Source organism: Glycine max, chromosome 18 (genome assembly GCF_000004515.6).
Source record: "Glycine max cultivar Williams 82 chromosome 18, Glycine_max_v4.0, whole genome shotgun sequence".
NCBI classification, from domain to species: Eukaryota; Viridiplantae; Streptophyta; class Magnoliopsida; order Fabales; family Fabaceae; genus Glycine; species Glycine max.
In genome coordinates this window covers 52,391,888-52,463,976 of record NC_038254.2, presented here as the reverse complement: position 1 = coordinate 52,463,976, position 72,089 = coordinate 52,391,888, and the positions used below count along the sequence as shown (strand labels likewise).

General features: G+C 30.8%; 4 protein-coding genes across 17 annotated transcripts; 2 read left to right on the top strand and 2 right to left on the bottom strand.

The window, feature by feature from the left end:
• The first annotated feature begins 17,958 nt into the window (after window positions 1-17,958).
• Window positions 17,959-24,565, top strand: LOC100782204 (uncharacterized). 4 transcript variants are annotated; one of them, XM_041012129.1, is made up of 7 exons: window positions 17,959-19,267; window positions 19,854-20,132; window positions 20,530-20,597; window positions 20,760-22,398; window positions 22,521-22,657; window positions 22,810-23,002; window positions 23,392-24,565. In XM_041012129.1, exons 2-7 carry the CDS (start codon window positions 19,982-19,984, stop codon window positions 23,943-23,945), a joined length of 2,742 nt encoding a protein of 913 aa, XP_040868063.1. In that variant the 5' UTR covers window positions 17,959-19,267; window positions 19,854-19,981; the 3' UTR covers window positions 23,946-24,565. The 4 variants fall into 4 exon arrangements, with proteins under 4 accessions (XP_040868063.1, XP_040868064.1, XP_014626335.1 ...); XM_041012130.1 differs by having other exon boundaries at window positions 17,962-19,267; window positions 22,822-23,002; XM_014770849.3 differs by having other exon boundaries at window positions 17,962-19,267; window positions 23,332-24,565.
• A 712-nt stretch (window positions 24,566-25,277) lies between these two features.
• Window positions 25,278-30,971, bottom strand: LOC100306693 (uncharacterized). Of its 8 annotated transcripts, none has more exons than XM_006601681.4 (6): window positions 30,769-30,967; window positions 30,378-30,438; window positions 28,358-28,478; window positions 26,550-26,638; window positions 25,976-26,055; window positions 25,278-25,691 (listed from the first exon to the last, which is right to left on the bottom strand). In XM_006601681.4, exons 4-6 carry the CDS (start codon window positions 26,619-26,621, stop codon window positions 25,430-25,432), a joined length of 414 nt encoding a protein of 137 aa, XP_006601744.1. In that variant the 5' UTR covers window positions 26,622-26,638; window positions 28,358-28,478; window positions 30,378-30,438; window positions 30,769-30,967; the 3' UTR covers window positions 25,278-25,429. The 8 variants fall into 8 exon arrangements, with proteins under 8 accessions (XP_006601744.1, XP_006601743.1, XP_040867519.1 ...); XM_006601680.4 differs by having other exon boundaries at window positions 28,358-28,456; XM_041011585.1 differs by having other exon boundaries at window positions 28,358-28,453.
• A 6,484-nt stretch (window positions 30,972-37,455) lies between these two features.
• LOC100806985 (mediator of RNA polymerase II transcription subunit 12) lies at window positions 37,456-53,939 on the top strand. Of its 2 annotated transcripts, XM_006602739.4 has the most exons (15): window positions 37,456-37,690; window positions 38,021-38,081; window positions 39,030-39,166; window positions 39,293-39,487; window positions 42,574-42,633; window positions 42,920-43,025; window positions 43,857-43,925; window positions 44,560-44,613; window positions 44,783-44,890; window positions 45,748-45,894; window positions 45,995-46,342; window positions 46,463-48,873; window positions 49,525-52,137; window positions 52,599-52,917; window positions 53,083-53,939. In XM_006602739.4, the coding sequence occupies exons 4-15, from the start codon at window positions 39,360-39,362 to the stop codon at window positions 53,518-53,520; spliced, it is 6,801 nt and encodes a 2,266-aa protein (XP_006602802.1). In that variant the 5' UTR covers window positions 37,456-37,690; window positions 38,021-38,081; window positions 39,030-39,166; window positions 39,293-39,359; the 3' UTR covers window positions 53,521-53,939. The 2 variants fall into 2 exon arrangements, with proteins under 2 accessions (XP_006602802.1, XP_006602801.1); XM_006602738.4 differs by lacking the exon at window positions 38,021-38,081.
• Window positions 53,940-55,997: 2,058 nt separating this feature from the next.
• On the bottom strand, window positions 55,998-59,827 carry LOC100806086 (rop guanine nucleotide exchange factor 3). 3 transcript variants are annotated; one of them, XM_006602732.4, is made up of 9 exons: window positions 59,436-59,827; window positions 59,036-59,346; window positions 58,802-58,921; window positions 58,384-58,538; window positions 58,217-58,291; window positions 57,833-58,123; window positions 57,102-57,257; window positions 56,571-56,915; window positions 55,998-56,369 (listed from the first exon to the last, which is right to left on the bottom strand). In XM_006602732.4, exons 2-9 carry the CDS (start codon window positions 59,307-59,309, stop codon window positions 56,247-56,249), a joined length of 1,539 nt encoding a protein of 512 aa, XP_006602795.1. In that variant the 5' UTR covers window positions 59,310-59,346; window positions 59,436-59,827; the 3' UTR covers window positions 55,998-56,246. The 3 variants fall into 3 exon arrangements, with proteins under 3 accessions (XP_006602795.1, XP_014625742.1, XP_006602800.1); XM_014770256.3 differs by having other exon boundaries at window positions 59,036-59,826; XM_006602737.4 differs by lacking the exon at window positions 57,102-57,257 and having other exon boundaries at window positions 59,036-59,823.
• Window positions 59,828-72,089: the final 12,262 nt, after the last annotated feature.

Below are 72,089 nucleotides of genomic sequence, written 5' to 3'. Positions count from 1 at the left end.
AAATCATTCTATTATAAAAAAAACATAAATCATTCCTTAGATAGTTTATAATCTTTTCATAATTTTTAGTTAGAAAATGATGTATTTATTTTAAGAATGAGTTTTGTTTAACTTATTTCTATTCAATAGTTTTTTTATAGACATTAAGTTCTATTAATTTATAATAGATTTTTTAAAGTATAACTTATAATATTATATTTTTTTATCTATAAGATAGATCTAAAAAATTTAAAATAACTTACACAGTGTGCTGAACAAAATATATGAAAATGAGGTAGTATCACATACTTATAAATGTTTAATTTATTTAAATTTTGACATATATTTTCTTCAAAAAAAAAAGTTTGACATATATAGTTATCAAAATGATATAACAAAATTCAAAGGTGGAGTTTATTAAATTTTCATATTCTAAAAAAGCCATTAATTAGTGTAAATTCAAAACACAGTCCTAGTAAATCTTTACTTATTTTTTCTGGGTTTGATAATTTATTTTAGTCATACCTTAAACTTCTTATCTTCAAGAAATAATTACAATGGCGATTATATACGTTAAAGAACAAATGCACTATGTTTGGGAGGGGAAATTCCACTCCAACAAAATGAAAAGTTCCCCGCTACTAAACAAGGACTACCTAAGCGTTCATATTGGGCCAAAACCCAAGAGGCTTTATTCTCGTAACCCAAATTAGCTATCAAGTTCAAATGTATTATTAGGATAAAAAAGAAACATTCACTTTCATGATTGAATTTGTTAGGTATTGATAATTAGGTCCTGGAAAATTAAAATTTTATTTTTAAATGTGTAAAAAATAGATAAATTAGTTTTACCTTTTAGTTTTTTCTATTTCAAATTATCGTGTTACATAATATTTCTGATAATAATAATGGTGATGATGTGATAGATAATTGTCACGTGTCATCATCTATATAATCTATATAGTTGTTATGAGTTATTTACATAATTGTCATGATTAAAAAGTTAACTTTTTAATTTGATTTTTAAACTTGATAATTTATTGTAATTTTAGTTGTTGAATTTAATCATTTACTAACATTTTAATCCATGAAATTAACTATATATTATCCTTTTAGTCTCTGAAAGTATTTTTAAATTTATAATTAAATCTCATGCTACATATAAATTACTATTAGCATAATAATAATAATAATAATAATAATAATAACTGACATTAATTTACAGTGATAACAATTATTTATAGTGATGAAAATTAAATAAAAAATATTTGTCAAGTACAAAAATAAAAAAGTTATATATTTATTTTAAATCACTATTTTATAGTCATAAATGAAACACCAGTATGACTTAATTGAAAATAAATAAACTTATGAAAATTAAATTAGTTTTCCAAAAGAATCAAATTAAAAATGCATATTATCTAAATATATAGATACTAACAAATAATTTATTTTAAAACTCAATATATTTATTAAATCAAGGAGAAATTAAAAGAAATAGATACAAAATGAATTATTTTATTTGATCAAAATTTAAGAGAATTTAGATATTTTCAGTTTTTCACCTTTTATTGTATTTTATTTTATTTTGTATACTTCAACATGACTAATGGATAAACTATATTTTATACTCAATTTTGTAGGTCATATATATTATATATTCCTACACATGACAAAAGATAACTACTTTCTCCATTGAGAATATAATGAGTGAACTATATTTTCAACTTATAATGGGTTATGTTTTCTAACTGTTGAATAATAATTTGAAACCCGCAAAGATTGAAAAAAAGTAATAGGGTTAAGATCTACTACACTTTCCTCATCAAAAGGTTATATAAGAAATGGTTCTAAAACTTTTTATTTTTCTTCATTTTATGCTGTCAAGTTTTTTTTAACTGTCAGACATTATTCCATAAAATTGGTTCACTAATTAATTAATCTAACATTCTACACATATTAATAACATATAAGATAATAACTTGATTTGAGTAGAAGATTTGGTTTGGAACCTTATAAAATGTTTTTAGTAATGTCTTAGATTTAGCACTTATCACATTAATAATTTCATGCAACATGACACTTAATTGAAAAATTAAAAGTGTTTTTAGAAACCAAAATGAAAGTATCATTTAGCTTAGGGATCAAAATGTCAATAAGTGATTAAATTTATGGACTAAAACGACAGTAAGTTGATAAGAGTTTAGAGATCAAATTAAAGAGTCAAATTTTTGCCATCGTCGGTTACTACATCATCACCAGAGGTATAAAATAGATATGATCATTTGAGTTAATGAAAAAAAACTTAACAGTATAATAAATTTGTCATACTTTTTATATATTCGTGGATAAAAAATTTAATTTTTTATCTTTGAGGGATCTAATTCAGTGGCTAATAAATTCAAATACAAAAGTGAGTATCTATTTTAACATTTTGATTAATATGCATATTTAGTGGGAATGATCAATATCATGTAAGTGAGTTTAGTTGTGTTTTTAACTTTTACAATTCAGAATCATGTTTGACAAGTGGACACTGGTTCTGTAACTAATAACTTATTTTTCTTTTTCCTTATTTTTATTTTTATTGTGGAATACTGAATGCAGTCCCTTTCATACGGGATAATAATGAATTTATGAAACTAATTAAAAAGTATCTGCTTTAAACTCATTTGATAAAATCAAGATGATAGAAGATTAGAAAAGGGTAGTCAGCTCTGGTCGTATCTTCGTCCACATGAAATTTGACCACATTTGTGTTATTTGAATGACTGAGAGTCAAATTTAAAATTTTAATATCATCTTTATTGGGAGTGTTATTTGAATGACTAAGTTCAAAATTTTGGTTTTTATCTCATGGTAATTGAGCCTGTCAAAAAGAAAAATCTCATGGCATTGAATTTAATATAATAAATGATGTTATTCATTAGTCATTTGGTATTGGGTTTAATACCAAATATGGTTATTGGGTCCGTCAAAAAGAAATCTTATGGTATTGGGTTTAACACCAAAATTGATGTTATTCATTAGTCATTTGACATTGGGTTATTTATTTATTATTTTTAAAAAAATTTGCAAAATGAATATTATTAATAAGCAATGGGTATAAGGGATACCCAACCACTTACAGACTTTGTGATAAGAAAAAAGAAATATCCACCAATTGGTTACTAAGCATTAAATGAACAAGCTACATTAAATACTAAATAACCAATCACAACACGTTAACCAGCATGAATGATACATTACTTGCTGAAAAACTGCATGTAAATGCATACATATAGCTCCACAATTGTTGCTATTCTCTTCCTTAAATTTCCCAACAATTATTTCACCTTGATGAAGCTAAGTATCCATTTCCGTAGCCCTTCCAACATCTCTAGAGATACACTTACAAGGAATAACTAAAGTCAATAGGCTAGTCAACTAACTCCATAAAATGAAGAGAATATTCACTGCAGTGGTTATGATATATATTTATACCAATGAAGATAGAATATTAAATAACTACAATACATGAAACTTCCTACTACCCGAGAACAATAATACCCAACCAAGCAAATTCTCTTCCTTACATTATATATCCTCCACTTTCTCCCCCTGCTACATCGTCTAGCAATGAAAATATAACAGCTAATAGCACCCGTAGATCCTTGGCACAACAACTTTTCATCCCCTGATACAAAAAACTCACTCCATCACCTTTCACCATGCATGCAAGATGCAGGGTCTCTTGTCCAAAAAATGAAACATATTCAAAATGTTCAGGATTTATTAAACATTCTAGTGCAATTAAAATTTTAGAATGTGCCAAATAATTTTTTGAAATCAAAATTTTAAATGTGATGTAAAAAGAATAATACTGAAAAAAGAAAACATGCTAATACAAAATGTTATTTCACAAGCCTAATGTTCAAATCCAGTAGAGTAGCCCACCCAAGCCTTTTTCTTTGCCAAGTGGGCCGTTTAAGCCTATAGTATGACAATAAAGGAAATACCCTACAGCGCCTATACAAATCAATCGTGCTAATGAATAATTAATTATTCATTTTTGGTAGAAAATGTTTGAGAAAAAAATGACCGAAAATGTTGAGAAAAGAAATTGAGTTAGAAACTGGAAAATTCACCATCAAGTGATTTGATTTTTTTTTTTAAAGAGAAAATTATATAGATTACCCTGTTCACCAGGACGGATCCAAAAATCTTATAAAGGGGGAGCTGTAATTTTTTTTCTTTATAATTGTTTAAATTTATAATTTAAAAAAATAGTATTTTTACACATAAAATTGAAATTAATTTTTATATTAAATATAATAACCTTAATTGTTATCATAATAACAATAAATACACAACTAATTTTATCCAATTTTATACTAATTATCACTTTCATCATTATAGTAAAATAACCAGCACAACTAATTTTATACAATTTTATACTGATTAATCTTAACCAATATTATAATAACAACACACAAAATTAATTTTATATTAATTAACTTAAAAATATATATTATATACATGAAAAGTTTTAAAGGAGGAAGGTTCGGACCCTGTCCGCCCTCCTCTAAATCCATCCCTACCCGTTAACTTTGCTTTTCATGGGAATTATAATTTCTTTTCTTCTTTTTATTCTTACAAAAATTGGTAGAACAGAATTAGGTTGTTGTTTTTGTTCTAAATAAATTCTTAGAAAAATTAGGTTGTTGTTTGGTTTGACTTGCATGTGAAGCATATGAGCACACCTAATTAAGCTTGCTCCTTATAAATTATAATGATATGATAAATTTCCACTTCAGACTTGGTTGATATTAATATGAGTTTTGTTGACTAATACCTTTGGTTAAAGAATTAAAAAAAAGTATTTATCGTAGAGATCATAGAAAAATATAAAAAAAATTATAAATAACATAAATTTACATATTCTAAAAAAAAATTCTCTTTTTAATTTGTAATTAATATCTTAAGGAGATTTACCTTAATATATTATATTGTCGTGGTTGGACACTCTTATCATAGTAGGGCAGTGGCTACTTCCAGAGGGAGAATATCCTGGAGGGTTTAAATCTTAGGTGAACACTCTTATCAAAGCTAAATGCAAATATCTGGAGCACCTCATCATGCTATGTGGGTACTTTAGACAAGAGTAACTATAGAATGGTCCATTTGTAAAGTTATCATGATGGCAGATTTTAATTAGCCAGTGAATTATTTTAATATTTAGTTAATTTTTTAAAAAAAGTGTATAACATTAATTATAGCTAATAATTCACCTTTATATTATAAATGAAATTCTCATTTTTGAACGAGATTTTTAGAAATAGTTTTTTTTTTTTTACTAAACTGCATCAGTTCTCTTAAACTAAATATTTAACTTATTTTTGTTTGTGATTTTGTACTATTTTAAAATATTATTTCTTAATTTTAATTTTAATCTGATTTAAATTTTAAATCTTGATATGTTGCATTAAATTAAAGATACCATCCTGTTTTAGGTAAAGAAAATTTTTAAATTATTGTAATTTTAGTCAATTTTAATTTGAATTTAATTTTTAAATATATCAATAAAGATAATGTGTCTTAATTTTAATAAATTTTCTTCATCAGTTTTTTTTATCAATTTTAAAAAATTATCTCTTTAATTTATTCGCATTTAATATAATATAATAATTGTTATTAAAAATGAAAATATCTACTATTTGCTTTAATTTATTTTTATTTATATATTTTATTTAAATTTAAAAGCACCCCGAGAATGCATGCTAGAGACTGTTAATTTATTCATTACTATGGTGATCTAGGGTTACCTTATACATTTTCCATTATTCAGTGGCTTCGAATAGTGTGAAAATCCACATGTAAAGAAATGGTTACTTTTTTTCTTATGTGAAAATATTTCCACCATTTTCTATTCTTGCAAACATTGCCTGAATAGCTAAATTCTGGAGATAATTAAACTCTAGAAGACAAATAAAACAGAGGGAAGGATATAAAGCTAATAAGGGTTTCGGACACTAAATAAAGTAATTAAGATAAGATAAGATGTGTGTCGGCAATGAAATTCTAAAATGAGCATATACCACCTAATTAAATTTCTATATGTTATGCTCGGTCTAATCATTATTATCATAGAAACTAAAAATAATAATTCAAGAAAAAGGAAATAGTAAATTATTATAAAAAAGTATAGTTATCAGCACCACGAGCCATTAGGAAAATTCTGAAGGTCCTTTTTTAATTTCTTAATCAAGGTGAACACATCCATAGTGACGTTTCTTCAAGAAATTTCAAAAGTAAGCAAACTACCCAACTCCAATTGGATAAAATAAACCAATAAAGCATCTCCACATTTTATACTCATCGAAATTCTATTGAATAATTAGTCGATATATAGAAAGTTGTTTAGTGCACAATGCCCGTGTTTATACTTTATCATAATATCACCATTTTATAAAGTATTTTGTCTTATTGTGGGATTATAATATGGACGAAATTGAACAACTCTAACTTGTCAAAAATGAAGTGATTACCAATTGTTTTCGGCTCTGTTTGTGTTGTATTAGTCTCAATTTATTATGTAAAATTAACGGACGAGGTTAACTCCTAATAATTCTGAAAATTTCCTCTAATAATCAGACCATGCTTCCATGTAATACAAACTGAAGGTTTCCATGTATTTTACAATGGTTGGAAGCGTCACTTATAAGGACTCTACTAAGGTTAACTTAATAGGTGCCAAAATTAAGGGGTAAAGCCATGTTTAGAAGTTTTTTTGGCCTAAGGCAAATACACACAATAAATAGTTAACGCGCATACACTAATACATATATATATATATGAACGAGAGAATAACGTAATAGAGAATGAGAACACATTTGTTAAATAATGATACCGTGAATAAGAGAGAAACAGTGAGAAAAAGTGTTGGGTGAATCATGAATGACGAGAATGAAGGATGCAAGAAGAGTATCTATTGTTCGAGAATGAAAGATGCTAATTGAAAATGTGGTATTGTTTGAGAATGAAAAGGTTCTAGATGGGGTTGCAACTGGGATCCCGATGAAACAGCAGAAAAAAAAATGTAAAAATCAGAAGAATTGTCACCATAATTTATTAAAACAATTATGGAAAAACTTTTAAAATGATTTTTGAAATCAACAAATGAGTTCGATAATCAATTATGTGTATGAAAAATATTAGCAGCCAACTGTCCTAAGATAGTTATCTCTAATTAATTAAACAAGTTATTTATAACTTTTAAAATATTTATCATTTAAAACTAATTTTAAAAAATATTTGTGTATTTATTTTATTTCTGAAAAAACTCAAATTCTATTTTATTATTATGGAAAAAGGATTATTATTTTTTTAGCTCAACAGGAGTGATTCATTATTCCTGCATATCTTTAGATGTAATGAAAAAATGAGACATAATTCTTTTTGTAAAAAATGTTTGTATGTTGATATTTTTATATTTTGAATTTTGTTATTAGTTTTTATGTATCCTTAATTTATGAAATTTTAATTATCTTAGCAAATTAATTTGATTTAATATTGCTAATTTAGAGAAAAGTTTTGAAACATCAAAACGTCACATCTTTAAAACCTCAAGATCAAGAAGATATCACCTCCGATTAATCCTTTACCTAATTATCATTTTGTTATTGTTATGATTGAAATTGATCAAGAAAGAAATTTGACTAGATCATGTCATCACAACTTGTATTCTCAAAATTTCAAAAAGATAAAAAAGATGTACATTCAATGAACCTCCTTTTTCACCTTGATCATTTCATTATCTATTCTATGTGTCCACTTTGTTTGAAAGCACGTATATAATTCTTTAAACAAAAGATTTTCTTAAATAAACCTATATCCTTAATTACCTTTATTTATTCCCGTAAACAAATCTAACTAAAGTTGATGATTCATGATGTTTGCAAACTAACTAAAAAAATAAAAAGTTGAGATATGCATAAATACGTAAGTTGGATTGAAACCAAAAACCCCAGATAGAAAAGAAGTGGGCTAAGCCCAAACGCATGCAGCAACGTGAAGGAGGCTATTGTTTCCTGCACCTTCCAAGTTGCTTCCAACACCTCCTTTATGGCTTCCGAAATAGTCAAGGGTGCAGGAAGTAACAGCCCGTGAAGGAAGATACCACTTAACATGAGGAAAAACTACCACACAACCCAACAAGTGAAGCATCAGAACAGTGTTCATAGCTGTAAACGTGAATCTTGTTCCGGGGCCGTGATACTTCTCCGTTGCTTAAGTTGCGGGTGTCACTTTAGCTTATGGGTATGTGAAAATGGTGTACGTGGTGGCTTTGGGGTTTGCTGCATGGGTCATGTGTAGTTTTTGCTTCTGGTTTTGGTGTCTCAGGATGGTCATGGTGTCTTTGTGCCTGTTGTAAGCGTCTCTAGAAACACTTCTAGCAGAAGAAAATAAGAAGAAAAATATGAAACGAAATTTTTCATAAGCTAAAATAATTGAGTTATCCATTCGTTAATTTGTAGATATTTTTTCATCTTTTGGAGAAGTTATACTAGAAAATTTTTACAAATAAAAAGTGTATGCATATGTGTTGTGTGTGAGTGAATTTGTGAGAAAGAGTGATGGTGAGAGTGAAAAATGCTGATGGTTCCAATTACAAAAGAGCATGCACTTGTGCTATATACCACCCCTTTTATACAGTACAGAAACCTTTCTCTCTTATTATTACCAAAACCCTTTTCTTTTTGTTATGGCAAGTCTTTATAGCAATGCTGGTTGTTATGGAGTGGTGCCAAAACTTGTGAACAAATGAGTTGTTGGAAGTAGTGGTTGAGGGATGCTACCATAAGACAGAATGATCGAGCAGAAGCAAAGTGGAGCTGGTGTAGTGCAACGGTGGTGATAAAGGCTGCATGTTTGGATATAGAAAATATTTTCTAGTACAATAGATATTGAAAGTATTTTCTCTATCTTTTTTGTTATTTGAAGTTACAAATAATTAAGAATGTCAATCTTGGTATTAAAAAAATGTCATTGCCTTATATTATATCAACTGCCCTAAACTGCCTTAGTTAACTAATATTTGTACACTTATGGATTCTTGTAATAAATAAAGTTTTTGTAAAGTGTAAACTATACATTAGCATTATTTTAAAATTTTAATAACAACAATGATAGAAAAAAAAATAGTAGAACATAAATAAACATCAAGCAGAAAAGATAGTTATATCTCAAGGTGACAACTCTCTTGATAGACATATATAATCCATAAATATATATAGTTTCCAATAAAATTTAAGTAATAATGTTATAGAATATGTTTGAGAATGTGTTATAGTAGTATTCCTCTCAAATTATTTATTTATAATATTTTTATAACAAAAGTAACTTTACTCTTTAGTGATGTATTTTCTTCTCTCATATTTTTGTTGCTCTTTCATATTATTTGGCCCTATTTTTTTGATAGTGCAACAATGATTTTTACAAGCAACTATTCCTTTTATTTTCTACCACGTCAATTTGCACTAGTTGTGTGACTTATTTTGCTACCATTTCTTATTAAAAAAATGGTAGGATTAGAAACCATTACAATAGTAGTTCTAAAAAAATTTGCTGCTTCCCAAGTCTGATATCTAAATGTTATTTTATGTGAAATATCATGAATTGGTCCCCTTCTCCCAGAACAGTGTCATACAACTTTACTTTTACTTTATTTTTCTAGATAGCATATGGATTGAGAACCCTTTAACAGACATAGCAGGTAGAAAAGGGGCATCCAAGGCTTAAAAGGCAGTAGTTGTAGTTAGCCCACCCACTATTATTAGTCAAAAAAAGTAGTGGTACTAATTGAATAAGGAATATGAAATTAACTCCACAACAAGTTTAACTTAATTAATAACTGAAACTTTTATATATTTTTTAGAAGAAATAAACACTAGCTATAAACTCAATGAATAAGTTGCCGATCAAATTGTAGGTTTGATTGATTGATTAAATACTAATAAATTTTGACTCGCAAAATATTAGGATTGACAAGACATAAAAATATAGTTGCATATATAACATTTTATATCATATTTAAAAAATTGAATAACACCTTTTTTTTTCATATGAAATAATTTCAAATTTTAATATAGAAATATCAACCCCTTTCCTCCGTCCGTATGAAAATCCTCATGAAAAAATTGACATTTTATCTTCGACTAATATTTTAATATTACAAACATGGGTGTCAAATGTCAATTGATTTTTTTTTTAAATAAAATTCGAAACCATGACAGGTCACATAATAACATTTTAACTACCAAAATATATGATATTCTTTGTATCTGTTCCAACAGTGACAACACGAACCGAAAGTACGTACATACATAAAAATTGTCAATTTCGTAAGACGTAACCCTTTTTTCTTATTAACATAGTTTCAATGTGACTGAATCAACCGTTTCCATATCTGCACCCTCACCCACCACCAAGTAAATACAAAGGAAGGTGCAAAAAAAGGTAACATTAAGTGGCACTGGCATCATATATACAATAATGACCAGTGATTATTGAGATCCTTAATCCCATGGACAAGCAAGCATTCGTAATAGTTTTTTTTTCAATTTAAATAAGATTATCTTTGATAAAAGATATTAATCATCTCTTAAAAAATAAGAGTAAGTGCATGTTTTTTTAATTCTTTGTGGTCCACAAAATGTTGTTATGCAACCACCATGCACCCCACTAGCCCCACTAACCTTTAATTACATTGTATTCCTTTAAGGGCAAGCCAGAGGATTGAGAAGACTGTTTCACAAAACTATATCATGTTCATATCCACAGTGAGTGATTGTGTTAGGGAGAGGAAAAGGACTAGAGTCTAATTTTGAAGGTGTGTATTACACACAACAGGGTACCCTATCCCTTTCTATGAGTCATTATTTCATAATATGTAATAAGTTGCACCTAATAAGTGTTAGTAATGCTGCATTAGACATAGAATTAGATTCCATGTCTGTGGTCCCAAAGATGTGACCCTTGAAACCTTTTGTGATTACTCAAAACAAAAACAGTATCGATGGCTCCAATAGATTCCAGAACTCTGATACAACCACTGCATGTAAGAACAAAAATATGAGACTCATAATAACTGATTGCTTCTTGATATTTTATATATTCAATCGATTTTTATTTATGACTAACGATCGACCATGAATGCGTCACAAAAAGTACAACTACAAAGGAATGAAAATTGCAACACTTTTTTTTTTATTGTTATAATTTGATTGTCATTAATTGTGGAAACCATGCCTAATATTAATTGAAGTGTCACTGCATGCAAGGTATGACATGGTGCAAGGAGCATGCATACCTTTTGTCTCGTACAGGCATGGATTGGACAATAAATCACCTTCAAAGTTTGGGGGTGGAAAAAGAGATGTGGGCCCAATGAACTATTTCTAGGCCCAACTGCTTCTCACGTGCTGCATAGACCCAAAACTAATCTACATGCCTCACACCTATAAAAACCTGCCCCCACTTTTCTACAATATAAGCAGTGTTGTTTTTACATAGATACTACATTGAAGGTGCCAAGGTGACATCGGGTTAGGTGATTTTGATTAAAATTAAAATGAGTTTGAAGTGAATTTATTCATAATTAAATATTTTAGTCTACAAATATGTTTTTAATAAACTTAGTATGGAACTCCTAACTTAAATGTTATATGATTTTGCTTTTACTTAAAAGTGCTTTTAGAGACAAATTTAATTTTATATATCGAAATCGAGGTCGTAACCATAATTAATCATAATAATTTTTTTTTATAAAATATGATTCAGTTGCCTAGGCAGAGCCATAGTATTAGACTGGATGTCTTACGATATGTTTGGTTTGTATTTTTATTTTCTGTTTTTATTTTTTGTTTTCACTTTTTAAAATTTGTTTTTATTTTTAAAAGATTAGAATTCTGAAAACATGTTTGATTTAACTTCCTATTTTCTGTTTTCATGAAATAAAAATACTGAAGATTTATGATATATTTACTTCTTGTCTTTTTGTATTTTTAGATTTGCTTAAAATTAGATTCATTGTCACCGTAATTTCATTTTACCCGAAATGAGATTTCTGTGCTCGAAAACGAGAATGTATTGTTTTCATTTTCTGGTTATTTCCTATTTTCATTTCCAATGAAAATATTTTCAAAAATCCAACCAAATACATGTTCATCACCATTTTTTATTTTCAATGAAAATGAAAATAAAAAACAATCAAACCAAACACTCTCTTTGACATTTTCTTCTACTTGAAATGATGTTTGGCTGTGAAATTCAACGACACGCATAACTCGAGATTATGAAGACAAAACATGCGACGCTAATTTGCGGTTAGATAAATTAAGGTAGAATATAATGAAGGTTTGGAAGGAATTTAATCAGGAATTAGGTGGCTTTTAAATTAAGTAATCAAAGTGTGGAAGTGTTAATTTACCATTGATAGAAGGAGAGATGAAAGGACACCAAAAAATAAATTTTACCAGCTCTATGATGATAACATTATATTTCTTTTGAGATTATCTAACAAGATATAATTTTTCTATTTTTTTTTCAGACGCGTGATGGTCAATTTTAAAACTTGAATCACTAAAAAAATTCTAATTATTTTGGTCTTTAAGATTATAAAATTTTATTTACTTTTATTTTGTTCGATGTAAAACGATAATGAAAAAAATAAAAATGATTCAAATAAGTATTTTATTTATATATAATTGAGAACTAAAAAGAAGACTGTCAGTATAAAGTTAAAAATTAAAGTGGTTCCAAATTTATAATTGTAAGAAAGAATTTATTTTATTATTAGTGTCGTAGTGGAGTTAGTGGTTAGGTTTACTGAATTTTTCATTTTAAAGTGTCATAGTTAATGGAAGAAATTAAAATATAAACAGCCCGTCAAGCATTATGCAGCCTGTAAACCAAATGAAATGAATAAAAATATTTAATAGTGTATTTGAGAATTTCGCTCTACCTAAAACATTTTTTGGCTCCTATTTTTGCAATCTAATAATTCATGAATACACTATGAACGAATATGTAATAAATAAGTAAATACACAATCACAAGTTCACATGCTATTTATATTAATTACTTGAACTAAATTACAACTGTAAATCTCATAGACATGATTACTTTTCATTGCACCATCAAAGTGGTGTGATCAATGGAAATGATGAACTCAAATTTAAGAAAAATTAAATATTTGTAAATGAAAAAAATATGTTGCTCATGCATTCTTTTTTATTGTTGATTTATGAGACTCACTAGGTCTTATATTTATTATTTAATAAATTTTACATGAAATTTATTTAATAATAAATAGTGTTATAAAAAGTTTAAAAAAACTTCGTATCCCATTATCCAGAGGCTCTTCGGTATGCGAAGGTATGGGGAGAGATATTGTACGCAGCCTTACCCTTGCATATGCAAAGAGGCTGTTTCCGGATTCGAACCCATGACCAACAAGTCACCAAGGCACAACTTTACCGTTGTACCAGAGTTATAAAAAGTTTGTAAAAAAATATATGTATATATAGACCTTTGCATTTGCTTTAAAAATCATTAACTAATGAAGTGAAAGTAATTAAATAAAGTACTAATTAATTTTAAAATTTTATAGAGTAATGTAATCATTTCATAATTTCTAATTCCGTTATTCGAGTAGTAAAACCCTCCCTCTCTCTCTCACCAATTAAAAGGTATTAGGTGCAACGCATGAAATTGGCAGTGTGAAATAACGATAAGAAATTTGTGATAGATCCCAATTATCAATTTAAAAATTAGAATAGATAGGGAAATATAAATATATATTTCCATTCTTTCGTTTAATTTGTTCTGTTTTTAAAAGTTAGTATGTTACCATCTAATTTGAATTTTATGATTCTGCCACCTACCTATCTTATTGTTTTTTCTTTTTGGATATGATTAAGTGGCATAATGATAATATTCTATAATACGTTCTGCCACTTAACGACCAAAAAATATTTTAAAATAAAATATTTACATAATCTTTTCAAATCATGTCATTTACATCTACCCTTTAATTCTGAAATACACATTTTATTTTACTAGAGAGAACCTAAAGTTGCAGTACAAAAAGAGGATCTAAAGATGAATCAATGACTAATTGATAGGTAGAATTTTCTGTAATTATATTAAATTGAACTAAATTAATTGTGACATTTGACGGTTTAAGCGATTGTATCTAAAATATTATCTAATTAATTAGTAATAATTATACTAATAAGATGTCAAAATTAAAGTCAATAATATTTTAAGAGAAAACACCCGTTGTCATGCCAACAAACCATTTATGATCCTTTTACAATAAAATAAAATTATCTGACGTGACATCATATTCTCTCTATGTCTATTATATATTGATCTCGTGACATCTTATATTTTTAGTGCTTCATAAAAAGTTGACTTCTGCAATATAGTTGGGTCGCAACCAAATTTGTCATGCTCTTGACATGCAGTTTTTTCAATCTAATTTGTAAAAAAAGTTTTCATATGATATAGCATCACTTTAATATTTAATTACAATACTCTTCATGAAGTAATGACTTAGCTAAAACCTTTTGTGTTTAATAATATTCTAAGACGCACTTTCTGATCAAAACAAAAAATAAGAAATACAGAAGTGTTTTCTGATCAAAATAAAAAATCCACTATAAATTTCTATATGATAAAAGATACCCATGTAAATAATCTCAAACTATATACAGAAGTGCTTTCTGATCAAAATAAAAAATAAAAAAAATACAAAAGTGTTTTATTAAATTTTGCCTTTAAAGCTTTGGCACGATGATGTGCAAACTTAGATTTAAGAACTTCATCATTATGATTATCATAATGGCGAAGACGACGAAAGTCATCGGGTAAAAAAAGAGGCTCAATCATTCTATATATACACACACTGTTAATTAAAAATTATAGTAAATATACTTTTTAAAATAATTATTATAAAAATAATAATTTCAATTATGTAACAATTTAAAAATGGATAAGAATGGGGAAAAAATTTGTGAACACTGTTCAAAATTTGCTAGATGATTTTTTTTTATAACAAATTGGTTATTAGGAATCTTGTTTGAATTGGAAGATATGAGACCGGCATTCCTTTATTTTATTTTTTCAATTTATTGCATAATAATTCATTTTCTATAAAATTTACTCAGCACTTTATTATTATTATTTGCAAATTGTACGTATGATAGTAATATTGTTATATGATTGTTTACTCTTATTGTCTTAGGTGTAGACATGATTTCGTGTCTTCACTTTTAAACAGAATCATTTAACTTTAAAGGAAAAAAATTACAGTTTTTTTATACTCTTCTTTCTTGTTGCATTTCATTATGATATTGTCTTGTAATCAATCACAGGTCTACCTCTAACATATTCGGTTAAAAGTGGCCAACACTACAATCCATGAAGATATTGATAAAAAACTATGAAGTCATTATAACTATAGTTATTAATTATAAAGTGCAGTCATGGATTTAAAGAAGTCCAATTTTCTTTTTTATATATAAAATATATCAAAGGAGAGATTTAAAAAAAAAATTGATTAAAAGATTTAAAAGGAGGAAGAGTAAAAGTAAGGGAACTAAATTTAACCTTCCATCTTTGTCTTTCTTTTAATATTGGAGAAGAAACCTCTGGTAACTTTTTTTTTTAATTTATTTTTTGTCTAGATAAACTAATTTACGTTGTATTTTTTTTTCTACACCAATTAGGGGTATGATTTTGCCGTTTGGAGATTTATTTTGGTCTGGTGCTCTCAAGTGTGTCGTGGTTATTGTCTTATTTTCACATGTAAATATTTTCTTTTTGTTTCTTTTTTAGGCTTGTGTTCTTTGGACTCTGTTGTGGAAAAATATTGTGTAGAATTGAGAATAGACATTATTTGCAAAATTAAAATAAAATAAATAAATCACACATTTAAGTTTAATTTTCAAATGATACACGTTTAAATTTAAGTTGAATTGATGCACGTTATCATTATATTGATAACATTTTATGTTTTGGAAAATGTTGACTATGACAACTTAGTAGTTAACCCCAAAATTTTAATTTTTTTAGATATATTTTAATTAAAAAACAGTTAATTTGAGTATCATGTTCCGTTAATCTTATATTCCTGAAAAATGTTAGTATGACTAGGGTGTTCATATTGATTTGATTTTTTAGATAAAAAATAATTCAAATCAAATATAAAATAAAAATATGATTCGATTTAAATATAATATTAAATATGAAACAAACCAAATTAATTTTTTATGGTTTAATTTTGTTTGGTTTCATAATTTTTTAATTTTATTATTATAATTTAAATCTATCAACTAGAAACTTACATAATTATTATATAATTTTAAAAATAAATTTTATTTAACATATTTTAGCTAAAAATTATTATCTTCATTTCTATTTAGCATAAATATAAAATAATATTAGTAAATAATATTATCACTTCATATTTAATATTATTTTTTAATAATATTAGTACATCTTTATTAACATATGAAAATAAAATATACATCTTGATTATAAAATAAATAAAAAATAAATTTTTATTTATTTATTATTAATTATCACAATAAAAATTAATATAATTAGAATATACTATTTGTTCAATTTGATTTAATTTTTTATAATAAGATTTTAAAATCTAACCGAACTACAAAAATTATACAATTTTTTAGATTTTTATTTTTTTTTATCAGTTTGACTGTCTACAAAAGGTTTTGGTTTGGTTTCCAACGTCCCTGAGTATGAGAACTCCAGCAATTCCCAAGTTCAAGAGAAATTAAGTAATGCCTTGCGTTTTAAAATAATTAAATAAAAAAATCAATCCATAATCTTTGCAAAAAAACGAAGTGATTTTAAATTTTCCATTCTATCCAAAGATATGTAAAAGCAAGAGTAATTCAATGTCAAGTTCAAAAATAATTTTAAAAACTTGATTTCCTCTTAAAATAAAAATATATATATTTCTTGTATGAAATGAAAATTATAGAAATTAAAAAAAAATCCATATACTTTTTGTGTGTGTGTATATATATATATATATATATTAAAAAAATTATTGTTTTCTTACAAATACAAAATTTACTGTTTACAAGCAAAAGAGTAAAACAAAATCATTATTTTACATTTTCAGTTATAGATAATCATTTCTAAAATAGATATATATATTAAGAATAATTTCTCATTTTTCGTTTTAATGGATTTGTTGATCCCCTCCCCCGGTTAAATAAACTTTATTGGCAACTCCTTTCTCATTAATTTGTTTTTAATATCTGGTTTGTTGCTCCATCACGATTACCTTCCATTTTCCTTCTTTGAACTAAACAACACTATTAAAGTCACAATCTGTTTCTACCATAATGAACCGTCATCAAATTATCATTCAAATTGGAAAATGAAAAGACAGATAGAAAAAATAAAACTTCTTTTTTAACTGTAATGAAAAATTAAGTAAGGAAGACTGACAAACATGATCACATTAGACATATAATATTCTTTTTTCTATCCTCTCGTGAAAAATCAATAAGCAAAAGCATTTAACATATTTTTATTAAAAAAGAAAAAAGAAAAGTAATACTTCCTCCTTATATCTCAATAATAATAGAAAAAACATTACATTTTTAGTTTTTATTTTTATGTGATCGATACAAATATTTATTAATTTTATGCATAACTAATTTATATATATATATATATATATTATAAATTTCTAATCCGTTATTACATTTTGAGGTTAACATGCATGTATTGTCCAATATTATCCTGAGCAAAAATATTTATAGTACTAACTAATAAAAAATTGATATGATTTTTAGGACATAATTATTTACTCAAACTACTCTTGTAGCATATTATTATCTTTATTTTGCCTATATTTTCACCCGAATCCAAAGTCCAAACCACAAGAGACAGAAATTCAGCACAGAAGAGGAGTATTCTATCCATATATGGATGTGTGTGCAAAGCATCTCTGCAGGTGATGACTTTGATGCTGAAATTGAAAACACAACAGAAAATGGTGACACCCCAAAAACACAGACATTTTTTTTCTACGTAGAATTTGACAAAAGCTCATCGTATATGGGCCCGCACCTCTAGTATACTGTCCCAACTCTCACGTATTCTTCTTCCTCTTCTGCCACACAACAAACAGCAACACCAACAACAACAACAACGTTGTAAAAGTTCTCCCCTTTCACTTTCTCACGATCCCATAGTAACCTTCTCTCTCTTCTTTCTGCCACTTTTTCTCAGTCTTTAATGGCTGCCCGCATAAAAATTCCGCGTTAAACAATCGTGGGTCGGTGCAAGTTAGCATTTTTCTTATCTTTTGGGTTGTCAAAAAGAAACCCAATAGGAAAAGTCTTGTTCTTTTTCTTTTGGGGTGGTCTTTTTTTCTTTTGGTAAAATTTGATGCCAGTTTCACCCCCCCCCCCCCCCCCCCCCAAAAAAAAACATTGTTCTGTGAGAATATAGTGTTCACAAGGCATTTTTTCTATCTACCTATATGTGTCTTGGTGAAACTGAGGCTGAGGGAGAGTTTGGTGATACAGCTTGGTTTTTTTTTTGTTTTGTTGTAGAGTTTCAGTGAGAATGGTGTGCAAGAGTTCACAGTTGAGTGGGAATGTCTTGGGAAACACCTCTATGATGATGTGTTGTTGTTGTTGCTAAATTATTGGGGAACTAATTGGATGTTTCTTCTGTGGTGAAAGAAGATAAATGCACTGTTGATTTCATTCATGGTTCTGTTATGCAGAAATTATGGAGTTCTGTTTCAATTGGTGATTGTGACATTTGGATTTGACAGTGCTGGGACCAAGCTTTTGTGTGTGTGAAGCTTTTTTTATGTTATTATCAAATTTTTTCATTACGTTTAATCATTCAACTTTCTTTTTCCCATATTGGAAGAAAGGGGGGATTCACTGAATAATGGTGGCTAGGTGTCTCAATTGCTTGCCCTTTTTTCTTTGATGGGAAGAGTGGACTGCAATTTTCAGCTTTTTGCTGTGGAACATGTTCTGGTTATGGTCTGTGCATGAAGAAAGAAGGCATTGATACCTTTCCCTCCAAAGAAATCTTATATTGCTTCTCTGAGATTCACTCGGTTAGGAAACTTGGGGGAGTGAAATTGGAATTCTTAAATGCTTTGAGAGTGAACTCACCAAGCTGCATCTCAGCCTTATGCTCCTTCAACATGTTGAGTAAGAAAAATCCCGGACTATAGGTACTTGGTTCAATCAATCATATTTTCCTATAACTCTTTTTAGCTTTTTCTTACATGCCTGAATGCCTAACCACTCAATTAAGTTGCATCTTATTCCGTTTTCAGTAGAAAGCAGATTTTTGTGCTCTGAGGAGTTGATGATTCAGATGATCAGCTGTGTAACTGAGTTTCTTTTTCTTCTTTTTTTTTGGTGAATCTGTGTGACTGAGTTTAGTCACGGTGAATAATATCCCTGAGAATTTGATCTTTTAATTGAATCCATTGGTATTGTATGATCCATATAAGACTTACGATCCATATAGCTGACCTTACCTAATAGGATATAAGACTTACGTTGTTGTCGTTGCTGTTGCTGCTGCTGCTGTTGTTGTTGTTGTTGTTGTGTGTCTGAGTTTAAATCCTTTAATCATGTGAATAGGTTGATATGTTTCTTGCATGAGTTGATTTGAACAAACTTGTTAGCATCAAGAGATTAGTCTGGCCTACAGATATTTAGCATACACTATCTTTCCCTTGTTAGGGTGTTGTACACTAACCATGACTTTGAACAGCATTTATTGACTTCCTGTTTTTGTCCATCAATCAGGTTGTGCAAGATTACAGTGAGAGGAGTTTTGTATGAGCATAGGCAACATAAGGTCAATATTACCTTATTAGCATCCTGAGAAAAGGGAAAAAAGGAAAAACGGAAGTCAACTGTGCCAATCAATCATTATGGCAAAGAGGTGCCAAAGATTCCCTGTGAATTATGAGAAAGATCAGTCAGGATGTATGTGGGGTTTTATTAGTATATTTGACTTTCGTCATGCCCGCTTTACTCGGAAGTTGATTGCGGATAGGAGGCATGGCAGCAAGCATGCTGTTGGTAAGAAATGTTTTAACATCTAAATTTGTACTTCTGAAATTGACCACTTTGCATTTGTGTGTATATCTATATATCCACAGGAAGGGTATCTTTATGCTAAATATAGTATAACAAAATGTGTTTGTGATAAATAATTTGGAATGAAAAAAATTGGAATATACTTCTGTGCTATTTTATATATCTTTTCTATGGTCATGTTTACTTTTAGAAGCAATGCTGTTGCAAATGTTTTCTATCAGTAAATGTTTTACAATGTTTTTTAGTACAAATCTGTCATCATAGTATGCTTTCCTTGTGTATAGTTATCAACTTATCATGTAATATTTTGTAGTTCAACTGTCCTGCATTTGCGGAAAAGAATCACAATAATCTTTGAATTTCATTTTGTTTTCTGCAGGTGCTGCACTTACCAAGAACAAGTTTGAAGTGTTGAGCAATTTGGATGAAGAATATGAAGGCAATTTTGTAAGTCTGTCCATCCATATACTTTTGCAAATCTTTTTTTTTTCTTTTTCTCAACCAAAAAGTTGAAGTTTGATTACAATAAAATTGGCAAAATTCTAAAGTAACATTAGGTTATTTGCCATGTGCTAACAGTATGTCTCGTCTATATCATCTATGTTTCAGGACAGAGGAGAGAGTAAGAGACTAACACTGACAAATGATGCAGATAAGCTTAGTGTGAAGAAACTCATAGAAGAAGAGATGATCATTGACCAGGATGAAATAAAGGACCAAGGTAATGCTGAAGTAGAATCAAAGCAATCCAGATTAGGGCATGAAGGCCCCCCAAAGACAGATTCCAAAAGAAAAAAGAAATCTCGCAAGAAAAGCCGTGATATGGATAGCCATGATTTGAATTCAGATGCAACCTTGAAATCTGAATTTTCACATAAACCGCATTCAAGACAACAGTCAAAAGATAATCTAGATTTGAACAAAATAATGGATGATTTTTGTCATGTTGAAGCTGCTTGTTCCATGATGAATGATGATCATGGCAAAATTGATGAACAGTCAAACCAAAAGCATGTTATCTCTGAAAACCTAGCTAATGCAATCCATGAATTTGCAAATCAGATGAGATTGAATGGGAAAGATCTGCCTGAAGATGGACAATTGCTTAGCTCACATGAACTCATGGAAGCACTTCAGGTTATAAGTTCAGATAAGCAATTGTTTCTTAGACTTCTACAAGACCCTAATTCACACTTATTGAAATACATTCAGGAGTTGGAAAATGCTCAAGGGAGAGGTGGCAAAGAATGCAGTTCAGTTACCAGCTCCAACTGCTCTGAACATGAACTTGTTAAACTGAAACAAACTAGGGAGACTGCCAACCGCAAGCATCGTAACTTTTTCAGGAAAAGGGTGAAGTCTCAACCAAAAGATTCAACAAATGAAAATGAGAAAACTGAATTTTCAAATAGAATTGTCATTTTGAAACCTGCCCTAACAGGCATGCAAATTTCTGAAAGTGGAAACAACCTTGCCTCAACGCTAAATTCTCATGACATCGCCCAGTACAAAAATCCTTCAGTGAGAGTTGGTTCACATTTTTCTCTTACAGAGATAAAAAGGAAATTGAAATGTGCTATGGGAAAGGAGAGGCATGGAAACCCTGAATTGATCCCACGCAAACTCCCCGTTGAACGTCAAAATAAGCTGCCAAGAGGAAAATGCAAAGATAATGCTGGAATGAGATCTCCTAATAAAGACCATTTCTTCATTGAAAAAATTACAAGACCTATGTTTAATGTAGTGAAAGGAAACAAGACCGGTACAATGAAAGACTCTGAATTGAATGTGGAACATGAAAGTGGTATTCCCAATCAAAGTGTTTCTAACATATATATTGAGGCTAGGAAACATCTGTGTGAGATGCTAGATAATGCTGATGAGAACACAAACATTTCAAGCAGGCAGATGCCCAAAACCCTTGGGAGAATACTTTCTCTTCCCGAGTACAACTTTTCAAGTCCTGGAAGGGATTTAGAGCATCATTCCGTGACTGCACAGGCAACATTTTCTTCCTCAGACAAAACTAGGGAGGTTAGTGAGGATAAGTTGTCCCCCAAACCAGCAACATGTATTGGTCTTCCAGATCAGGAAATTAACAATTCAGAGAAGCAGTCAAGCATTTGTGATGAAAGATCTGACAATAAAGTTCAAGAAATTAAGTTGGTGTCGAATCTCTCCCATGATGTTAATCATGTCAATACATCTGAAGCCTGTTATCCTGTTAGAGATGAGATAGTTACTGAAGGTACCATGTTCAACTTCAAAGTACATGACTTAAGTTGTAGATGCTACGATAAACTTTGGAGTGTATGCTTGTTTATATCTATATATATATTTCATCTTTATCATTTCTTAATTTTTATGCAGGTAATGTAGAATCTACAAAAGAGAAAAATGATTTGGAATCGTCTTTGGATCCAAATGGTTTCATCATAGGAAAGGACCAAAATATTGATATCTCAGAAATTCCTGATGGTGCAGGATGTTCTGAATGTTTGAATCAGGTAATGTTACTACATTATATTTTTAACTATAATTGATTTAGGGATAAATTTGCTAGAAATATAATCAAAGTGAGTTATATAATGGCTCCTGAAGATTTCTTCCACAGCCCCAATATCTGTAAGATTTTATCTGAAGTCTAAACTCTCATTAGATTCTTCTACAGGACATACCAGAAGAGAACCAATCATCATCTCTACTGTCATCTCCTCAATCTTCCATCACTAAGAAAATTGAAGAGCTAGAAAATGGTACAGATGTATCTGGGCGACCGAGTCCTGTATCTGTTCTTGATACATCATTTTCAGATGATGACTTTGGCCCTGGGCACTCCAGATATCAACCTGGTAAACATTCCTGCACTAGAACCTTGAGGGGCATCTCTGGCTATGTTCTTAAAAGTGAAAACCATTTTTTAGAAACAAGACCTAGAAACTTTTATGTTGCAGTTGTCTATTTTCTCTAAAACTCTAAACTAAAAGTAGAAATAAAAACAGCATACTGGTTACTGGGGTTCTGTAAATCATACTTCATCCAGAAATAGTTTCAGTCTCGGATATTTGTTTGGTTTTACATTCTTGTCCTTTTTATTCCCTACAGATGAACGAAGCTGGAACTGTTTTTGAGCAACCAACTAACCCTTTTTATTTTTCTTATTAATTTTAATTACTTTCAGTTAAATTACCAGTACAACCTCTACAAATTAAATTTGAAGAACACGACTCTTCACCTGCAGAACAATTTGATAGAAGAAAATATTGTTTTGAAGAAAGTGAATTGATATATGACTACATCAAAGCTGTCTTGCATGCCTCTGGCTTAACTACAGATCAGTTGTTGATGAAATGCCTTTCCTCAGACAAGATACTGGATCCTTCCTTGTTTGATCAGGTAGAGCTCTTCTCGAACCTGCTTTGCAACAATCAGAAGCTCCTATTTGACTCTATCAATGAAGTTCTCATGGAGATTTGTCAGCATTACTTTGGGGCCTCACCTTGGGTTTCGTTTGTAAATCCTAGCACAAGGCTAACTCCAAGTATGAAAAGGGTTACTTTAAAGGTCTGGGAAGGAGTGTGCTGGCATATGCTTCCCTTGCCCCCACCACGCACTTTAGAGCAAATTGTTAGGAAAGACATGGCAAGAAGGGGGACATGGATGGACCTTGGACTTGACACAGAAACAATTGGTTTTGAGATGGGTGAGGCCATTCTTGCTGAACTGATGGAAGACACCATTTTGAGCCTTGTGATTGAAAGTCCAGAAAGTAAATGTTTCTCTGCTTCAATTTGAGTTGAAGAACAATGAGAGCAGCTTCCACTTAAAAGACAACTCACTGCCTTTTGATCATGCAAGATGTTAAAGGAATTCACATGTGTGAGGTGGAAGGAAAGTAGAGAGGTGATGAAAATTGATCAGGAAGAATAATGGAGAGTTATAGACTTCTTTAAAGCATATACATGGACCTTGGTAATGTTTCTTTTCACCCTACCTGACTATTTTGATATTGGATAGTATAATGTGAGTGAGATTGAGGATACTCAAATAAGTCACAAGAAGTAAATTTTGATATTGGATAGTATAATGTGGAAAAAAAATTAAGCTTGTTTACAATGACAAACAGACAAAGCGACAGTTCTATTCGGTGTGTGACTCACTTCACCCAGTGAAGGCCAAAGGTGTTTGATTGTAGATTTTGTAAAGTTTGATTTGCTGATCCCATTAGATGGTGTGTTGTAATTTTGTTTGTATCATCCTTTGTATACTTGCTTTTTGGTTAACCTATATTGATTTCACAAAGTTTGGAAATAATGTACACTCAGCTTTCTGTGGTTTCGAAGGGAAGAACTGAGCAGAAATATGAATGACAAGTTGACAATAAAGAAACTAGGAAGCTGCAGCATGCTTTAAAACTCTCCGTGTGAATTACTACTATTGTTCTTGGTTTTGCTTCTTTTCCTGGCTGAGACCTTTCTAAAAGAGATGTCCAATATCATGGACATTTAAAACTTAAGCAATTATCAACAAATAGAAATAGCTGTAATTGTTATTTAACTGAATTTCAATATTAGAAAGGAATTTGAACATACATGTCAACTTGTCAAGTAGTTTTATTAATTTGAATTTCACTATTTAAGTGTACTGTACATCTAATGCAAATAATGCTTCATTAGTGTTTTGCATATTTTAGGAGTATATGTAATCCAAAATGTTAAGAAATGCTAATTGAACGTTTTAAATTAAATTATATACGTTCCAAATATGCACTGCAGATTAAGTCAACAATCTTCTAATGTCTTGATTCAAAACACTCGTTAGATTGCAAAATTGTTGGAATTTTACAAACGTTTTTATAAAGTCAAATTAAGTCCTCAATTAAAAGGACCAATTCACAACGGGCATAGTTTAGATAGACTTAATATTATATATGCTAGACATAAATTGAAGGATCATCATTTAAAATGTAAAATGGTTGTTTTGAACAAATGTTCATTCAGTTAATAAATAAACAAATTGTGTGACAATATGTAATTAGCCAAGTCACTATAACTCATAAAACAACACAAATATTCATCTAGTATTTAATGTAAAAAAATGTGGATGGGAATAGAATAGGCCATAAACTAGTAAAATTATCTTTTTTTCCTCAAGTACATAACTATGTTCGATGAAATTCCCATGTATTACACTTGGTTGAAGGAAAAATTCCTGCAAGGCAAATGCAAACTATGTGATAATTTACAGCCTTACAGAAAAAAATAACTCATTATTAAATGTCACTTCTGCTTCTTATTTCGCAACATAGACGAGATCAAAGGAGCTGTTGCCTTCCTCTTGGTAAATGCATTAGCTCTGCTATCTAAGTCTTCATTGTCTTCATCGTCATCTAAAGCATCTCTTGCAATTGTGGCAGACTCTTTAGCAATATTAGCTGCTTTTCTTTTTTCAGCATTCAACTTGGCATACAATTTCCTTTCAACAGGGTCATCTGAAGGCACAAATTTTGATTGGCGTGAAACTTTTGCACCTAGACCAAGCCTACAAAGTTGTGTGATGGCACAACATGAGCAATAATTACCATGGCAAACAAACAAGTAACGGGCCAGTTTAGGTGTAAGCTTTCCTAGAAGCAATTGTATGAAAAGAAAATAAAAAGAAAAAAAATAAAGTGAGCTTCTCCATTAGCTAATTTGTAGAAGTTCTCTCATATGCTTCTCTAAAAGATGAGAGGACATCTATAAACTAGCTAATGGAGAGCTAATTTTATAAAAATAGATTTGCTAAAGAAAAATGAACAAACTATTGGTGACAGATATACTGACCTAGAAGGTCGACCCTCTACATCCGCATTTGTTCTATCATCATCTGCATCTTTGCTCATATTATTTACCCATAACTCTGCCTGCCAATCAGAATGGTTGAAATTTAGGCACCCACAGCAACAAATTCACAATATTTTGATATAAATCAAGTTGAGTAAATCCTTCTGAAAGATGGAAATCACTGGATATGGAATTCTGAAAAATGGAAAAGTACTTTTTAAAAAATATTTTTTAAGAAGCAGATAGGATTTGCATCTAAAGAAAAACAGAAAACTGCTTTAAAAAAAAATAGTTTAGACAAACATAAAATAAAAAAAGCAGAAAATTGCTTATTTTATTAAAAAATAATAGTGTTTTGAAAGATAAGCTTAAAACAAACAGGCCCATAATAAGCTCTAGTCTTTAAACAAACTTAGCAAACACATTTAATAAAATGTTCATTACTGTTAGTGTAATGTAATTAATCTGTATGAATGCACATCAATACCACAAATAATTTGCCATCCATTTGACAACCACAAAATACATAATCCCTACCCTACGCCCACAGCAAGAGGGGTAAAAAAATGCTTACCAATTTCAATGCCTTGTCCAACTTAACAATTTGGGGGGCACCGGTTTTCTTTGGTGTTTCTGTGACACTCATTTCAAGCTCTTTGTGCCCTGATAAATTGAAGAGAACGATTATACAATATACACTCATGCTGATATATTCTACATATCTGACAACATAGGAGAATGGTTGATATACATTCCTGCCAATATATTCTAAATATTTGACAACATGATATGTTTCAAAAAATAACTGCTTACCAGACTTACATTTTCTATTCTAACAAATTATATATTCCCTGATTCAACCAGGTCTTAAATTTTATAATTTCAATGACTAGTGGGCAACTTAATGCACAAGGCTCCCACCTAGTGAGATGTGGGGAGGGTAAGGATAACTGTATGTAACCTTGCCCTCCCAACTTAGTGCACAAGTAGGGAGGTTGTTTTCAGGATTTGAAATTGTGACCTCCTTGTCACATTACTGGGGGGGGGGGGGGGGGGGAGAGCATTTTTTAAAAAATCCAAAGCTATTATGTTTAGATGAAATATTTGAGATAACCTCTTAATATTATGAATTGTTCTTTATTCACTAGTAAATAATAAAAAAAAAAACTAACTATAAAAAATTCTAGTGCTTCAGCTTCACACAAAAATATCACGGAAGTACATTGAAGAAACATTCTGCAAGTTGAAAAAAAGACAAATCAAGAATATCTATCTATCAGGGCTCCAGTCCAGGAGGCTTCTGTTTGTCGTGCATACTCACATGGAAACAAGATTGAACACAGAGCAGAGAGCAATTGAGATTTGAGAGATGGATGAAGGAAAGAGGAAAGGAGGAAGCAGCATGTGACAGCTGTTTAGGCTCAGGCTATTGGAAGAAACTAGCAGATGAACAAAGAAAAAAAAATACTAAGCTCTACACATAAAATTTGTGACAGCTGGAGTAAAGCAAAATTTGAACATTTTTTTACATTTTATGTTTGGAAACCAATGTTACCAAACTGCCATGCCTGACCATATAAAATTCTTGTTTTCAAAAATAGTACAAGCATACCAATGAAGTTAGCAACTCTAAATCTACCCTCAATAGCATGTCCCTGGTCAACTAACACAAACACGATCACAGCAATTATACAGGTGGACAAAATAACGATTGAAATTGGAAACTCTATTAAAATGCTTCTAGATATAAAACAACCAAAAAAAGGGAAACCACGCCTATATAAAGTTTTATCGCTTATAAACTTGTGGCCAATAATTTTAGAGTTGCCAGAATCAGAACTTCAAGTCTTGAACCCACATCCAAATTCAAACAGTAATAAATTGTAATATAGAGGCAACAGAAAATTGCAAAATATAACCAAATCATTTTTCAATGCATAACTCCAAAACCCATTGAAAATTTGAAATAAAAATACCCTCACTTTTTAATCATACTTTCCCTGCTCTAACTAACAAGGACACCAAATGAAACTGCTTCAGATGCAAGAGGCAAACAGACAACCCACCACTTGAATCGACCAAAAATCTAAACTTTAACATCAAATCCAAGCTATATACTCTACATGAGGCTGAATACGCAATAGCAATAATCTACGAAATCAAATTTAATGCGCGCTCCGATTGCTATTTTGCTCTTCCCCAACTCCAGAAACGCGTGCGCGAGCTAATTGTGGAGCTGAAAATTGGGAATATTCCAGTACGAGCAAAGCTAGGGTTTTTTATTGGCAATTTGACGAAACGTAACAAAAGGGGTTTTGTATATATTAATTAATAATGGTGAGATAGTAAAAATTAATGAAAAGGGAGAGTGAGGAGCCATACCCGGAAAGTAAATTTGGGAAATTTGACGGAAAGAAGATACAAAGAAGTCTGTCGTGTTCGCGTGGTGGAGGGTCAGGTGGCCAATGCCGTGTTTGCCTACTGAGAAGAAGATAGCTAACAACTGAGAAAATGTTGGATTTAAATTAATAAGACTTCATTGAGTAAATTTTAAATTTAAGATTAGAGTAATTAGACTTTGTAACATTCTAAAATTTTAATATAATAATATTATTATCAGTTTTACTTTAAAAATTATTAGTATAAGAATTTGTATATTAAATATTAAAGTAAATTTTTTATGGGTTGTTATTATAACGATGAGCCTTACAACCTTGACCTTGAGCCTTCGTCACAAACTGTGTGTTTATGTTTGCGCATATCGATCCTGAAAAACCCTACTCTTGCAAATGTGTTTCTATTATAGTTTTTTCATAAATTGGATCTGTTGAGAATCGTAAATGGAGGCACATGCAGTTTTGATAATCATATGTTGATTCTAGAGTTTGTGGAGCCAGGGGATACAATGGGTCAAATCCCATTATTCCATGTGACTTTTTAGGTGCAGGTTCACAATTTACTAGTAGGGTTTGTGACATCTCGTGGGAAAAAAATCTGCCAAACCATATTGTAGAATTTGTTGAATATGACAACAACAACAACAATGTAGGGGGCTTTTTGGAATTAAATGTGCATCAGAGTTCACTTGGATGTGTGTGCCCTACTAGAGAAGGAAAAGAAAGTGAAGAAGTCAGGGGGAATGGAAGATTGTATCATTCAGACATGAAAGGCTAGGGGTATATTGTTTTCTGTGTGGTATTATAAGGCATACCAAACAATTTTGGGATAAATTGTTCAAACTAGATAATGATGACGGTTTCTGAGATTGTGTCTAAAGTTAAGGGTGGACAATAAAAGGGGAAGAGGCGAGAGAAGAGGATCACGCTGGCTCCAAAGTGATGTGGTGACTATTCGTCATTGAGCAGGTTCAGAGTGACAATCATGTTGCACCAAATAATAACTCTAATTCAGGGAAAAAGTAAAGGCAAGACAATATGGTAATGGAAGATTCACATATTGATGTTAATAAAAAAGGAAAATAAGTAATTGGTAACGAGGTAGGCTCATTTAGCTAGCCAAGTACAAGGGAATCTACAATAATTATGCATGGTGTTGTCCCTAATTTGGGTATTCAAAATAGCCCGGGTGACAAGGAAGAGAAGACCATAATGAGAAGTAAAGAAAAAAAGGGTCAATTGTTAATTGGTAATGAGTAGAATGAAGTCAACACCAATAACTTCAACAATGGACATTTTTTATTGGCAGGTATTGGTTCCCAGGCCTGCTATGACACATGAGTATCCTCAGTTGGAACTATAGAGTGGATCATCTATTGTGGCTTTTTCAAGGTTTTTTGGAAATGGTGAAGGAGTGTCAATTGATAGATATGCCAATAGCTGGTTATCCATATACATGGTCATGAAGTCAAGGAAACAACCAATGCAGTCAAAGAAAGGCTCGTCAAAGAAAGGCTCGACAAAGCCTTAGCATCTCGAAATTTATCTAGCCATGATCCAGATACTAAGGCTTTGTCGAGTATACCAATGAACTTAGAAGCTTTAATTCTACCCTCAGGAATCTCCTGTCAACCTAAAACAAACACGATCACGACAATTACACAAGTGAATTCAATTCCCATTGAAATTGGAAACTCTCCATTAAAATGTTTCTACATGTACCAAAACATGCCTATAGCAAGTCCTATCGCTTATAAACTCATGGCCGACAGTTGCCAGAATCATAACTTCAAGTCTTGAATCCGCAACCAACAGTAATAAATTATAACACGAGATACAATGCAAAGTTGCAAAATTTAACCAAATCATTCCCAATCCACAAGCATAACTGCAAAACTCAGAAATAAAAATACCCTCACTTTCCAATCTCACTTTCCCTGCTCCAACTAACAAGGGCACCAAATGAAAGTTTTACGCAAGAGGCAAAAACTGAAGAAAAAACCCACCACTTGAATCGTCCAAAAATCTCAGCTTTAACGTCAAATCCAAGCTATACTCTACACAAACCTGAACAGCAATTACCAAAACCTACAAAATCAAATCCAATGCGAGAGAAAAGAAAAACTCCACAATTAGAACTCCAAAGCACGATCCAAAGCTAGGGTTTTTGAGAACGAAATTCCGGTTACTATTTCGTTCTTCCCCAACTTCGGAAATGCCGGCGCAAGCTAATTGCGGAGCTGAAAATTGGGGATATTCCAGTACAAGCAAAACTAGGGTTTTTGATTCACAATTCGGCGAAACGGAACAAAAGGGGTTTCAGAAAAATCAATATTAGCAACAAAATTAATAATGGGGGAATTGCAATATATTGAAGATTAATGATAGGGGGCATACCTGGGAAGAAAAATTGCAAACTTTGACGGAAAGAGTGAGAAAGTAAGAGAGAGAAACAGAGGAACAAAGTAGAAGAAGAAGGATCTCTGTAGTGTGGTCGAGGGTTAAACTCTGTGTTTTTTTTATTATTTTTTTTTTGTAGTGACGATGATGACTGTGTTGAGTTGGTGGTGTTTTCTGTGAATCGCAATAGAAGAACAGTGAAGATGGAGGAGCTAGTTATAATAATTTTTAGTTAAAGTAACAGTTGTTTAAAAAAAAAAGTGGTGAAAAATATCTATCTCTATTTACTTTGTTTTATTGAAAAAATTAAAATTTGACTTTTTAATAGATAATTAATATTTTAGCATGTCAATATACGTACGAGATAGATATTTATTTTCATATAAAGAAAATTTACAATAAATATTTTCTAATATATAAAATATGTGATAATTAAGATTTATAACAAATCAATATTTGAACATATATATATATATATATATATATATATATATATAAATTTTATTTTAAATATATGATATAAGGTAATTTAAAAAACATAAATTAAATTCAATTAAAAAACAATGAAAATATAAAATTAAAAAATATAAGCATCAAGAAAATCAAATATACAAATAAAGACACAAAGAGAGTGATTTAAGATAATCATTAAAGAAATTTGCCAAACTAGTGATCAAATCAAATTGAATTTAAAATTTAAATTATTATGTATATTTATAAGGGATAAAATTTTAAAAAAAAAGTTTAATAATTGATATTGGGATAAGTCATATATTTCAATCAATGAGAGAGGTAACAATACCTAAAAATACTTCTATATAACATGAAATTATAAAAACGTTGTCATTAAATACACTAGCTCATGTAGCGAGGGAAGTTCCACTAGCTGGAGAGGAACTCCCCGATATCCCAGTAGCTAACGCTTCTCCGCTTGGCAATCTGTTAAATGATAAATAGACTAGACTCTTGAAGCAGAGCACCCACAAGCTTTAAACCCACAAGTGTTGACAACAACATAATATGGTCTTGGAGAAAAATAAGCATAAGAGTCAGAGGTATAACTCAAAGGCATCATATCAACATTTGAACGTGTATCATCCAAAAACTTAAAATACATTATTTTAACAAATAAAGTCATTATATATTTTTGTTAATTTATTTATCTCCATATTTGTTAATGTATACGCATGCTTATTATATATGTTGTTTCATGAAATTTTATTTCACCTCCAAGAGTTCAAGGAGATGGTTATAAATATCACACTCTTTTCTCAATATTAAGATAATTGACCAACATTATAGAGGTTTCATAAATTCTAATAATATACAATCATGGTTACTTAAGACTTGCCTTCCTATTTTAGAAGAGAATGCTCTTAATACAAACTTGCAACTACAATCTACAAGGAAGTTTTTTTTCTAACTCAACTTTATAGTTAAACAATGTTTTTCACAATTTATGAATAAATTTTAACTCAAATAAGATATGCTTAATTGTTCATTGCCTACAGGTAAAAAAAAAAGACTTCAAGGAGTTGGTTATGAATATCAATCTTTTCCCAATATTAAGATAATTAACCAACATGATAGAGGTCTTAGAGATGTTTGACCATTTGGTTAGCCAACGGAAGAAGCATAAAGAGGGAGAGTAGTTGGGAGAATAATTTGATGGAACACCTGTTTCAAGTAATTAATCTCCTCTCATTTTGTAGCTATTTGATATAGTTTAAATTATTCCTTTTTTATAATAATACACATAAATTATTTAAATATTATTTAACTATAGTGAGCAGCTGAGTGTCAATTTTTTATCCCCTATTTTCATAGCAAGGTAATGTGCATTATATTATATTTTATCATGACAACCTAACCATGATTAGCATGACACAAAACTTGCATAAATGTTACTTTTAAATGAATATACAATATCATGGGGTGTGCTTGCTAATATGATCTAATTTTAATATTTTGGCATATGATACTTCATGAGTGGCTGATGTTCAGCTGTTAGTTTGGCCTATTGGTCTTCCATTACCCTATGTCAAACATGAATTTATGATTATTTTGTAACTTTAGGAATACATGCTATGCCAAAGGTGAATTTATGATTATTTTGTAACTTTGTCTATGATTTAATTTAGACTCAAGCATGCACTATAATTGATTAGTGTGTAACGGAAGTGTGTACTTTGTTTATAATTAGTATTAATGCTATCATAAGTCATAACATTAGACCATGTTTGATCATGTTGTATGCAACTTAGTATCCATGCCCTTTCTCTTTTTTTTTTGTTCTAACAAAATACATATATGAAAACTAAAGCATTTTTCTAGCGCATCCACCTCCATGGTTATCAAGTTAATCGCCTAGAGTAGCCTGGACTTTGGCTCAAGCTCCTACTGTAACTCCTGCTTATGCTATAACTCCTACTTCTGTTGCGGTTTTTTGATGCATAAGGTGATTTATAGTATGATCGATCCCTATATTTTATATCTCTTGGTGAGATTGACTTGAATCATAATAAATGTGAGTATAAACACCGTAGATCATCAAAAATGAAATTTTAGCTAATGTAATAACAAACCTGTAATGTCGTCTTTGTCTTGGAGGACAATAGTCTCGATTAGGTATCACCTAGAAACTTAAAATACGTTAATTTTAACAAATAAAGTCATTATATATTTTTGTTAATTTATTTACTCTTATAATATTTATGCTAACACTTACTTTTATCTTCATGTTACGCAATTTTAGTTGAGTGATTATACTCTAATTTTAAAATATTTTCTTATAAATATAAGGATAAATACAAATTATCTTAATTTATATATAATTTTTTTTAACTCATTTAACCGTCAATGATATAAAATATCATTAATAATTATATTTATAATTTTTATTTATCAATCAAATTATTTATTTAAATATTTATTTAAATTATTTATAAACCTGTGCTGTCTAGTTGTTGATTGTTTATGAAGGGCTCACTTCATTAATTCGTTAGGCAATATAAAAGAGAGAGTTCACGGCGATTATTTGTAGGGATGCCCCGAAAATGACATACCTTATGATTGCTTCATGTTCTATAAAGGCTCTAAAAACATTCTAGAGACTTATGAGATTTCCTCGGGCCAGGCCATAAACCTCAACAAATCAGAGGTGTTTTTTAGCTCTAATATTGATGCAAACATCAGGACAAATGTCTTGGTTGACCTTCATTGATTGATGCCAATTATAATTATAATATTCATAAATTGATCTATCATTAATTTGGTTTAAAATTAAAACGATTGTTAGATAACAATAAATTTTCTAATAATTGTAATTCTCATTATCAGATTTTTATGACAATATTCACCTTAATATTTAAATATAATATACGGTGTAATTCTTTTGCTTTATTGCTTCTCAATTCATCATTTTTTGCTTGCAATTTCAATTCATTCAAATGGCTCCGAAGTCCGAACTAAGACTTTTTTAGACATTATTGGAGTTCTTATGAGGTAGGTAAAAAATGTGAGTACAAGAAAAAATATGCTTGGACTAAGATGTAGGCGAAGATGGTGCTCAAGATCCAATTTTGTTATCAAATTTCTCTTTATTTGAGTTTTTATTGTTTTATTTCTTTATTACTTTAAATTCGACCATATTAAATATTTTGTTCTTCTCACATGTACAGTTGCATACAGATACTCACCAATTATGTGTCAGCCACATACCATCACAACATGTGCTCTTCCTCAACTTCTAATAATAATAATAACTTCAAACTTTATAAAATTGTCACTCCACCAATGAACACAAAAATCCCAATATTTATAATTGCAAGCATAAACTTTGTAAACGTGAGTGAAATAAAAGTACAACATATTGAAATTGTTTGCAACGGATTGTGACAAAAAAACTTAATGTATGTATTACAACACAAGAATGCTAAAATTTGTAGTGCGAGTGAAGTAAGCTTATAACAAGGGGAAAAATGTAATAATTTAAGAGGTTAATTAGATTTGTAGAATTTGTTGTCCCTTCATGGATGTAAAACACTGCGATACTCAACCACGATTTCTTTGATTTTACTTTGTTGATTCAATTACAAGCTATAATTTAATTCGAGGATATATATGGATTCAAAGTAACACTGTACATTCCTTGATGTTTTTGTTGTCTCACCATCACTAGAAAGGAATATATGAAAACCCCCCATCATTCACATGGTCCAATGATTTTCTCCTTATTTTAGGTGTCACATTATAATTAGTGATCAACGGTGATCACATGTTTTATAAATTAGAGATTGAGTGCGAATCAATGCGTTAAGGAGTGATTATGTGCAACTGAATTCAATTTCCATGTATAAATTAGAAGGATACTCAAAATGTTGGAAGAGGAGCTAACAGAGTGTTGAAATTTGATTTATCAATTTTCACTTGTTGTGGTTGAATAGAGTTATTCTTAGGTGTGCAAAAATAAGATCAAACTGTCACATGACTCACTAATGTAAACTTAGTAGGACCATTAGATTAAAATGAAATGAAGGGTTAAGGATTAGTGTAATTTGATATGAGGGATTGTTACGTGTAACTTTAAAAGTGTTACACTTATTCAAAACTTTTGATTTTAATATAATCTTATCAATGGTCTTAATAAAAACAATTTAATAAGGCACATGATTAGTTTCAAGGAAAAAAGGCTCCATTTAAGTGGCTTTTTTGTTGCTAATCACCTGTTGGATTATATATTTAGGGCTGGGATTTAATTGGTAGGTATTGTCAGGTTAAGTAATTTATACACTGCTATTCAATCATAAAATATAATATCTTTAAAAAGTTTGAGTATTATCTTAATTATCTTAAAAATTATATATATCATGTGCTTGATTTACAATGTAAAAAATTTTAGATGTGAATCATTATCCATGTGTAAAATATACACTTATAAATGTAATAATTAAAAAGTTATAAAAAAAGTATATATCGTTTGTCCATGTATACGTGTTTAATAGCAAAAAATCATTTCAAACATACAGATAAATTATTTAGTTATTATATAATATTCACAATTAAGATATTTGTTTCACAACATAAAGATGAATGTATGAAAACATATAAAAGTTTCTATCTCATATAAGTGGTATCCATTTGATCTCTTTTTTAACTTTTCTCTAAACAACAAATTACAATAAACATTTTAAATTAAAATTTCAACCTTCATTAGTATTGTACGACAATAAATTAATATTCAAATTTAATTGACTGCGTTCAACTTTAATTTTTTTTTATATTTTTTTAAATGGAACATGCACAATAATATTTTTTTTATATTGGAATCATTTTAAAATTTTGTATAAGGAAAATATTTTAAAAATGAAAAAAGTAGGAATAAATGGATATATTATTATTTATATTATTTAGTTAGAAAATTTAATTTTAGACATAAAAAATGAATTATTTAGTTATATTCTAATGTTCATAATTAAAGTATTTGTTTCATAATATAAAGATGAGTACAACATGCACAATAATAATCTTTATATATTTTTTAAAATGACGCACGCATGGTAATAATTTTTTTTTTCTTAAAAACGATATAAAATAATGATTCAAATATAATAAAATAAGAAATTTTAATATTTTATATGATAAATATATTTAAATGACTTAGTTGACATCTTAGATGAAAAAGGAATTAATTGAATTAATAGTTAACATAATGTACAAGTTAACAGTTAAATACATATATTTAAATAATTCATCCATCTTTTATGTGAGACCGTGGAGATAAATTATCAATAGAAGTTTTTTTTTTTTTTTTGTCTTGTGGCACTTCCTTAAGAGTATTCATAATTTTGTTTTGACAAGACTATTAGGTTCAAGAGCAATAGTGGATAGATAAATAGAAAATTCATTGTATTCTCTTCTACACCATAAGAATAAAATATTACTTTCCTTATCAATAGCAAAATTTTGTCCTGTAACTTATCTTTTGATTGTAATATTATAAGATAAGATTAATATTATGATAATATATTATATAGTTCATCATTCATATATACTTTAGCAACATAATCATCCCTACTTTGAAATAGTTATTGTATTTAATGACAACGCTTTTATAATTTCGTGTTATATAGAAGTATTTTTAGGTATTGTTACCTCTCTCATTGATTGAAATATATGACTTATCCCAATATCAATTATTAAACTTTTTTTTAAAATTTTATCCCTTATAAATATACATAATAATTTAAATTTTAAATTCAATTTGATTTGATCACTAGTTTGACAAATTTCTTTAATGACTATCTTAAATCACTCTCTTTGTGTCTTTATTTGTATATTTGATTTTCTTAATGCTTATATTTTTTAATTTTATATTTTCATCGTTTTTTAATTGAATTTAATTTATGTTTTTTAAATTACCTTATATCATATATTTAAAATAATATATATATATATATATATATATATTCAAATATTGATTTGTTATCACATATTTTATATATTAGAAAATATTTATTGTAAATTTTCTTTATATGAAAATAAATATTTATCTCGTACGTATATTGACATGCTAAAATATTAATTATCTATTAAAAAGTCAAATTTTAATTTTTTCAATAAAACAAAGTAAATAGAGTTAGATATTTTTCACCACTTTTTTTTTTTAAACAACTGTTACTTTAACTAAAAATTATTATAACTAGCTCCTCCATCTTCACTGTTCTTCTATTGCGATTCACAGAAAACACCACCAACTCAACACAGTCATCATCGTCACTACAAAAAAAAAATAATAAAAAAAACACAGAGTCAAACCCTCGACCACACTACAGAGACCCTTCTTCTTCTACTTTGTTCCTCTGTTTCTCTCTCTTACTTTCTCACTCTTTCCGTCAAAGTTTGCAATTTTTCTTCCCAGGTATGCCCCCTATCATTAATCTTCAATATATTGCAATTCCCCCATTATTAATTTTGTTGCTAATATTGATTTTTCTGAAACCCCTTTTGTTCCGTTTCGCCGAATTGTGAATCAAAAACCCTAGTTTTGCTTGTACTGGAATATCCCCAATTTTCAGCTCCGCAATTAGCTTGCGCCGGCATTTCCGAAGTTGGGGAAGAACGAAATAGTAACCGGAATTTCGTTCTCAAAAACCCTAGCTTTGGATCGTGCTTTGGAGTTCTAATTGTGGAGTTTTTCTTTTCTCTCGCATTGGATTTGATTTTGTAGGTTTTGGTAATTGCTATTCAGGTTTGCGTAGAGTATAGCTTGGATTTGACGTTAAAGCTGAGATTTTTGGACGATTCAAGTGGTGGGTTTTTAATTCAGTTTTTGCCTCTTGCGTAAAACTTTCATTTGGTGCCCTTGTTAGTTAGAGCAGGGAAAGTGAGATTGGAAAGTGAGGGTATTTTTATTTCTCTGAGTTTTGCAGTTATGCTTGTGGATTGGGAATGATTTGGTTAAATTTTGCAACTTTGCATTGTATCTCGTGTTATAATTTATTACTGTTGGTTGCGGATTCAAGACTTGAAGTTATGATTCTGGCAACGGTCGGCCATGAGTTTATAAGCGATAGGACTTGCTATAGGCATGTTTTGGTACATGTAGAAACATTTTAATGGAGAGTTTCCAATTTCAATGGGAATTGAATTCACTCGTGTAATTGTCGTGATCGTGTTTGTTTTAGGTTGACAGGAGATTCCTGAGGGTAGAATTAAAGCTTCTAAGTTCATTGGTATACTTACAGTTACACTATTTTTGAAAACAAGACTTTTATATGGTTGGGCATGGGGTTTTCGTGTCAATGAAGGTTTCAGAACATAAATGTGGAAAGTTCTTCAAATTTTCTTTACCCCAGCTTTCACACACCTATGTATTGGAAACTGGACTTAGCGTGAACAAGAGTGTAGGATTATGGTTTCTTTTATTTTTCGGAATATTTTATGTTCTTTGCATCTTAAATGAAACATTCATAGCTTGTTTGGATGTATGCCATGTTCGTTTCAAAATCGAGTCCTTTCCACGTTTGATGCAAAAGCTTAAAATGATAGCTTCTCTTTTTTTCGACTGATACACGTGTGGGTTTTTGGACACGAAGCCAAACATCCACTTAGACTATTGGATTTTTTTAAATTTATTTTTTGGAGCTTTCATACTGCCTTTGAGTTGCCCTCTGTAATCTGGATGTTAGTTAATGATTCTTCTTATGGTGCCTGATATGGATTTGTTTCTTAATTCTTTACCCATTTGTGTTTTACAGGCCAGAATAGTACCACTCTTCCTCATACAGCTGGGGTTCACAAATTGTGGGTTTCATGTTTTTGGGTATTTGGATTTCATTACATATTTTATAGTGGTTGAAGACGGTTCAATAACACATAGATTTGGTGCTTAAAGGTCATTTTCTCTTATTCTTTCTTCAATTTGTCTTTTTTTTTTCCTTTGTCACTTTTTTAGGATTTTCTTTTTAGTTTGCTTAAATGCTCTGGTTGGAAATAACACAGCACATTTTCAATGATGCAGTTTAGCTATTACAGCTACTTGTAGTGGTTTGATGCTTAGGGCAGTATGCTGGTTATAATTGGAGGAAATGCAAAGGTATCATGCTGGCAGCTGCACTAGTGCAGTTAATAACAGTGCAATTGGTGGGCCATCCACTAGGGACATTGGAAGAACTGATTCATCTTCTTTGCCAGCTAACTTTCCTGTGAGTTCAAGGTAAGATTCTATGTCTGCCAACATTTCTTTACTGAAAATATTATTACCTATTCTTTTGTTTCAGATTTTGTTACTGTAGTACATGTGATTAGGGTACTACATATTCCAAATAAATGTCGTTGCGATACAGCTTCTGGTGCTTCAGTCCCTGTTAGCTAATAGCTTTTTTTATTGCAACAGTGATCGATTTTATTTACTTTATGTCATTTTGAAACCTGAAAAACTCCACTTCAGAGCTGGTTCATTTATCTTTTGACTCTTGAGTAATCACAATATTCTAGTTTTGGGTTGTCACTTCTGTTCTTATGCATTTAAATGATTGAGATATTACAAGGAGTTTTATCTGTTATAACCAACTAAACATTTCCCCCCTTGTATGCTCTTTTCTATTAATATATAAACTTCTGATACTTTGCTTGGATGATCAGATGAGCAAGAAATATTAGGTTTCATATCCACAGTAGGCATGACTGCATGAGCCACTAGCGAGGGACATAGTATTTGTTATTAGAGAATTGGTAAATACAGGGTTGAAAAATATCTATTTCTTTTTTTTTTTTGATCGGAAAAGATATATATATATATATATATATATTAAAAGAAGTACCAGAGGTACTATTACAAAGTTGGGCTCCATATAAATGGTTCCTGAAAGCAGACAGCAAAAGTCTGATTTGGAACCAAATTATGGAAAAAATACATGTGTTTTAATATAAACTCTAAACCCTACTACTGCAAAAAACCCTGTCGTAAGTTACTCGACCACTGATTAAAATGCAATGAAAAGTCCTTCTCCAAATTATGAAGCCAAGTCCATATTAGAAAAGTCGCGTCTTCAAACAGTTTGTTTCCATCAAAAGTTGCATTGGAGAATAAAATTCTGTTTCTAAGCTGCCAAGTGGACCATGTAACCGCCAACCACCAAATCTGCCACCTCCTAGGTCTGATGCCATCTACCTGCAGAGAAGAATACTGCATGAAATGATCTTTTATGCTCCATGGATGGGCACCCTTCAAATTTATCCAAGACATTGTTTCCCACCATATAGGTTGGATCTTAATGCAATGGATAAAAATATGGGATGCATTCTCCTCCACCCTTCTGCAAAAGGGGCATGTCATATCCAAAATCTGCACTTGTCTAGCCCTTAAATTAGATTTTGTAGGTAGTCTGTCCCACAACATCCTCCATGCGAAAACCGCAATTTTACTAGGAATCTTGATCTTCCATAGGTCCTCAAAACATTCATGAAGGTTCTCAACAGCTGCCTCCTCCCAAAACGTTGAGTAAGCACTACGAGTAGAGTAGATACCCGACGTGTCTGCTGCCCAAACCCAACTATCAGAACCTTGAGTATGTATAGATTTACCTTCAACTTCAGAAAGAAAAGAGATGGCTATTTCAATTTCACTGTCAAACAGCTGTCTTCTCCAACTAAAGTTCCATTCCCACCCATAGTTACTATACTTCCCCAAGAGACCAATCAGCTGGTGTTGTTGAGCAGAATTCATGTAAAGCCGAGGGTACTTTTCAGCTAATGATTGGTCATGACTAATCCACCTATCCTCCCAAAATCTTACCTTATCCCCAGCGTGTACCTTCCAATTAATTTGCTGATGTAGAGTCTTGCCATGGTGTGACTGATGGATAACTTTTTTTAAATCCCTCCACCAAATTGACTGTAAACTTGAGCTTCCCTCTTCAGTTAGACCTCTCCAGCCCCCATATTTAGCCTCCAAAACTGCAACCCAAAGAGCCCCCATATTTAGCCCCCATATCTATTTCTTTGATGATGTTGGTTCTGTAGAATGGTTTATGTTTCAAATCTATTTTGATATTCTATCCTAATATACTTCAAAACAGTGGCATACTTATTCACTAATCACTAGAGATTGTTATACTATAATTTGTAAGAACTGTTCAAAACTTTAAATATTTATCCTCCTGGTTGTGTTGACTAAATAAGTGAAGTAAATGGTATTGTGCTTATGCTGGATGTTTTTCAACCCTGAAATTTAGTTTATTTTCTTTATACCGAAAATTTAGCAAAGATTTCTTGAACTGATTATCTAATATTATAGGGACCTCTCTGAATTGCCCCTATCTTTTAAAAAGTAGTGAGGTTGGGAACATAAAGTTACTGTCACCACTTAAGCTAGATAGCTGCTCACTGATTTATAAGAAAAAACTCAGAAATAGCCACTAGCTAGCTAAGTTACGTAACCAGAATATCTTTTTGGTTTTTTTCTGTTTTGAGGTTGAAAGTACACAAACTAGTGTCTGAAATTCCAAATTAGGAGTAATGAATTATCATATAAAATTAGAGAATGACGCTATGATAGCAATAAATCTGCAGAAGTTGGTTGGTCTTTCTGTGTAACCTTTTACTCATGTTTTGTGTTGAGGTTTCTCTGTTTTCTTTTCATTTAAATAATCAGAACCTTATATCATTTATTATTTTGTTACTGATGCTGCTATGTGGAGGAGCTGTTTTTTAGATGATAAAAGATATGGAGTTTTTTTTTTTATTTTTTTTTAAATTTTATAACTCATTTCATTTGAAGCCCAGATAACTTAACATGACACTGGTATGATGTGACACAGGTATGAGGATATGAAAAATTCTTTAAAAATTCAAGATATGGTAATGATACAGCCTAGATACATTAACGTGAATTCTTTTCTACAAATTCTTTATGTACATTAGTGAAGGATGGTCATTATTTGAAAGAAAAATACTTTTAATCATAATAAAAAACCATAGTTACATATCTCTCTCTTATCCATATCAGAATTTATTCTCTCCCCAATTAACATGCCAAAGAATTACATATTTTCCCCCAACTCCAGTTAGAATGTAAAAAAATAAGAAATCACTTGTCCTATTCAAAAGAAATATTGGGTCTACTTTATTGTCTACTATTTACAACAGCTTTGAAGATACCGAGAGAGATAGAGCTGTTTGTAATTTTAGTCCTTTGTTCTGTTTGATACTCCATAATAAAATGGTATATTATTATTTGTTCTCATAAATCATTTATTTGATGCTGTTAATCACTTTAAAAACAATGGTTTTACTTTTCAGGCGACAACCACCATTAACCCCATACAAGTTGAAGTGTGATAAAGAACCTCTGAACTCTAGGTAGTTCATGCTTGGAGCAGAACCTGTTTTCAATTTGTTGCTCAATTTTGTTAGTTCATGAGTAACAAACATCATAAGTTTTTCTGGAGTAAAATTTGCATGGGCACGGTTAATATCGAAAATATTGTTTGATGCCCTTGATCATCAGTATCTGTTTTTGTTAGTTGTTATTCAATGATATTAAAATTGCAATGTTTTAATCCTGGTAGTACTCACTTCTAGTTTTTGCTTTAAATTTCCTTATTGTCTAGTTGTATAAATATTAAATGTCACTGTTTAATCTCAGGCTTGGGCCTCCAGACTATCACCCCCAAACACCAAATTGTCCTGAAGAGATTCTGACCAGAGAATATTTGCAATCTGGATATAGGGACACAGTTGAAGGGCTTGAGGTACATTTTTTTTAAACTTCTGTATATATATCAAATGGATAATATAAAGTAACTATTTAGCTATGAATGTTTGAGTTATAGCCATAGTTGTTAGAATCTTACAATTCTTGATTTGAATCCTATGATTCGATACGATTCAGCTATACCTATTGATTCATATCATAAGTTGAATCTCTAATGACTTTGTATCTTATGATAATGAATGAATATGTGCAATTTCATATCATTGATATGAATTGCATGATTCAACTGTTTATTTTTTCTTTTTCTTTCACCAATTCTCATGAAAATAATTGTAAAGTCATAAGTTTTAATTGTTAAATGAAATGGAACTGAAGGACCATTTATGAACTTATCCAATTTGATTATTCCACTACTTAATTTGTCACCCACTCATTTAATGCATGCACTCTATTTGGCTATTTAATTGTTTTGTTTCCATTCTTCTAAAACAAGGCTTCACAAACTCAGATATAACTAGTAACTTTGCTTAACAAAACTTATGATTAAGTTGTTTTTATCTATTTCTAGTTTAAAATTATTACATTGAACACCGTATATCTTATGTTGGAATGAAGATCCTGTTGTGTTTGGATTTGTTTTATCATTATGTTTCTATCTGTGCTATTATCAGTCAATTTGAAAACAGTTGGTTTTTTCTTTCAAATTTCTTATTTGGATCTCCTACTGTTCTATATGATTGAAACTATGCTGTAGGGAATTTTATATTCTAGAGGATTGGCTTCCTTTGATGAATTGTTGAAAATCAACTTGTGCTTTCTAAAACTGCTTGTTGTTTTTATAACATGGTATTACCTTTTTTGTCTTAAGGAATCTAGAGAAATTTCTCTGACCCAGGTTCAAAATTTTAGCAAGAAAGTTGTCCTTAATTGCAAAGAGGTGAGTCCCTAGTCTCAGAGAGAATTATGCCCTGTTGTTTCTATAACTATGAGTGTGTGGCATGTCAAATAAGCTAGCTTATTAGCTTGTCTGCCCAAATTAAGGTGTTTGATAAACAAAATTATTTCACTACCTTATAGCATATAAGCTATAAACTAATAACTTATGAGCTTGAAGCTTTTTTTTCCTTCCATTTTTTTCCTTACCATTTTAATGTACTTAATTTTAATTTTAATGAAATATTTGATCTTTTAAAAAATTAATACGAATGTAACATTAATAAAAGAATCTAAAACTATAATTGCCAAAAAATATATTTTTTTGTCTACAAAACAAAAATTCTATTTATATTATATTTTTTATGAATGCTTTTTATGTCATTTTACATTTTTAGCTACTTCAATAACTAATTTTTACCAAACACTCGTAATACTATAAGCTAGTTTATAAGCTTTCAGCCTTTAAGCTTGCTTATAAGTCTTAAGCTGGCTTATATGCTTTAAGCTACTGATTATTTAGTTATGTCAAACATAGTCTATGCCATGAATATACTGGACATTTTCCATATTTGGTTTTTATATTCATTGGAAGTGTTTGCAGGTTAATTCTTTAATCTTTCATCTTCTCTCTCCAGGCTATTAGAAAACGGCTACGGGCCATCAATGAATCTCGCGTGCAGAAGCGGAAGGTGATGACTGATGATCTTTATTCTGTTATTTTATTATGCTTGATGAACCATATGTATGCCTCTAAAATATTCCATTTTTGTGTTTTTGGTTTTGTTTTATTTTGGGTTTAGTGGAGCCCCTACTTATTATGAAGGTATTTGATCTACATGGTAGTGCTTATTTTGACAGGCTGGTCAAGTATATGGAGTGGCTCTTTCAGGGTCACAACTTGCTAAGCCTGGTGTTTTCCCTGAACAAAGGCCCTGTCCTGAAGACTTCCGAAAGAAATGGATTGAGGTACTAATGGAAGTCTTGCTCCTGTTGCTTTACTCTTTGTACAACTTTCCTGTATAAATATTGTTTCGCCTGTTATTTGTTTCTGTTAGAATGTTAGTGTTATTGTTTTGTTGTTAGTGAACTTGGTTGGGCTTGTAGCCTTGTACTAGACTTAGTTATTGGTATAAATTATTAATAGCGTTAGGGATTGCACAACACATCATTATTCAGCTTACTTTAGTCATTTTTCTCTCTTTTCACCCAAACTACACAATTTTAGCACATTGAAATTGCAGGGTTTAGGTAAAAAGGATGGAAAAAAAGGGAAAGACTGCTAATACAATGGAGATTGATATTAGATGTTACACAATACCTAGCCTAATGCTTATATTTATACTTCTATAAAAAAATGTTTATATTTATAATACTACGTCAAGTAGTAGTGCTGCTAGTATAAGCTCAGGCCCTCTGACTAAAGCTAATAACCTTGGTATTGTAACAGTTTTTATCATGCTTTTGCTGAATTTATATTTAGAAAAGCATGAGGTTATGAATCATTTGTATATTTGGGTGGATATTTGTAGTTTAATCTGGTTGGACGAAGTGTGCAAATATGGATGGATACAGGACATGTTCATATGCTAAATACACCAGTACAGGCTATAGCTATTCTTAATTTCAGGAGAGCCATTGTTAAATACGTTCCTATAAGAGATCACTTGGGCTTTTTGTCATCTATGCTGATATTCCTGTTAAATCCTTTGATACTTTATTAAAACTTACTTATTAGTGCTTATTATCTGAGATGTTTTCTGCCACTAGTTTTTTTTTTTTTTTTATTGTTTTGTTTTAGTTTTTTTAACTCAATTTTTTTATAGGGCTTATCTCAACCGCACAAGCGATTACGATCTTTGACGGATCTTGTTCCTCATGTTAGAAGGAAATCACTTTCAGAGGTTCTTATTAGGAATAATGTGCCATTGTTGAGGGCTACCTGGTTTATAAAGGTTTCTTACCTTAATGTGGTATGGATGCCTCAATGTTGTGTAATTTACCTGTTTATTTTACCCTGAAGTGACCCTCCCCCTTTTCTCAATATTTAAGATAGATTATGGTTGATTGCAGGTTCGGCCAGGCTCTGCTAGTATTCCTTCTGGGACTGCTGACAAAACTCAGCTGTCTTGTTCTGAGCTTTGGACAAAAGATGTTATTGAATACTTGCAAACTCTTCTTGATGAATTCTTCTCAAAAAATTCTTCTCATTTTACTCCTCATAATCGAGACCGATCACCCCAAGTACCTTATACTGCGTCATTTCAGCACAGAAGTGACCAGTTATTATCTGTTGCTGATGGTGAAGAACCATCTTTACATTTTAGATGGTGGTATATTGTTCGGCTTTTGCAATGGCATCACGCTGAAGGGCTTCTTCTTCCTTCTCTTATCATTGACTGGGTTTTGCGTCAATTGCAGGTGATTGCATATAAGAAGTCTTGTGTGTTCATGGAAATTAAACTTAGTATTTTATATCTTTTGCTGATTTCAATCCTTTAGACTTCAGGTTTTGATTTTTCCCACTTCTGCTCCTTTCAGGAAAAACAATTGCTTGAGATTTGGCAGCTGCTATTGCCTATTGTATATGGATTTTTAGAAATTGTTGTTCTATCTCAAACATATGTTCGCACTCTTGCCGGTGTAGCTCTTCGTATTATTCGTGATCCTGCACCTGGTGGATCAGATCTAGTAGACAATTCCCGGAGGGCATATACGACTTCTGCTCTGATTGAGATGCTCCGATATTTAATATTTGCGGCTCCAGAGACTTTTGTTGCTTTGGATTGCTTTCCTTTGCCATCCTCTGTAGTTTCACATACAATAAATGATGGGAATTTTGTACTGAAAGCAACTGAAGCAGCTGGAAAGATAAAAAGTAGTTCAGAAGATGTTGTGTGTTTATTTAGAAGTAAAGGATTTGATGCACAATTCCAGTCATTGGCATTTGATCATGTTATTTCGTGCATTCAAGAATGTGTAGAAGATCTCACAAAGGCTGTAAGCCCAGGCTATCCAGGTCAATGTCTGGCTAAAGCTGCACAAGCCTTGGATAAATCCCTTGTACTTGGTGATATACATGGAGCATACAAATTTCTTTTTGAAGATCATTGTGATGAAACTGTATCTGAAGGTTGGGTTGCAAAAGTCAGCCATTGTTTAAGGTTATCGCTGAAGTGGTTTGTGACTGTAAATAAATCACTTGTTTATTCAGTGTTTTTCCTGTGTGAGTGGGCAACATGTGATTTCAGGGATTTTCGGAATGCTCCTCCTTGTGATGTAAAGTTCACTGGCAGGAAAGATCTTTCCCATGTCCATATAGCAATTAGACTTTTAAAGATGAAACTGAGGGATATGCAGATTTCACCAAAGCATAAGAGTGGAAGCACTCGTGGTTGTGGAGTCAGTTATTTAGCAAAATGTTCAAGTCAGCAGAGAAATCAGAATTTTGTGAACAATGCATTCAAAATAAAATCTAGTTCAAGAAATTTGGATCAGAATATCTGTTCTTCAGCTGTATTTGAAAGCCCAGGTCCTCTACATGATATTATTGTTTGTTGGATTGATCAGCATATGGTGCATAAAGGGGAAGGTCTCAAACGCCTACATCTATTTATAGTGGAACTCATACGGGCAGGCATCTTTTACCCACTGGCATATGTACGTCAGCTGATAGTGAGTGGGATCATGGATATGAATGTAAATGTAGTTGACTTGGAGAGACAGAAGAGACATTGCCGAATCTTGAAGCAGCTTCCTGGGAAGTTTGTGCGTCGGGCTTTGGTAGAATCAGGGATTAGTGAAGGGCCACGGCTCACTGAAGCATTGCAAGTTTACTTGAATGAGCGCCGCTTCATACTTCGTGGTTCCTTATGGGAGAACCATGGCAATGCCAATAATGTGAATATATCTTCTCTCAAGCAAAACCACTGTACATCTTCAACAAAAGACAAAACTTCTACAGTGTCAATTGATCCATGGAAAAGTGTTTTTTCTAATAAAACATCCTCTAAAAATGCAAAGGATGACAATGGTGTTGAAGAACTGAAGACATTCATCTCAACCCTGCTACAGCTCCCAAAAAGTTTATCTAATTTGAGCACTACAGGATTGGACGAATCTCAAGGCAGTGTCAGAAAACCTATTGGGTCTCACAACAAGAGTGATCTAGTGGAGGCTACCCCTGGGTGTGAAGAATGTAGAAAAGCAAAGAGGCAAAAATTGAGTGAGGAAAGAAGCTCATTTGTTCAAGCTCCGTCTCCAATACTATCTGATGATGAAGATACTTGGTGGGTGAAGAAGGGGCTAAAATCTTCAGAGCATCTCAAAGTTGATCAACCACTTAAGCCAACTAAACAGGTTACTAAGACTCGGCAGAAGACTGTCCGTAAAACCCAGAGTCTTGCTCAACTGGCAGCTTCTAGAATTGAGGGTAGCCAAGGGGCATCAACAAGTCATGTGTGTGGCAATAAGGTTAGCTGTCCTCACCATAGAACTGCTATGGATGGAGATACAACAAGGTCTGTTGATGGAATTCGATCAGGTCACTGTGAAGATATTGTTTCAATTGGAAGGGCACTTAAACAGCTACGCTTTGTTGAGAGAAAGGAAGTAACACTTTGGCTGATGACTGTAGTTAGGCAGCTTATTGAAGAGAGTGAAAAGAATGTTGGTAAAGTTAGCCAGTTTGGTAGGCCTTTTGCCACTGTGGATGATAAAAGTTCAATACGGTGGAAACTTGGTGAGGATGAACTTTCTGCTTTACTTTATTTGATGGATGTCTCAGACGATTTAGTATCAGCTGTCAAATTCCTCTTATGGTTGCTGCCAAAGGTTTATAGTAGCCCTAATTCTACAATTCATAGTGGAAGGAATGCTTTAATGCTGCCAAGGAATGTGGAGAACCAAGCTTGTGATGTTGGCGAGGCTTTTCTGTTATCATCACTGAGAAGGTTTGTACTCAACTTAGTTTTTGTATTTTTTTGGGTCTATTCTGCCACCATTTGAGGGCGAGCCCTGGTGCAACGGTAAAGTTGTGCCTTGGTGACTTGTTGGTCATGGGTTCGAATCCGGAAACAGCCTCTTTGCATATGCAAGGGTAAGGCTGCGTACAATATTCCCTCCCCCATACCTTCGCATAGCGAAGAGCCTCTGGGCAATGGGGTACGAAGTTTTTTTTTATTCTGCCACCATTTGTTATTTTGTTCCTTTTATCAGTTTATGTGCTATTCCCAGTTCCTCGTTTGTCTTTCCCTTCTAATCCTTGTGGTGCTTGCTGTGTTTTTAATAACTACGTGAATTGTTAATGTGATATACCACTTGTTTTACTTCATTTTTTTAATTATTCTAACAAGTGATTGTTGAATGTTTGCATGCTGGCGCTTCTTATGCTCTTGTTTTTCTTATATTTTTAATTAAGTAATTTTCCTGTGACTTCGTATGAGCTCCCAATTTTCCCCCTCATAATTTTTTAATCTAATGAGTATTATTTATTTTTCATCTTTATGTTAATCTGAGACCTTTTTTTTTATGTTTTTTATAATGTATGTTTACATATGATATTGATTTTGTTTAGTATGTCTGTCTTGTTGTATTTGATGCAGATATGAGAACATTCTTGCTGCAGCAGATCTTCTTCCTGAAGCTCTGTCATCTATAATGCATCGTGCTGCGGCTATTATAGCATCTAATGGGAGGGTTTCAGGTTCAGGTGCCCTAACTTTTGCTTGTTATTTATTAAAAAAATATGGCAATGTGGTCAGTGTCATTGAGTGGGAGAAAAGTTTTAAGAGTACATGTGATAAGAGACTTGCTTCTGAAATAGAGTCTGGACGGTCAGTTGATGGAGAGTTAGGGCTTCCACTTGGTGTGCCTGCTGGAGTTGAGGACCCTGATGACTTTTTCCGTCAAAAGATAAGTGGTGGCCGGTTACCGTCCAGAGTGGGTTCAGGCATGAGAGATGTTGTACAGCGTAATGTGGAAGAAGCATTTCGTGATCTTTTTGGAAAAGACAGAAAGCTCTTTGCTGCTGGTACACCAAAAGGTCCTGCTTTTGAAAAATGGGATAATGGTTATCAAATTGCTCAACAAATAGTTATGAGTTTGATAGATTGCATAAGGCAGACTGGTGGTGCTGCTCAAGAAGGGGACCCCTCTTTGGTTACTTCTGCTGTTTCTGCCATAGTTGGCAGTGTTGGTCCAACATTAGCAAAATTGCCTGATTTTTCAGCTGGCAGTAATCATTCAAATATGTCATTGGCTACAAGTTCATTGAACTATGCTAAATGCATTCTGCGAATGCATATAACTTGTTTGTGCTTGCTTAAGGAAGCCTTGGGAGAACGCCAAAGCCGTGTATTTGAGATAGCTCTTGCAATGGAAGCTTCTACCGCTCTTGCTGGAGTTTTTGCTCCAAGTAAAGCATCTCGAGCTCAGTTTCAAATGTCACCTGAAACCCATGATACTGGTACTATTTCGAACGACGTTGCTGCAAATAACACTAGTAAAATTGTGGTTGCTAGAACAACGAAAATTAGTGCTGCTGTTTCTGCACTTGTTGTTGGTGCAATTATATGTGGTGTTACCAGCCTGGAAAGAATAGTAACCATTCTCAGATTAAAGGAGGGCCTGGATGTTGTACACTTTGTAAGAAGCACAAGATCCAATTCAAATGGGAATGTACGTTCAGTTGGGGCTTTTAAGTTGGATAGTTCAGTTGAAGTTCATGTCCATTGGTTTAGATTGCTTGTTGGGAACTGCAGAACCATCTGTGAAGGCTTAGTGGTGGATCTCTTGGGTGAACCATCCATTGTTGCTCTTTCAAGGATGCAGCGCATGCTTCCTCTAACTTTGGTTTTTCCACCGGCCTATTCAATATTTGCTTTTGTTATGTGGCGGCCCTTTGTTATGAATGCCAATGTAGCAGTTCGTGAAGACATGAATCAACTTTATCAGTCTCTAACAATAGCCATAAGTGATGCAATAAAACATTGGCCGTTCCGAGATGTATGCTTAAGAGAGTGTCAGGGTCTTTATGATCTTATGGCTGCAGATACAAGTGATGCAGAGTTTGCAACCTTGCTAGAGTTGAATGGCTCTGATATGCATTCAAAATCTCTGGCATTTGTTCCGCTCCGTGCCAGACATATTCTAAATGCCATGATTGATTGTAAGATGCCTCAATCTATTTATACAAAGGATGAAGGAAGTCGGAATTATGGACATGGTGAATCCAAAATTGATTTTACCGATAGTGAATCTACACTTCAGGATAAACTTGTAGATGTGTTAGATGCTCTGCAGCCTGCCAAATTTCACTGGCAATGGGTTGAACTCAGGCTGCTTTTAAATGAACAAGCCCTCATTGAAAAACTGAAGACACATGATATGTCTTTAGCTGATGCTATACAGTTGTCCTCACCTAGTTCAGAGAAGGGTGCTGCTTCTGAGAATGAGAACAATTTTATTGAAATAATTCTCACTAGGTTACTGGTTAGACCTGATGCTGCACCCCTTTTCTCGGAGTTGGTTCATCTTTTTGGGAAGTCTTTAGAGGATTCAATGTTGTTACAGGCTAAATGGTTCCTTGCAGGTCAAGATGTTCTCTTTGGTCGGAAGACCATTAAGCAACGACTGATTAACATTGCAGAGACTAAAAGATTTTCTGTTAAGACCCAGTTTTCTGAACCCTGGGGTTGGTGCTCCCCATGTAAAAATCCAGTTGCTCTCAAGGGGGATAAAATGAAAGTTGATCCTATGCCTCTTGAAGAAGGAGAAGTTGCTGAAGAGGGAATGGATGCGAAAAGGTCCATAAAAGGGTTCTCCCAAGTGTTTGACTCTGAAAGCTCAACCAGTAAGCAGCAGCATGGGACCGAGAGGGCTCTTCTTGAGTTAATTCTTCCTTGCATAGATCAAAGCTCTGATGAATCTCGTAATTCCTTTGCAAGCGATTTGATCAAACAATTAAATTATATTGAGCAACAAATAACTTTAGTTACTCGAGGACCAAGTAAGCCAACAGCAAGTACTCCTGTGACTGAAGGTCAGACAAATAAAGTAAATAGCCGCAAAACTATAAGAGGTGGCAGCCCTGGGTTAGCCAGACGACCAACACCTGCACCAGATTCTTCTCCACTTTCTCCTGCTGCTTTGCGAGCATCAATATCTTTACGTGTGCAGTTACTCATGAGATTTCTTCCTATTCTTTGCTCAGACGGGTAATTAAGAACTATATTTCTTCTAACCTTCTAATTATTCACTATGCCATTCTGAGATACTTTCTCCTTCCTTCCTGGGTTGTTGCTGCACTGAAGTTGTCTTTTTTCATTGGATAAGTTGTATGAGATTTTCTTGAAACATGTTTATATAGTTAACAATTGTGGGGGTAAAAGACTACACCATTTTCAGTTTTCTTGAAATGCATAAAAATGGATATAGTTGCAATATGAACATTTTCAACAATACAGTTATCTACCATCTGCTGTTTTATCATGGTTTCCAACTACTTGCATTGAACATAGTTCATTGAGTGCTGGAAATCAATTTTGCTTGTCCTTTTCAGAAGTGAAATATGGATATTGGTGCTATGAAGGAATATGCTTGTTTTAATGTATGCCACATTAGTGTATCAAATGTAGGCTGTTGTAGAGGTAGTTTAGCTAGATGTTCAATTTTGCAGGGAGTCTTCTGCAAGGAGCATGAGATACATGCTTGCCTCTGTACTTCTTCGTCTCCTTGGCAGCCGGGTTGTGCATGAGGATGCAACGGTGAATCCCATGCACTATACTCCATTGAGAAGGGAGGCAGAGTCACATGCTGAAGCTTCTTTTGTAGATTCTTCTGCTGAGGGCCTGTTTGATCATCTGCTGTTGATTTTGCATGGATTGTTGAGTAGTTCTCCTCCAAGTTGGCTCAGGTCAAAACCTGTTTCAAAGACAACTAATGAACCTACAAGGGAATTTTCTGGATTTGAACGTGAGCCATTGGAGGCATTGCAGGTATGATCTTTTAGCCTATGAATGTACAGCTTTTAGTTTGTGACTGATCCCATGTTATTAAATATAGGAAGGCATTTTATTCTTGATATTATCATCTTGGTGATGCTGATTAGAATGAAAGAATGCAGGCTTCTTACTTTTCTTTTGGTCTATTGTATAATACAGAATCATCTTGATAATATGCAACTGCCAGACACTATCCGGAGGCGTATCCAAGCAGCAATGCCTCTGCTCCCTCCCTCTATACGGTGCTCTTTCTCATGCCAGCTGCCAACTGTTCCAGCTTCTGCTCTTGTATCTCTTCAACCCAACACTACAAATTCTGGGTTTAACTCCGGCAGTTCAACTGTCCCTCAGAGGAACCTGGTTCCATCATCAAGGACTACAACCTCAGGGAAGTCAAAACAGCATGACAATGATTTGGATGTTGACCCTTGGACGCTTTTAGAAGATGGTGCTGGATCTTGTCCGTCTGCAAGTAATACTGATATCATAGGAAGTGGTGACCGTGTTAATATTCGAGCTGCCAGCTGGCTTAAAGGGGCTGTAAGGGTGCGACGAACTGACCTTACATATGTTGGTGCCGTGGATGAGGATAATTGATTAACAAGATTTTTTATTGGTTTGGAGTATGCTAACCCCTCATCAGGTGTATTTGTTGTTTCATTGTCCATTATTGATGGCATGACTGGCATGAAGATGTCATTTGGTATTTGCCCTTCCTGTGTTGAAGGGAAGTTGAGGGGTCGTCAATTTGAGAAACAGGTGAAAGGGATGTTTTCTTTGTTGAAGAAAAGTGAAGTTGATGTCCTGGCAAGCTCATCCTGTTGGTTCTAGCCTGGTTGACTAACTAACCTGTTGATCACCCTACCCTGGACTTGTGCACTTCCAGACACAGTTCAGTGGTTTGTTGTAAATATAGGATCATTGTTTCAACTTTCCCAATTTATTTGATAATATATCTCAAATGATCTGTAGTTGTTCCGTCTAAGCGATAATATATCCCAATTTATTTGATGTCCTGGTAAAGTTTGTTTTTAGTCTTTAAAAAACAATTTGTTTCATTTGTGAAAACGTGTTAGATGTGATATTTATTCATATAATTAAATTGTCTCCCTATGGCATCTCATTTATGCAAATAAGGATTACATGACACATTTTTATAAATAATGGGTCAAAAGAGGATAATTATTTTTTTGAGAGACTAAAAGTACATTAGAGGGCGAGCCTTGGTGCAGCGGTAAAGTTGTGCCTTGGTGACTTATTGGTCATGTGTTTGAATCCGGAAATAGCCTCTTTGCATATGCAAGGGTAAGGCTGCGTACAATATCCTTTCCGGGTACGAAATTTTTATTATTTTTGATGACTATGAATTGTGGGTTGACTCAAAAAACAGAATATGCTCATTGTATAGCAGTTCTGTAATTTAAAATGGATAGAGTATTGGAGCACTTGTCTCCATGTAACGGTTGAGTTGCATATTTCCTATTCTAAAAACAAACTAGTGGGTTCTTTTTCTGATACAACTCTTCATTAAGAATTGCTTTTATTATAGAAGCAACCCTTATAGCATTATTTTTAACTCTTACGTAATACCTACAATATTCGTTTACCGAACTTGTTTAGAAACATTGAGAATAAGATGTACGATAAAGATGCTATACTGTCGGGAGATGCCACCAATCATGATTTTATTTGAATGTTGATTAGCAAGTGATTTTCATGTTACAAATCACCTGAGACACCGCTAAAGGTACAAGGCAAGATAAATATTTTCATTCTATATTTGATTTGAAAAAAAATAATTGAGATAACATAAATTAATTAGACAAGGACGGGAGAAAAATTTAACTTTTTATTATTCATAAAATCATGGGATAACTTTTTGTTCCAATTATAAAGTAAAGACATATATCCCTATCACTCTTGTTTATCAAGTATGAATGGTTAGTTATAACAATTGTATCATGTCATGTATTTTACATTCACATTATCTATTAACAACAAAAATCTTATATTACGATATATTTTGAATTCACATTATCTATTGACGGCAATCATACTATATATCTTGAATTTACATTATTCACTATCTAGTTTATTAGTATATATTTTGTATTTTAAATTCTCATATAATATAATAATAATGTAAATTATATTAAGATAATTAATATTAAAAAAGAATACTTTAATAATTTTTATATTATTTTGCTTTTGTGCTGTCCATTGTTAATTAAATAATACACATTATGATAAATTGTCCTGTAATTTAAGTATTTTGTCCGGTACTGTTTTCTTTGTCTTGTAAAATCAAAAGATATTTGATTTTTTTAAGTGATCAGTATCACGTAAGCAATAACTTAACTGACAATGTAAACATCCTTGAAATAAACGACAGAACAAATTTTGAAGTTCTTTTAATTAGCAAGAATGAAGTAATTATGTTTTATGTTGAACTTGTTGTTTTGGTATTTTTACACATTCGTTCCGCTGCTGTTATTTTAGGGGATGATTTGGTAGGGCGAATTACAATATTAAACAAACATTTGGACCTTTACCTCATGTTATATATATGGAATAAAAAATATATATACATTATGTGTGCTTATGTTCTCAATGAAGATTAATCAATATTTTCAATAGAGACAATTTTGTAGTATAGTATGTTACCAAAAAAATATAATTAGGTAATATATTATAATTTAATTAATCAATCCACAACGACAGTCTAGGCCGAATTTCATTCAATTCAAGGGACGAAACATTCCAGTTCAACAAGTTTTGCAGATTTAGTTGGAGTTAAAAAGTATAACTTAATTTATTGTTTTTAAAAAAATTGTGCCAGCGGGCTAGTGTGGCCTATTGCAAGCAAGTTCTTATTGGTCAAACAGAATTCATTCAATGGAGGACGAAATCCATTTCCAAATTCAGATGATTATACTTCTTTGACCTTTTTTGTTCATCTAACGTGAATAGGAGTAAAAGTTATCTATATTGTTGATGAGAGAATCAACGGTTAATTAATATTTCAATATATCTATGATTTGCCATGCATACATGCATGTAATATCAATGGTTGATTTTCTCATCCACAACAAATATTATTTACTTTGGTGAAGCTGCTCAAAATCTTGCTTAAAGAATGTGAAAACTGTCTTTCTGTCTTTACTGTTTAGCACATTTAACAACTATGATTCACACAGATGCAAGTTAATATCTTTTTCGTACAATCATGTACTATCTGTCTTCATTCTACTAAAGATATAGTTTAAGAAAGATTGTTGGATGGAAAGCAACACTGTTAGGATGCGATTACCAAGTTGAGGTTTCTAGACATCTCGGTTCCTCATTGATTTATCTACATAAAGAACATCTTCAATCCATGCAACAATGTTGAATGCTAGGCCTTCCAAAACTCTTGAATAACTCTCTAGTACTGCTTTCCCCACATCCTGCAAAACATAATCATCATCATTCTTAGTCCATGATCCCAAATTCAAACATATTTACTTTACATTAAATAGATGATATTCATATAATAGTGTCCTAAAATGTTCTTCATTTGGTTAAGGGGAAAAAATGATTATGTCATGGCCTTATACTATTTCTCAATGCTGCACAAATGACACAACTTCATAGATTGGTAAACTTACCCGGTTGTATTGGATCTTGCATGTGTCCAAAGAAGTTTGTGAAAGTTCAGGATATCTTTGCTTCAGGCAAAGCAATAAGGACTCAGCTCTCTCGGCTAAGGTGTAGTTTTTGTCCTTACAGTCTGTGTCTTCAATGAGATCTTTTACTTTGCTCCATGATGACTTTGAATGGCTCAGACAAGCTTTGCGTCTCCACGTGTACATCGACGATTCAACCCTGTCTGCTAGCTCAAGTGCTTCATGTTCAGAACTTATTTTGAGACAGTCAAGAAGTTGTTCAGGTGAGAACTTGTCTGCGGTATGCATGTAGTGGTAAATTGAGTCCCCTACACTTGATCTTCCACTCTGAAGAAATTCATGTTTGAAAAGAGTAAAAGAAGTAACATTAGAGTCTAGTCATTTTCATAAAAATGAAGCGAATGCATATACTATAGTAACATTAACTTGGTCAATCATTGGATTTTAATGATTAATTTCAAGGGAATAGGCATAAGATTAATAGATCTAATCGGATTTGCCTGCTATTTGTACCTTAATTGAAACTATATCATCTCGTTTTCTACAAGACTCAGCTGCTATTATTGGCTTCCATAAAAGGCTTATGAAATTTGATGAAAAATTCCAAGACATTTGCTTTATGGGGTCACATTTAAAGGAATCCTCAATCACTTGGCAATAGAATTTCAGCTGGAAAAACAAGATGCAGACTTGTTAGAAAAGTAGTTATTTGGAGATTTAGTTACTACCTAGTTGGAGATTAGTTACTACTACCTCTATTTCAAATTGATTGATCCTTAAGGTTTTCTCACATAGATTAAGAAAAAATAATTACTCCTAGACAATAGTATTTATTAAGGATCAATTTTATTATAAATATCCTTGCTTTCTTTCTTAATTTCTATAAATACATAACTAAATATTTCAACACATCAATGTTTAGGGGACAGCATTGGAATTTGGAATAGAAGTTTTAATATTTTATTGAAAATCAATTAACATGATTTTTTTTTAATGCTAAAACATCAATCAATTTGGAAATGAGGGACTGTCTGCTTAACTAGTTATAATTTGATTGATGCCTATATATGATTTGATGTAATTACCTTTACTCATTCAAGCAATTTTATTTTTCTCTTATCTATCTATAGTCAACCATGTTTCATAACAAGACTCATTCTGAGATTTCAACAGAGTTTCAGACTGGGACTTTTAGAAACAGAAATTATTATGTTTAACACTAGGGATCACCAATGAGGACTAACCTTGGGAAGATTATCTATATATGTTTCTGGGATATCTATTTCTGCAAGAACATTGCTGTTTATTGCCATGGCAGCCTTATGAATTTGATTAGCACAATCCCTTTTCTCTATCAGGTGCTTTCTTGACTTGTCAGAGAGGCCACCAGGAAGAACACAAGGAACTGGCAGCCACCATTTGTCATCTTTCCTTGGAACATTTTTTCGGAATGAGGCCCCGCGTAATCGACTCGAATTCCCTGGTATGTTCTCTGCATACCAAAATTCAGTGTCCTTGAAAGTATCTAATATTTCCTGAAAACAATATTATGTTAACAGTTTTAGTCACAAGAAGTCTTGATGAAAACTGAGATGTTACAAGCAAGAAGCAATTGAGATTTGTCTTACTATGAGCATTGTGTCAAGCTTCTGCAGTGCAGGGAGGTTGACATAGATGTCTGATCTTGGCCTGCTTTTCATCATCTGAAAAAGAGCATCAGATCATGTTACTTACATTTAGAGATGCCAAACAAGTTGTATTTAAGTTATAATTATGATCATTCAGCAAAACTCACCTCCACAATTGTGCCATCTTCTAAATATTGTGCAGTTGGAGCAAATTCTTGTATGTAGTCACACACTGATAAAAGAACCTTCATTTCTCTCTTCCACATAGCCTTCTTTTCAGGCTTTAGTGGTTCCAACTTTAAACTTTGTCCAAATACTGTTGCTGCAGAATTCCCAAATCAAGCACATTCAAGGAAAATAATTTTGACAAACAAATATGAGAAATGCTCACGACTAATACACTCTATAACGCATTCTTTTCAATGTACTATTATTTTTTTGAAATTTATTGGGACTCATGAAATAATGTAGGCCTAATTTCCTTTTTAATGAGTCTATCATAATTTTGTGATTTCTGACAAGGTTTAGCCAAAAATAAAGTGTCTTATCAGACTATGCTATTGAGTATTGATACAGTTAAATTACCATAGAGATTGGTAATGGCATTTGAGATTGTAACTGCAGTGCAAACACCTTTCCCACTTCCAGACATGTCTTCTCCCAGCAGAAGCTTTGCAAATCTTTCCTTCATTAATTCAAGCTCGGCTATAATGTGGACAAAATTAAGTCAACCACTACTGAAATTTGTAATCATTCAAACTTCAAAGTGTCCTAAAACTTCACAAATAACCACACAAACTATGCAAAGTGCAAACCAACCTGAATCAACACAGCCATCAAGTTTATCATCCTTTGAATGCTCACGCAGCTTCATTCCTAGCTTTGAAAGAACATCCTGTTTAGCCCTCCACCGAGAAGGTGAAGGTTCACTGGCATAGCTGCTCTCGTCTACAGTCTCAGACTCTGAGCTTGTCCATGTTGGGCAATATGCAAAAGAATCTCTACTCATTGGGGAAAAAGCAGGAGTATTGGAAGGTGAAGAAGGGTGATACCCCACATCAGAATTTTCATCAAAGTTGGATGATTTGTCCATCTTAGCTCAAGAATATGTGATTTAACTTCTTCAACACCTGCACATAAACATGAAGGTCAAGTCACAAGTTGAGCTTGTGTTTGTGGCCTCTAAATTTCAATACTTCATGATCACTTTGAGACATACTATATAGAATGTAAAAGCATCACATAGATAGAACTTAGCTTAAAGCATACAAATCTTCATTCAAATCAAACATAGATATAGAAAACAAAAAGGAGAAAAAAAAAGTGAGATAAAAAGAAAAAGCAGAATTTGAATGTTAAATTGTCTTGTCCCAAAAAAGCTCCCTAAGAATGCTTCTTCTGTTGAGACTCAAAATGGTTCAGTGAAGAACGCAGCAAAGGGTTGTGAACGGAACAAAAAAAAAAAGGCAATGTTGGACAAATTTCGGAGGTTGAAGCTAACTGAAATTTAAAACTTCAAAGATAACGGTTGGCCAAAAAGGAAGAAGGGTCCCCCAGCATTCTTTTTCTATGGAACCTTTTAATGTGTCAGATTTGAATTTGAAGTTTGAACTCCTATAACTAGTTAGTTAGCATGGTTTGAAACAGTTCCCTCCCAAGCCTTTGTACCTTTACCTTCTTCCCTGAACACTTTCCATGCAAAAAGCAAAATTATTGGCCTCCTTCTACTGTAATAATAAATTAATCATTGAACTGTCCAACTAAAAAAGACACACCAAGTTGCAGAAATTGCTAAATTCTTGGGTAGATTCGGAGGACAAATGCAGGAACTGTACTAGTTGAAAATGGAGCTAAGATAAGAATATATATATATATATATATATATATTGAAAAATTGTTAATTAAATACAAGACTTTTGCTTCAGGTGTCAGTGCATAAAATTTAAAATTATAAAATAAAAAAAAGTTACACATATGATAATTGTGTATTTTTCTTTTTATAATTGTATTTAAATAAAGTTATATGAAAGTAAGAAAGGAGTTATAAAAAAACTATACAAAATGCGCAAAATATTAGAAAATGTTAGAAAAAGTCGTTGGCTTATACTTTTGCATAATTATATCTTTTTTTTGTTACATTTGTATAATTGTATTTAAGTAAACTTAGAAGAAAGTAAGAAATAAATAGTAATATAAAATTATACAAAATGTAAGAAAATAGAAAGTTGTTTGCATACACTTCTGTATAGTTGTATTTAAACAAACTCAGATGAAGTTAAGAAAGAAATAATACAAAGTTATACAAAATGCCAAAAATATTAGACAATGGAGAAAGTCGTTTGCATGTACTTTTTTTGAATTTGAAAATATTAGAAAAAGGAAAGTCGTTTGCATGCATCTGATCACGAAGATAGCCGCCGGCAAAAGTACATAACCCCTACTTTAGACTGAAATTAGTAAGTAATTATTATGATATTTGATTAGTTTCTTTATTACGAATTTTAATAATACATTAAATTAGTTCATGAAATTACTTAACTGAATTTCTGAAATTATAAAAATACCATTTTAATTTCTAATATTATTAAACGATAAATATTTTATTTCTTGACATTAATAATTATTGTTATTTTAGTTCTTAAAATTATAAAATAAAGATTAAAATCACCTACATAACTACATTTGATAATTTCATAAATTAAGATGACATTTAGAAACAAAACTAATCGGTGCAGCGTAATTTCAAAAACCCATTTGTTACATTTCACAATTTTTTATTGCATTTCCAAGGGTACTTCCAATTTTCTATATGAAATGTGTAAAAAGAAACATGTAAGCAAAGTGTAAGTTGGGCATCTTATTAAACACACCTCATTGGTATGTGGAAAAATTACATACGTAAAAATAGGACGGACCAATTATAACCAAATGATTGAAAATAAAATACAATCTGAAAATATGTATAGCAAGTTACAGAATTTATACATGATTTCCAGCACATTGTCAAACGTTTCAGGAGATGAAGACAACATCATAATAATTTCAGTACCTTCACTGTTTTTTTTTTTTTTTGTTGGAAGGCCCTGCTGAAATATATAATTCTACTAGTGCGTGCATGCGTCGAACGGCTCTAGAGTTTTATTTTATATAAGATTAATAACTTTACATATAACATCAAAGTGTAATAGAAAATTTAAATCATCAAGGTAAAAGTAAATCTTTAATAATTTACATTAGTGATAAGATAATAAATAAAAAATAATTAATGTTTAGTCTAAATTTTTTTATTTTAGACATTAATTTTAGTCATATAGAAATTTATATAAAATATAATCATATTAAAATTATTTTTATAACAATGAACTAAAGAAATTAAATTTCACCCTTAATAATTTAGATGATAACGTTGTTTCAAATAAATTATTCATCTCATGAGTTAAAGTATAATTTTTTCTACTTGTTTTCATTAAAATTATATCCATTCCTTTGTCTTTTACTTTAATTTTTATTTGATATATCAATAAATTTACATATAAATATCAATATATATAAAATAAAATTTAAATTTTCACAGAAAAAATAAAATCTTCAATAGTTTGCATAATTTAAAAGATAATAAATAACAAATAAATAATAATTTCCTTAAAAATTGATTTTAAATATTAATTTATTCATATTTTCTTTGTTAGATAAATAAAATATTTAATAAATTAATCGATCAGAAAATAATAAATAAGTAAAATTATATTTATATTAAATTATTATAAAAAAGAATTAAAATAAATATAAAAACAATATCATCCCTTTCCAATGATATAAACCAAAAATACCTAAACTTGACTGTGAAGATCATTTTAAAATAATGGTCATGACCCAAAAATATTTCAAATTCAATCCGATATGATACGACACACGCATGTTATATTGCTAATGACAAATACCCAATACTTTTTCTCTTATATTTTGTCATATACTTAAAATATATATGTTGTACTTTTAAATTTCAAATTTAATACATCTCACAACCAACGAAAAGTACAAATTTAGTATGCAGTAAGGACCTAACCTCAAATCCTCTTGAGAAACACAGCACTTGACACCCAACTAAATCAAAGAATAAGATGGACCATAAATGAGACCCAAGTCAAATGACTTCCTAACCTGCAATGAAAAGCAATAAACAATGGTGAAAAAGTTAAAATGAGATAAAAACATAATCATGTGAGGCGAATAACCAACTATATAACCTGATATTCTCATTTATACATACAAACCCCATGCCATGCTCACACATAATGATGAGTAGTAGACAGGTGTGCATATGGAATTCTGAGTGAGCATTGCCAGAGTAGTAAATAATAAACATGCTTGACTATCTTTCATTTATGTAGGAAGTATTTTCCCCTAACAAATTGAATAATTGCTTACTTTGATGAATATTATTTTCCTTTGATCGTCTTAACCATTATGAGAAGCAACCATTGTTGTAATACAACATATCAATTCGTGCAAAAGTTAATGACTAAAACAAAACTACAATACTAATAGAATAGAGAGAAAAAGCTAACCACACCAAAATTTATCAAGGCATGAAGTAACACTAACAACATCATGCCATATGTTTAAGCATTTGCTACTCTTTTCATGCTCGACATCTTCACAAATGTGGAAAGATAAAGAGTCTCAATTGATTGAAAAGCCTTTTCACATTGCTTGAATGAACAATCTATAAAAATACTAGCTTTTAAGAGAGGGTTCCCCAAATGCTTGGGTGCTTATCAATTGGTATTAGAGTTGGTTGTTGTCTTAAAAAGGTCTACCTACAAAAAGTTCCTAATCATGGAGAGTTCTCGCCACCGAGAAAGTAGAGTTAAGTGTTTCAGAATGTGATCTACCAAGATATCAACTCATAAAGGCAATACTATGATAGAGACTTGGATATTATGGAGTGCCTGAGTGCCACATTGAATAGTATGAGATGCTCGGTGAAGTGTATTTAACTAAACATATCCTTCTCAATATAAACAAAAAAATTATATATCAAAACAAAATTACTACCCTCAAAATCAAAGACAATACAAATTCATAAGAATTCTATCCACCTTCTTGATTTAATGTTTCAGATATAAAGCAATTATGAAAAAAGAGAACCAAAAGTGTGAAAATGGAGAGAATAAAACATACATAGGAAGCCATAACACTTTTCAAAATTTAGAATTTTATAATTAATTAATTAATACTTTCATTTATAGACAAGATGATGAAAGTGGAGAAATATTACGGTTTAAATTTTGAAAATTTAAAAAGTGGAATGTGCAAAGAAACCATAATACCATGCAAAAGAAGTCATAATATTTTCCAATGTTGTAAATAATACTTTAATTTATAGATAAGAGTGTTAAAGTGGAGAGAGATGTCCGTTTGAATGTTAAAGAATGGAGTACAAGAAGAAGTCATAACACTTTTAAAATTTTAGGATTTTGTAATCAATTAATACTTTCATTTACAAAAAAGAGAATACACATGGAAAAAGATTACCGTTTGAATTTTAAATTTCAAAAGATGGAGTGTACAAAAGAAGTCATAATATTTTTTAAATTTTAGAATTTTACAATTAATACTTTCATTTACATACAAGGACATCAAAGTAGAGAGAGAATACAATTTGAATTTTGAATGTTAAAGAATGGAGCATACAAAAGAAGTATTAATACTTTTTAAAATTTTATAATTTTATAATTAATGCTTTCATTTATAGACAAGAATGTGAAAGCGGAGAGAATGAAGCATAAAGAAGCCATAACACTTTAAAATTTAGAATTTTGTAATTAATGATTTCATATACAAACATGAGTGTGAAAGTGGAGGGATATTACATTTTGAATTTTAAATTTTAATGACTGGAAAGTAGTAAAGAAGACGTAATATTTTTCAAAATATAAATTTTGCAATTAATACTTGCATTTATAGACAAGATGATGAATGTGGAGAAATATTACCGTTTGAATTTTGAAAATTTAAAAAGTGGGGTGCACAAAGAAACCATAATACCATACAAAAGAAGTCATAACATTTTCAAATGTTGTAATTAATACTTTAATTTATAGACAAAAGTGTTAAAGTGGAGAGAGGTCGACTTGAATGTTAAAAGAATGGAACACATGGAAGTAGAGTTGTCAAAACGGGTCAGCCTAGGTCATGTGGGCTGACCCGCAATGGGTTGAGCTAAAAGTGGACTAACCCAGCCTGACCCACTTTTGTGTGGACTAACAAAATGTCAGCTCGGTCCGGCCCAACACAGGTTGGTGGGTTATGCGGACTGACCCAGTTTTCAACTTTTTTTTGTAAAAAAAAATATTCCAAACAACTTAAAATAAAATTCAATATAAAAACCAAACTAAATTAACTTCAAACATTCAGTATTAAAGAGATTGAAGTCTTTAAAATTAACATTCAACATTAAGATAATTGGAATTTAAATGTCATAAAAAATAAACTTCTAAACTATTAAAATTGAAATAATATATTATTTAATGATATATTATTTAAATAATTATAAATTTATAATAATAATAAAATAAAATAATACATTATTTAAATATGGTGGGTTGATGGATTGGTCCACCAATCCGCGGGCTGAGCCCACCTAACGCATAGGCTAAATGGGTCGGGCTGAAAATTTGACGATACCGATTCTTTTTTAAAAAATTGAGCACGACTCACCTTTGACCCGTAATGAACCAGATTAGCCCATGTGCCGAAACCCATTTTGTAAGTAATACTCTCATTTACAAACAAGAGGATGCAAGTGGAGAAAGATTACTATTTAAATCTTGAATTTCAAAGGATGGAACATACAAAAGAAGTCATGATGTTTTTTAAATTTTAGAATTCTATCATTAATACTTTCATTTACATATAAGGACATGAAAGTGAAGAGAGAATACAATTTGAATTTTGAATTTTAAAAAATTGAGCATACAAAAGAAGTCATAATAATTTTTAAAATTTTAAAATTTTAAAATTTTGTATTTAATGCTTTCATTTATTGATAAGAGTGTGAAAAGGAAGAGAATGAAGCAAAAATAAAGAAGCCATAACTCTTTTCAAATTTTAGAATTTTGTAATTAATGCTTTCATATACAAACATAAGTGTATTTAGGGATAAAAAAGTAATTCAACCGAAAATTAATATTATTTTTGGAACAACCAAAAATTAATATATACTAATATTAGTTTGACTGAACATTTAAATATTTTTTAGTTTGCTTAATATTTATGTATTTTAATTATAAACCGGCCTCTTTGAATATTTTACAGTTCTCCTTCAACATTTTTACTCGTAGCGTGTATATATATATATATGAAGTAATGAAAAGATTCACATTTGAAGAAAAAGAAAAAGCAGTAGCAGATCGAAGATAACAATGTCTTTATTTGCTAGAAGTGTTTCCACACTACTGGTGCTTATATTGTTATTACCAACGTTGAACAATACTATGGCAGAGAAGGCACTTATTGGGGTTACAAATAATTTGGGAAGTCGAAACTTAACTGTTTCCTGCAAGATTGATAATCATCCACACCTTCTCGGCCCCACTGATTACTATGAGTGGAAGTTTTCTCCTGAATATAATGACGAATTTGGAACGGAACCATTATTCAGTAATTGTTCCTTTCAATGGGAAGGTGCCCATCACTCATTTGATCTCTACGTACTTGTTAGGGATGGTGATTGCAACAATTGCTCATGGCATATTAAACTAGACGCTGCATGTAGGTATACGGGTAATTTAAGGTTTGCTTGCTATCAATGGAAAACTTAAATGTACGATGTTTCAGATCCAAAAATCAAGTTGTAGCTGGATATTTTATCCTCTCTTATCTATTTTAAATAAAGAGTGATTTAGCATCACATAACATTGAGTGTAAAATATGTTGATTATTACTTTTCGTCGGAAAATTTAATAGTTTTTAATAAGTTTTTCTTTTTTATATTTCAAATCACTTTTTTCATCCCGAAGAGAATGGAGTTCAAGATCAGTCCACCTATAAATTTATTATTCTTGATTTCTATCTAAAATTAAAGAACTAGTGCCATTAAAAAATTTAATTAATTAAATCACTTGCAAAATTTTATATTTTCCTTTAAATACCTGGTTTTAGTATGTATAGAAGATATACAAAAGAAAACATGAATATTTTTTTTGTGTGTGAAGGGGACACATGAATAGTTTTGATTGGTAGTATTAACCACTTGATTTTCGATAAATACAATTAATTACTCATTGCTATCATTAAAAAATTACACGTGTCCATTCATACTATTCGTGCAAAACACTTTTTTTTGGGTAAAGATAGCAATTCTGATAAAAAAAAAAGTGTTAAAACATTAAAATCATGCATTTAAATGTTGTTAATGTCACTGGTCATCAAAGTGATGTCATGCAACCATAAAGTCAACATGTAAAGGATGGTAATCAAATATTAATTATATTTGAATTATTTTGTAAGGTTTTGTCAATGAGTCTATTAAAAATTAATAAGTTATTATTATAATTATAATAGGATTCTGATAAGGATGGTAATCAAATATTAATTATATCTGAATTATTTTGTAAGGTTTTGTCAATGAGTCTTGAAATAATTAATTAAAAATTAATAAATTATTATTATAATTATAATAGGATTCTGGTAAAGATAGAAATTATGATAAAAAAAATGTTAAAACGTTAAAATTATGCATTTAAATGTTGTTAATGTTACTGGTCATCAAAGTGATGTCATGCAACCATAAAGTCAACATGTAAAGGAGGGTAATCAAATATTAATTATATTTAAATTATTTTGGAAGGTTTTGTCAATGAGTCTTGGAATAATTAATTAAAAATTAATAAGGTATTATTATAATTATAATAAGATTGCACTAAAATTATAGATAAAATGTGTTAATGATATTTTTAAAATAATTTAATTTAACTTATATACATATAAAATATTTTTATACATTTTTCATATGATTTAATAATTTTTCCTTGTCTTCTTATTTATTATTAATATGTAATAAACCCTAAACACCGGTTTAAAATATTTTATATTAATCATGTATGTAGATTTTTCAATTGATTAAACAGAATATATTTTATTTATTTATAAAATTCCTGCCTTTAACGACTATAGATCTCCATTTATCTTTACAATTCTCTTGATTGTATTGGAAAAGAAGCGTTACAATGGAAACATTAAATATATTCATTTAATGGGTATAAATGATTCTGATGCTACTTATTTCCAAAAAATTAAAGAAGTGTTATAATGGAAACATTAATATTATGCATTTAATGGAGATAAATGATATTGATGTCACTTATTGACCAAATTAAATGACATTGTGGAATTAGTCTCTTTTATTTTGTATGACATATAAATTTTTTGGTACAAATATGAAAAAAATTATTTATAATTTTTAATTTCATAAATATATTACTTTCACAATAATTATTGTGTAGTAAAAGATAAACTCTGAAACTAATAATTGCTATCTTAATTTATCAATCTAACATTAGTTATTTTTTTCATTTATATTTCTTATAATATTCTATTTGTTCCATATTATATAACATTTTAAATAAAAAATATTTTAAAATGAATGTTATTTTACAAAATCAATAATGAATCAATATTTTTTTAAGACTATTCTTAATCAATATTTAATGGGAGTAGTGTATTTGAATAGTAAACAAGTGATTAATTAGATATACAAAGAGTATATTAGAAAGTTATCTATTATTTTCTTTGAAAGTCAACAAATCAATTACATTCTTTAATATGTGTGTCAAAACCTCAAACATTAATAATCTGAAACAGAGAGAGTATTAGTTATGAACAACAAAAATTAAAAAAATGAATTAATGATAATAAAATTAATATTATAAAAATGATACTTCATTCATCCCATAATATATGTGGAGTAAGAAGAAAAAATAAGTCTTAAAATATTTATTATTTTAGTCTTTCAATGTAATATTAATTAATTTTTAAAAATTATATCATTTACAATGATGGAGATATAATGTTAGTTCACCTCTTGGGGAAGAGAAAAGGGGGAAAGAGGTTGCGGGTTAAGTCCTCCAACTATCATTTCTAACAAAATTAACAAGTTAAAATTTTTAAAAAAAATCATATATAAATTGATACATTTATTGATTTTTCTAGGTTCCTTTGATGACATTATAATGTGACAAAGGGAGTATCTTCATTTTTTGTTAATTTGAAAAATATTAGTTACACTCTTCTAATATTTTTTATTTAAAATTTATTAAAAATCATTAATTTTGATGGATCTTATATCTTATTTAATGATTCTTTTTCCTGATTTAGATGTAAAACCGACCAAAATTTATTATTTTCAATAAATTTCAACCAATCACATAGAGAATAGTATTAACATTTCTCAATAACCTAGTTAGCATAACAATTTTAATGAAACAAAGGGAATATGTAACTTCTTTATATATCTTTTATCTATCTTATTAATTAGATTTTTTTTCTTGTTTGCTACAAAATAACAACTACTTACACCAAAAAGATATTTTATAGAAAAAATATTTAGTATCTCAGTTGATTTTATAAAATAACATCTAATTTTACATACTTTGAAGTAAAAAAAAAATTATACTATCATTCAATAAAAAAACTTTGATGGTAGAAAGTTTATTAACTTACACAACAATTATCTTTAAAGTTATTTGATTCATAACTTCTTATTAGTTGATAATGCAAAAATTTGCACATTTACTTTAATACTTTAATTGTTATTTTGGATTTTAAAATATGAATAAACTTTTCTTAATCAAATAATGATAGTTATATACTTTTATATAGTAGATAAATATATAATTTTGAATATTTTAATATATACTGGATCAAACCGATTCAAGTACTGATCCACCAATTGGACTACTAATCCATTACCATTACCTCAACCGAATCAATGCTCGAACCAAATTTTATAACTTTGATTTTAGTTTTTTACTTTTTATTTTACTCAAAACAATTGTTGTTATAATGTTTAATTAATTAATGTTTTTCTTCTTCTTAAATATACTCTTATTTACTATCAACTATTAGCAATGTTGGGATCAAAAGTAGGCACTCATAAGGACATTTTAGTTGAAATTTAATAATATCTTTAAAGCATAAGGACATTTTGTAAGAGAATGTAACAATATTACTTTTTAAGTTATCATTTAAATTTCAATTAATAAGGTCTTGAAGTATTTAGTATACTACTACGAAAAACACTTTTTATGTCGGTTAATTTACATTTTCTACATCTGTTATTATTCGTCATCATAGTCAACGTCGTTAAAAGTCTATATTTTCTACGATGGTTCCATGGATAACCGTTTTAGAAAACAATATCATCCTAAGACGTTTATTATCCAAAAACTATCTTACAATGATACATTTCTAAGACGATTTAGTTAAAAATCGTCTTATAAAAATGTACACATTCTCAGACAGTCTTAGACAGTTTTTTAAGACGATTTCATCAAAAAATCGTGTTAGAATGTTGACATTCTAAAATGATTTTTCAGAGAACCGTATTAGCATAATGTGTTTTTTCATTCACTAAAGTATAATTATTACATATGCTTCGTGTATCATTGTGACATGCAAACAAACAATTAATGAAGTTTGGCATATATATAAACATGTAAAATAGAATATTAGAATAATACATACCTAATATACTAATAGGGTTGGTTCTTGGAAGTCCCTTTAAGAGAAAAACATGGGTATCAAACTCAGTTTCTAGATCCCCAGTGACATGTTTGATTCTCTCTTATCTCATTTAAATAGAGAGTGATTCTTGTTTTAGAGATGCTCCATCAATGTTATCCATGCTTTTCAATGCTATAATTTCTAGTTTTTTTCTCTTATGAATGAATTGCTCTTGGTATTTCTTTGTTTTTAGCATCACATAACATTGAGTGCAGAATACGTTGATTATTACTTTTCATCGAAAAATCTAATAGTTTTTAATAAATTTTTTTTATTTCAAATCACTTTTTTCATCCACAAAAGGTTGGAGCTCAGGACCACTCGACCTATAAACTTATTATTCTTGATTTTTATCTAAAATTAAAGAACTAGTGCCATTAAAAAATTTAATTAGTTAAATCACTTGCAAAATTTTATATTTTCCTTTGAAAATTATGCTTGGTTGTTATTGTTCCTCTTCTTGTTCTTTCATACTTAATGTTGTTTGGCACAAATTGTGGGTTCTTTGTGAAGACTCTTTGTGTCATAATTTGGGATAATTTGTAACACGTTGGATAATCTATGTGGCACTAAAATTACCAACAATACACCTCACTAACGACATTACTTTCAAATTTGGCAAAGACTATTTTGCAAAACTTATACAAAGATAGAGATTATTTTTACATTTAAAAAAGATAGGGACTAATTTACAAAATGAGTCAAAAGTCATGGACCAAAATGCCTATTTACTCATAGAAGATATACAAAAGAATGCTCAATTGTATAAAAAAATATGGTGCATAAAAACACACGAATGGAACCTACAAAAGAAGTCGCAATATTTTTCAAAATTTAAAATTTTGCAATTAATACTTTCATTTATAGACAAGATGATGAAAGTGACGAAAAAATAGAGTTTGAATTTTGAAAATTTAAAAAGTGGAGTGCACAAAGAAACCATCATACCATACAAAAGAAGTCATAATATTTTCAAATGTTATAATTAATACTTTAATTTATAGACAAAAGTGTTAAAGTGGAGAGAGAGGTCGGCTTGAATGTTAAAGAATGGAACACATGCAAGAAGCCATAACACTTTTCAAATTTTAGGATTTTGTAAGTAATTAATACTTTCATGTACAAACGAGAGGATGCAAGTGGAGAAAGATTACTGTTTGAATTTTGAATTTCAAACGATGGAGCATAAAAAAGAAGTCATGATATTTTTAAAAATTTAGAATTTTACCATTAATACTTTCATTTACATACAAGGACATGAAAGTGGAGAGAGAATACAAATTGAATTTTGAATTTTAAAAAATGGACCACACAAAAGAGGTCATAATAATTTTTAAAATTTTATAATTAATACTTTCATTTATAGACAAGAGTGTGAAAGTGGACAAAATGAAGCATAAAGAAGCCATAACACTTTTCAAATTTTAGAATTTTGTAATTAATGCTTTCATGTGCAAAAATAGTGTTAAAGTAGAGAGAGAGAAAGGTCAGCTTGAATGTTAAAGAATGGAACACATGGAAGAAGCCATAACACTTTTCAAATTTTAGGATTTATTAATTAATTAATACTTTGATTTACAAATAAGAGGATGCAAGTGGAGAAAGATTACTGTTTGATAAGTTTGAATAGAGAGACAATTTGAATTTTAAAGTATGGAACACATAAAAAAAGAAGCAGTGGCACTTTTCAAATTTTAAAATTTTGTAATTAATTAATACTTTCTTCCATTGACAAGAGGATGAAAGTGAATAAAAATTACAATTTAAATTTTGAATTTTAAAGGAGAGCACACAAAAGAATTCGTAATATTTTTCAAATTTTAAAATTTTACAATTAATACTTTCATTTATATACAAAAGGACATGAAAGTGAAGAAAGAATACAATTTAAATTTTTAATTTTAAAATATGAAAGTTAGAAAAGAAGGCATAATACTTTTTAAAATTTTGTAATTAATGTTTTTATTTATAGTCAAGAGTGTGAAAGTGGAAAGAACGAAACTTAATGAAGAAGTCATACCACTTTTCAAATTTTAGAATTTTATAATTAATACTTTCATCTACAAACATAGTGGAGGGAGATTAC

Bases quoted from the DNA above. Each gene is read 5' to 3' on its own strand.
- LOC100806086 (XM_006602732.4), bottom strand. From the start codon at position 59,309: ATGGACAAATCATCCAACTTTGATGAAAATTCTGATGTGGGGTATCAC. The intron at 58,539-58,801 runs GTAATTTAACTG...GGAATTCTGCAG, and splicing joins TGCCATTACCAATCTCTATG to CAACAGTATTTGGACAAAGT. The intron at 58,292-58,383 runs GTGAGTTTTGCT...GCTCTTTTTCAG, and splicing joins AAGATGGCACAATTGTGGAG to ATGATGAAAAGCAGGCCAAG.
- LOC100306693 (XM_006601682.4), bottom strand. From the start codon at position 26,621: ATGAGTGTCACAGAAACACCAAAGAAAACCGGTGCCCCCCAAATTGTT. The intron at 26,056-26,549 runs GTAAGCATTTTT...TCTGATTGGCAG, and splicing joins TGGACAAGGCATTGAAATTG to GCAGAGTTATGGGTAAATAA. The intron at 25,692-25,975 runs GTCAGTATATCT...ACAACTTTGTAG, and splicing joins GTAGAGGGTCGACCTTCTAG to GCTTGGTCTAGGTGCAAAAG.
- LOC100806985 (XM_006602738.4), top strand. From the start codon at position 39,360: ATGCAAAGGTATCATGCTGGCAGCTGCACTAGTGCAGTTAATAACAGT. The intron at 39,488-42,573 runs GTAAGATTCTAT...TTTACTTTTCAG, and splicing joins AACTTTCCTGTGAGTTCAAG to GCGACAACCACCATTAACCC. The intron at 43,026-43,856 runs GTACATTTTTTT...TTTTGTCTTAAG, and splicing joins ACACAGTTGAAGGGCTTGAG to GAATCTAGAGAAATTTCTCT.
- LOC100782204 (XM_014770849.3), top strand. From the start codon at position 19,982: ATGGCAAAGAGGTGCCAAAGATTCCCTGTGAATTATGAGAAAGATCAG. The intron at 20,133-20,529 runs GTAAGAAATGTT...TGTTTTCTGCAG, and splicing joins TGGCAGCAAGCATGCTGTTG to GTGCTGCACTTACCAAGAAC. The intron at 22,399-22,520 runs GTACCATGTTCA...ATTTTTATGCAG, and splicing joins AGATGAGATAGTTACTGAAG to GTAATGTAGAATCTACAAAA.